Source organism: Diceros bicornis, unplaced genomic scaffold, assembly GCF_020826845.1.
Source record: "Diceros bicornis minor isolate mBicDic1 unplaced genomic scaffold, mDicBic1.mat.cur d_74_multi, whole genome shotgun sequence".
Lineage (NCBI taxonomy): Eukaryota > Metazoa > Chordata > Mammalia > Perissodactyla > Rhinocerotidae > Diceros > Diceros bicornis.
Genome location: NW_026690930.1, coordinates 2,001,461 through 2,073,549, shown reverse-complemented (window position 1 = coordinate 2,073,549; position 72,089 = coordinate 2,001,461). Strand labels below are relative to the sequence as shown.

The window sequence follows — 72,089 nt, the reverse complement described above, 5'->3', positions numbered from 1 at the left end:
GACATATCACTTATAAACATATATGCACCCAACATAGGAGCACCAATGTACATAAAGCAACTATTAACAAACCTAAAAGGAGACATCAACAACAACACAATAATAGTAGGGGATCTTAAGACCCCACTTACAGCAATGGATAGATCATCCAGACAAAAAGTCAATAAAGAAATAGTAGACTTAAATGACAAACTGGAGAGATGGACCTAGTAGACATATACAGAGCACTCCATCCAAAAACAGCTGACTACACATTCTTCTCAAGCGCACATGGAACATTCTCTAGGATAGACCATATGTTGGGAAACAAAGCAAGCCTCAATAAATTTAAGAAGATTGAAATCATAACAAGCATCTTTTCAGACCATAAGGCTATGAAACTGGAAATGAACCATAAAAAAAAAACTGGGACAGTGACAAAAATGTGGAGATTAAACAATATGCTACTGAACAACCAATGGATCATTGATGAAATTAAAGGAGAAATCAAAAACTATCTGGAAACAAATGAAAATGATAACATGCCATATCAAACCATATGGGATGCAGCAAAAGCGGTCCTGAGAGGGAAACTCATAGCGATACAAGCCCACCTGAACAAACAAGAAAAAGCCCAAATAGGCAACCTTAAATTACACCTAACAGAACTAGAAAAAGAAGAACAAACAAAGCCCAAAGCCAGCAGAAGGAGAGAAATAATAAAAATTAGAGCAGAAATGAATGAAATTGAGACCAAAAAAACAGTAGAAAGGATTAATGAAACAAAGAGTTGGTTCTTTGAGAAGATAAACAAAATCGACAAACCCTTAGCCAGGCTTACTAAGAAAAAAAGAGAAAAGGCTCAAGTAAATAAAATTAGAAATGAAAGAGGAGAAATTACAACGGATACCATGGAAATACAGAGGATTATAAGAGAATACTATGAGAAATTATATGCCAACAAATTGGACAATCTAGAAGAAATGGATAAATTCTTAGCCTTATACAACCTCCCAAAATTGAACCAAGAAGAAATGGAGAATCTGAATAGACCAATAACAAGTAAAGAGATTGAAATAGTAATCAAAAACCTCCCAAAAAATAAAAGTCCAGGACCAGATGGCTTCTCCAGTGAATTTTACCAAACATTCAAAGAAGATTTAATACCCATCCTTCTCAAACTATTCCAAAAAAAGAGGAAGATGGAACGCTTCCTAAATCATTCTACGAGGCCAACATCACCCTGATACCAAAACCAGACAAAGACAATACAAAGAAAGAAAACTACAGGCCAATATCGCTGATGAACATTGATGCAAAAATCCTCAACAAAATATTGGCAAACCGAATACAACAATACATTAAAAAGATCATACACCATGATCAAGTGGGATTTATACCAGGGACGCAGGGATGGTTCAACATCCGCAAATCAATCAACGTGATACATCACATCAACAAAAAAAAAATAAAAACCACATGATCATCTCAATAAACGCAGAGAAGGCATTTGACAAGATACAACATCCATTTATGATAAAAACTCTCAATAAAATGGGAATAGAAGGAAAGTACCTCAACATAATAAAGGCCATATATGACAAACCCACAGCCAACATCATACTCAACGGGGAAAGACTGAAAGCCTTCCCTCTGGGAACAGGAACGAGGCAGGGCTGCCCACTCTCACCACTCCTGTTCAACATAGTACTGGAGGTTTTGGCCAGAGCAATTAGGCAAGAAAAAGGAATAAAAGGAATCCAAATAGGCAACGAAGAAGTGAAACTCTCACTATTTGCAGATGACATGATTGTATATATAGAAAACCCTAAAGAATCTGTTGGAAAACTATTAGAAACAATCAACAACTACAGCAAAGTTGCAGGGTACAAAATCAATCTACAAAAATCAGTTGCATTTCTATATGCTAATAATGAACTAACAGAAAGAGAGCTCAAAAAGATAATACCATTTACAATTGCATCAAAAAGAATAAAATACCTAGGAATAAATCTTACCAAGGAGGTGAAGGACCTATACAATGAGAACTACAAGACATTATTGAAAGAAATCCATGATGACATAAAGAAATGGAAAGATATCCCATGCATGTGGATTGGAAGAATAAACATAGTTAAAATGTCTATATTACCTAAAGTAATCTACAGATTCAATGCAATCCCAATCAGAATCCCAATGACATTCTTCACAGAAATAGAAAAAAGAATACTAAAATTTATATGGGGCAACAAAAGACCCCGAATAGCTAAAGAAATCCTAAAGAAAAAGAACAAAGCAGGAGGCATCACAATCCCTGACTTCAAAACATACTACAAAGCAATAGTAATCAAAACAGCATGGTACTGGTACAAAAACAGACACACAGATCAATGGAACAGAATTGAAAGCCCAGAAATAAAACCACACGTATACGGACAGCTAATTTTCGACAAAGGTGCTAAGAACATGCAATGGAGAAAGGAAAGTCTCTTCAATAAATGGTGTTGGGAAAACTGGACAACCACATGCAAAAGAATGAAAGTGGACCACGTGCTATCGCCATTCACAAAAATTAACTCAAAATGGATCAAAGACCTGAAGATGAGACCTGAAACTATAAAACTCATAGAAGAAAATATAGGCAACACACTATTTGACATTGGTTTTAAAGGAATCTTTTCGGATGACATGCCTACCCAGACTAGGGAAACTAAAGAAAAAATAAACAAGTGGGACTTTATCAGATTAAAGAGCTTTTATAAGACAAATGAAACCAGAATCAAGATGAACAGACAACCAACCAGCTGGGAGAGAATATTTGCAAAACATACATCTGACAAGGGGTTGATCTCCATAATATATAAAGAACTCACACAATTGAACAACAAAAAAACAGACAACCCGATCAAAAAATGGGCAGAGGAAATGAACAGACACTTCTCCAAGGAAGATATACAGATGGCCAATAGGCACATGAAAAGATGCTCAACATCACTAATCATCAGGGAAATGCAAATCAAAACAACACTAAGATATCACCTCACGCCTGTTAGAATGGCTATAATCACCAAGACAAAAAACAACAAATGTTGGAGAGGATGTGGAGAAACAGGAACCCTCATACACAGCTGGTGGGAATGCAAATTGGTGCAGCCTCTTTGGAAAACGGTATGGAGATTCCTCAAAGAATTAAAAATAGAGATGCCCTATGATCCAGCCATCCCACTACTGGGAATCTATCCAACGCGTCTGAAATCAACAATCCAAAGAGGCTTATGCACCCCTATGTTCATTGCAGCATTATTCACCATAGCCAAGAAGTGGAAGCAACTTAAGTGTCCCTCGACTGACGATTGGATTAAGAAAATGTGGTATATATATACAATGGAATACTACTCAGCCATAAAAAAAGACAAAATAGTCCCATTTGCAACAACATGGATGGGCCTGCAGCATATTATGTTAAGCGAAATAAGCCAGAAAGAGAAAGACAAATACTGTATGATCTCACTCATATGTGGAATATAAACCAACACATGGACAGAGAAAACTGGACTGTGGTTACCAGGGGCAGTGGGGGTGGGAGGTGGGGGGTGGGGGGTGGGCACAAGGGGTGAAGGGAGTATGGTGATGGACAAACAAAAATGTACAACCCAAAATTTCACAATGTTAGAAAGAATTAAAACATCAATAAAATAAATAAATAAATAAATAAATAAAATTTCACCTTAGAAAAAAAAAAAAAAGGAATAATGTCTAAATTTTACCTTGCCAGGCATATTTCTTCCCATTTAAATCAATAGCAAAATCTTCAGGGTAGAAGTCAATTATGCTAGAATCTTGTATCAGGGAGAAAAGCAAAGATTCAAAACAAAAGTCACATATTTCTGTTACAAAGAATTTGATACAACTTTCATTCAAGTTATCAGGCCTGATAAGAAAATGAAGTTTCATTCCTTTTAAAAAATGTTATTAAGATATCAGGTCACTAATCCCGGGCCTAGTAAAAACAAAATTCACAATTTTATTTTAAAAGATGAAAATAAAAAGGCCTTATTATAAAAGAATTTTAGAACTGACGACTGTGGGCCCAAGACACTGAAGAGTTTATTAACTCTAATAATTCCTACTTCTCAGCTGGGTGTCACTCTTTCTAGCTAGGACACAAAACACACGCAGCGGTGACTGCAGGTAAACCAGCCTTCATGCTCTGGTACCCAGCACACATGGCTGGAACCAATAAAAATAATGACTCACAGGTATGCTGAGAACAAAATGACTGTTATAAGAATTTCTCCCAAACACATATCAATTTTATTTACTGGGTAGGGTACTGATGGCCAAGGAAAGCAGGAAAAAAAAAAGTAGTAAAAAATATACAGAAGAATCCAAATACTTTTACTTTGTTTCTGGACTTCACTATTGTAACTATAAGATGCAAAAGCAATTGTGACTAGTGCTAGCAAAATGTACGACAAAAATCCAGTTATCAACACACTCAAAAACTAAGACACTCACAGGATCACTCATGAGCTTCCGCCACGATGGAGGTAGGAAGTTACCACTTGCAGCTGGAAAAACTCCCATAAGTTGTTCCAGTGGTTTAAACTGCAAGAAAGAAAAAAATTTTAAGATAAGACACAATTTTTATCTAAGCCAAAATTCTACAAATGTTATGGCTCTAAATACTCAAGCTTACCGGTTTAGTACCCTTCTCAAAATCAGAAGGCATGTCTGCAATACCTTCAAAGTCTGAAGCAAATGGTGCATAATGAAATGGATAATACCACTTCCAGGAAGCACAGCCCTAAAATCAGTAAAAACAAACAAACAACAACAACAAAAACAAATCTATGTTAATGATGGACACGGTAAAGACAAAAAAATTAAACTATCAACCTATAATATTCTACTGACAAAACATATGACTTTTGGTATACATTCCATATATTAAGTTTTTTCCATGAGTCCTAAAAGATGTTGGGATTGAATCTAAACTTTTACTTCGTATCAACGGCTCCTTGATTTAAAAAATACTGCAAAGCATCTTTAATAATCAGTAGTTAATACCAAACTTTATATTAACAAACACAATTTGGTGAAGATTTTTATCCTTAAAATGTGTTTGGTGACATTTCTTTCCAACTCGAGAGCTGCTATCATCACATAAAATGAAGAACAACTGCAGCTGACACTCACTGAGTGTACAGGTGGGTAAGGGACATCACTAGAAGAGTGACTGAGAGTAAAAGAGCCCAAAGTTTCATTTTACAATTCCCTATTATATTTTCGTGTGACAACTTTCTCTTTACTTTAAAAATATTTAAGTAAACCAATCAAAAAGAAAAAACAGTAAGTTATACTCAAAGAAAAGAGAAGCCTTCCTGAAATGAGTTTTGACTCTGCGCCTAGTGAATTAAAATCCTGAGGGTCAGAGCCAGCCCAGTGGCACAGCAGTCAAGTTCACACGTTCCACTTCAGCGGCCCAGGGTTCGCCGGTTTGAATCCTGGGCTCGGACCTACTCATTGCTCATCAAGCCATGCTGAGGCGGTGTCCCACACAGAAGAACCAGAAGGATTTACAACTAGGATATACAACTAGGTACTGGGAGCTTTGGGGAGAAAAATGTTGAGGGTCGGAGTAAAACACGAAATGAGAATATTTTACAATTGACACTTAGTGTATTAAATTACTTTCTACTTTCCAACAAACTTCACCTATTCCCAAGTCACATCAAATTTGCTTCACTCCCCAAGCACGAAACCAGGTATTATCAGTGCTACAATCCCCTATATGTCCGCCTAATCTCTCACCAATCTGACATCTCATTTATCAAAAGCTTTAAGTCAGATACAGATTACTCCAATGAGAATGCACTTCATGTAACATCACTACACTATATGGAGGAAATGGGATCATTCAAATTCCTTTCAAATTCTTACCAGTTATTTTCCAGGCTTTTGTCCTTTGTTCAGTCATTTAGCGACTGTGTATTAGTTACTCTGTTATTTTTTATTCCAATTAAACAAAACAATAAACTTTAATAATTTTAAAGACCAAGTACTCTCAACCACAGTATTTAATGCTGAAATTCTTTAGCATAACAAAAATTAGCTTCGTTTATATATTAACACCTAAGGAGCTTCAAAGGCTTTACAAACAAATCTTATTTAAAGTAATGAATTTCCTTATAGGAAGCTTGAAAATATGAGTCTGGGTTCAATTTCAGACTATAGCTCAACAACACACACTATTATAGAAATAACTATTTTCTTAAAATGATTAACTAGAGATTTAGAGGAAAATATTCATTTTGTACCTGGTAATAATATCAAAGAACCCAGCAGAGCCCTTCAACATAAGACTGTACAACTTTAAGACGGAATTTGTCATCAGCTGCATCAACATCAAATTTGTTCTTGTAGTACCGCTGCTTCCAACCAGCTTCCCAAAGCCTAAAAATCAGGCAAAGCCAGTTCATGTTGAATTAATACACTTTCAGTAACTAGCCACCAATTTATCATCCAAATCCATTTATACTTAATATCCAGGTAAAATGTAAATGAGTTAAACAGTAATATTAACATAGCTTCATTTAATTATTTCTAAAAAGTCCACTTTCACAGGATTTATTATCAACTTAAAGATAGTTAAACGTTAAAAACTCAAACACTGATTCTAGAAAGATCATTACAAAACTACAGTAAAAAAAAAAGAGAATAATCATTTATTAAAGTAGATACACAACACTTGTTTGCTCAGATTTTCATACTGTTTTACATGTTTTTTTGATTGTAGAACAATTCTACAACTACGTTTTAAGAGGCAAATACTGACAATATTTTATACAGTTCAAGTTCCTCAGTTTGTTAAAGTATATCTAAATTACACAAAGAAAGTCAACTAAATTACTTTTTTAAAAAAGAATAATCTAGAAGCCAGGCAGAAATTATGTATATACCTACTCTCCCTATCCTTGGGCCTTCTCCCTCATTCAGCAAAGCGTTGTTGGCATAAGTGAAGGACACGGACACACACACACACACACGTTCTGGTAAAACTTAGAAGGAGGTCATCAATTCACTAAATTTTCATTAATCACTGAAAATACAATGTGAAAAACCACATTTTCACTCAAAGTATTTTTTATTTTTTTAAGTACTCATTTCTCAATCTCTGAAAGATTTAAAGATGCCAAAGAATACTAAAAAAAAATCAAGAACGATCAAGAACATCAGGATGATTCTCCATTAAGGGCTCTTTTCTACCATGTGCCAGATCTTACTAATTAATTGCAGTCATGTTTCAGAATATACCATATCAATTTTTTTAATTTACTTTTTTTTTTTGAGGACGATCAGCCCTGAGCTAACATCCAATGCCAATCCTCCCCCTTTCTGCTGTGGAAGATTGGCCCTAGGCTAACATCCATGCCCATCTTCCTTTACTTTATAGGGGATGCCGCCACAGCATGGGTTGACAAGCGGTTGAATCTGCGAACCCCAGGCCGCCGAAGCGGAGTGCATACACTTAACTGCTGTGCCACCGTGCCGGCCCCTACACCATACCAATTTTAACTTTGCCCCCATGCAAAAGATTTACAGAACATCAATTAGGAGAAATATCTTCTATCCATAATGTTGAATATCACTATTTTACAGAAACTATTAATGAAATAAATGCTAAGAACTCCAAGCATTTCTTGATAGAAGCAATTCTACTTTGATTATCTTCAGCACCAAAATTAAACAATAATGTACTAAAAAAATCAAGTTAACTATTAAGCTGATATTGATCATGATGGCTACATGGTAAAACAAAAAAATATACTCCAAGAGTTGCAGAAGCAGAGGATAAAAACTCAGATCAGGTAAATGCTCAATCACAAGTCACCACAGATCTCTGAATCTGACATCAAAAGATGTTGGGAAAATACAGAACCAGACATCACACTTCTGAAGTTTCTAATCATAAATACAAACACATCATCCACATCCTATAAAAGAAGCATGAGCTGTGAACCACTACTGTTTAACTTTGAAATAAATCATTTTGCAAAATTCTAAATGAGTTACAATTATTGAGGTTGTTGGCCCTTTGCACTTGAGCCCAGGGTTCAAATCCAGATTTAATCACACAAGAAGCTGTTAATCTTATTATATAATGATCTCAAACTTCTGTATAAATTAAAGACTCCAATTTTCAGACTATAAATTTTAAGTATATAGCTAATGGGAAACTTCTCTGTCATGAAATATAGTTGTGCATATGCAAGTTCGTGGTTTTTAAAAATACATTTATCTCTTAACAGAAAGCCTTTTGCATATTTCATTTTAAAGAAGAAACTTTTCAATTGAGATGATTAAAACAAACTATATCAAGTAACCAAATGTAACTGAACTTTCTGGGTTAAGCAGCTTGAAAATTTAATCTCATAACAGTAACATTCAGATCACATAGAGCTGAACACCTCATGTCTAGCCGATCTAGTGCCTCGTCTCAGAGGGAAAAGTGGCTTGGAGGACGAAAACCAGCATGCATACTAATCTAGATACTTAGGTTTAACAGCTATAGCTTACACATCTCACTGGAATTTACTGACTATCCTAACCCTCCACATTAATTACTGGTGGATAAAAAGATCACAGGCAAGCATCTGAAGGCACTGCTGCTCTAAGCTAAATAGCATTCATTAGACGGCATCTATTTCAGCAATTTGCTAACAAAGTGCTACCAAAAAATAGCTTCACCTGACGTTATCCTCTGGTTCAGGTTCACTGTCACTGTCTTCTGCTTTTCGCTTAATTCCTCCTATCGGAGACGGGCCATCAGAAGTGAAACTCGTATTAGGAGATACTGAAGGACTCTGTAGACAATTATGACATTACAGAGGAAGGATTTAATTATTCATTTCACGTAAGAAGTTACATCCAACTACTGTTACCACCATGCTTCACAGTAATACATTTTTTTTAAAGCTATTAAATAGATATGGTAAATATATTTAGAAAGTATAAAGACTGATCTTGGCCTACTCCACCTCTCCAAAAAAGAATAATATAGTACCAAGCCTCCTATGCTTAAACTCAAAAGAATTTGAACATTAGGGTAAAAACTGCTTCAGAAGAAATAAGAAAAACTTAATTTCATAGATTTTTTTTTTTTAATTATAGGACTTGAACATTGTTTTTCTTTGGTGGTTCCCTCGTGTTATGAATTTGTGATCACTTTCCACCAATTAACTAACAAAGCTGTAAGGGGAAAAATATATATATATGTATATAAATTAATACATAAAATACTCAATGCTGGTGAGAATAAAGTTAGATGTAAGTGGTTCAACCTAGTACAACCATTCTAGAAAGCAACAGTTTAATGAGACTCCGCCAGATATCTGTTAAACTATTTTATACATGTTGTTTTAAAATTCATTGTACAAATAAAATCTATTAGTCATCTTAGAAAAATGCAGCTTTTATTATTATTTCAAAGACTTGGATACCACTTTAAATTTACCATCATCTTCCCTTTGTACCTAACTCAATGAACATAGTAGCACCCTAAAGTATTTTAATATTTAACTAAAAAATTATGGGCAGCTTGGTGGCATAGTGGTTAAGTTCACACACTCCGCTTCAGCGGCCCGGGGTTCACAGGTTCAGATCCCGGGCGCACAGCTACACATCACTCAGCAAGTCATGCTGTGGTGGCATCCTACATACAAAATAGAGGAGGATGGGCATGGATGTTAGCTTAGGGCCAAACTTCCTCAGCAAAAAGACAAAGATTGACAACAGACGTTAGCTCAGAGCCAATCTTTCTCACACACACACACACACACACAAAAATTAAAATGTTCTGCAACTTTAATGTTAAATGACCAAAAACCTAAGTGGCAGAAAATGTTTTCATGGTAAAGTTTTTCTTCTGTTATTCGCAGTATATTATATATTTCAAGTAAATTATTTTTAAATCGAGAACTCAGGAGCCTATTTTAATGATACTGTAACTAAAACCTCAGCATGAAGGTAGTTCACACCAAAGGCCAAGAAAAGTTACAACAAAGCAAAACTATATTTCACATAGAGCTCACAACACTTTCCTTTAATAGATGTACAATATCAATTTTATTCATGATACTGTATGGCTAATACTATCAAAAAAAAGAAAGGAAAAGAAAAAGGAAAACAGGAGCCAGCCCTGTGGCCTAGTGGTTAAGTTTGGGGCCCTCTGCTTCAGCGGCCCGGGTTCAGTTCCCAGGCACAGACCTAAAACATTCGTTGGCAGCCACCTATATACAAAATAGAGGAAGACGGGCACAGATGTTAGCTTAGGGCAAATCTTCCTCAAGCAAAAAGAGGAAGATTGGCAACAGATGATAGCTTAGGGCCAATCTTCCTCACCAAAAAAAAACAAACAAACAAAAAAAAAACCACAAAGAATAAAAATAAATCCAGGAAGGCACAGTTGTACTTGGAAAATGAGATGGGTATTTTCAGTCAGACACATCTGAGTCTGAAATACCAAGTGCAACCTTTAACAGCTGTATGGCCTTGGGCAATTTATTTAACCTCTGTCAGCCTCAACTTCAAACAGGGATGATACTGTTCTATCTCTTTACAGGTTATAGCAAGGAGTAAATGAAACAATATCTGTAAACCATCAAAGCTGCCTGCCTGGCGCATGGCGGTTAACCATTCAGGAAGTCATCCCTATTAGTTTTTAAACAACACTAATCCATTTGGATTAAATTAGGAGAGTGATATTCCTGTCAATCATCTAAGTACAGAGAAGTTGTAAACAAAGCAATCTTTCCCAAATTCACAAACAAGATATAAATTATCTTTAGACAACAAAAATAATATACCTTCAAGGGAAGAAAAGAAGAAAAGAAGTTGTTTGCTCTTTAATGCTAAAGATCTGCTGCTCTTTTCTGCTCTATCTCTACTAACAAAAGTATTCAGAAATATTCTTTCCTAAACATACCAGAGTCATACCAATTCATTCAAATTTCTTTTTAAAAAGCTGTTTTTGCAATCAAAGTTTATTAAACTGAGAATGGTCACAAATATAATGAAACTACACTTCAGAATGCAAAATTTAAAAACATATTTATGAGGAAACAGAAGCTATCTAATAAAACACTAACCATGTTGACCATCAGTAGATACCAGTCAAGCACTGGAGCCCAGCACACCCAAACAGCTCAGAAAAAATAACACAGCAAAAATCCATAACTGTAAAGCCTTCCTTTAAATAAACTGGTCATTTGGCTTCATGATTTCCTTAAATTCAACACATTCTAGATGAAAACTCCTCTATGCAAAGATTCCAGTAGAAATAACTGTGTCAAGGAGAATTAAGACAGGATCAAATAAGCAACCTCATCACCAATCTCCCCATTCCTATTCCCATGGCAGACATTATTAATCAATATAGTCTAATCCTGTGGAGCCTGAATATTGGAATCTTTCTCAAAGCAATCATAGCTGGCAAAGTTTAAACCTACCTGCCTCCCTGAGATTAAGAAAAAAGCATTTTATCATCAACGTGGTCTTAGCAATACTAGTCACTCTCAGTTCATTCTGTGAGGACGGTAGTCACTATAATCTTAAATGATGGACATCAGCTTTTTCCATTCTACACAAGCATCTCACTGCAAAACCTTTCACTGACTCTCCATATCCCACTCTGTTAATGGTGTAAGGAATAAGACAAGAAAGGAAAAACAGAACAAAAACACAACAGAAACCCCAGCCGCTTCTCTCAGAAGATGCAAAATCTCTTTCCAAATTCCTAATCTAAGGTCCTAAAACTTCTAAGTGTGAATTTATGGGAATATAAATTCAACCAGTCTCATGATATGGCAAAAATTTCACATATAGGGTTGCCTTGTGATAAAGGATTTGAGCATCAATAGGATAACTATTAGAATAATGAAATTTAAATATCCCAACTTACGTAATACCCTTGGATATATCATAGCAAAAGTTTACATAGGATACTGTACCTTATATAACATCTTTCCTCCCTCTACAACACTCTTTCTCTCGTGCCTACTAGCCTGAAATAAGCAATAGCTTTGATTACCTTTTGTCTGTGTACATTAGTTCACGGTCTGTTCCCTTACCCCTGCTGCTGCCCTGCCGGGTGCTCTGAGCTCATGGTCTGCTGCCATTACAGGAAGCTACTGAACAGAGCACAGCCTTGCTGGCTGAGACGATTTGCTTCTGCAGTCTGGATTACAACGTTCAAATAAGGAGGAATACCATGAGGCAAATCCATTCAGTTCCTGAGTTTATAAATAGGGAGCAACCGAGCCAGCCCTGATGGCCTAGTGGTTAAAGGTCGGCGCGCTCAGGGCTGGCCCCGTGGCTTAGCGGTTAAGTGCGTGTGCTCCGCTACTAGCGGCCCGGGTTCGGATCCCAGGCGTGCACTGACGCACCGCTTGTCCGGCCGTGCTGAGGCCACGTCCCACATATAGCCACTAGAAGGATGTGCAACTATGACATACAACTATCTACCAGGGCTTTGGGGGAAAAAAAGAAGAGGAGGAGGATTGGCAATAGATGTTAGCTCAGAGCCGGTCTTCCTCAGCAAAAAGAGGAGGATTAGCACGGATGTTAGCTCAGGGCTGATCTCCCTCACAAAAAAGTTTGGCGCGCTCCACTTTGGCAGCCCAGGTGCGGTTCCTGGACGCAGAACCACACCACTTGTCTGACAGTAGCCATGCTGAGGTGGCGGCTCACATAGAACTAGAAGGACTTATAACAAGAATATACAACTACGTACTAGGGCTTTGAGGAGGGGGAAAAAAAGAGGAAGACTGGCAACAGATGTTAGCTCAGGGCAAATCTTTCCCAGCAACAAAAAAAGAGCTCTAAAAAAAATGTGGATAATGAGAGCTACCTTAAAATATGTATTCAGATATATTCCACGTCTGAGTTGGAGAGTGAGAGTTTAGGCAGTGAGGAGTACTTGTATTTGACAAACTGAGGAATACTATTCTGCAAAATGCCCATAACTGATCCCTGGGAGGAAAGGGGAAATACGGCAGCAAAACCACCCTCTTCTCTTGCTCTAGCTATGAGACATTTGGATGTCCTGTCATGCTTCTAGCACCATCACTACCCAGTACCTTTGGGGAAGCAGGAAGCACTGTGGCCCGACTGCATTAGAGAAACACTGCAGCCCCTTAGCTATCCACATTTACATGTATGTTCTTTTCTTTCACATCATTTAGATATTTTCATGTTAATAAGGATTTAACAGAGTTAAAAATATCTCAAGGCAAAAGAAATTGAGAAAAACTATAAAACAAAACAACTCCAGGCGAAGTGATAAAATTCACACACAACTGTAAGAGGCATCTGAAAGTCACCACTCTTCAATGCTACATAAAAATAAGTTACTTACAGAATTATTCTGCATCCTCATTTCATAGGCTGCTTGTCTCGGATTACTGGCTACTTGAGAACCTGGTGAATTTCTTGAACCCAAGGCATGAGGGGTTAATATTCCACCAGCAGTGAAAGCTGGTTGATCTAACATAAATGGAAATGAATGTAGAAATTAAAATTAAATCACAACACAGTTAGATGACAGGAAGAAATGAAGGCAATGGAAAAGAGTCCCTGCTGTAAGCTCTTTAAAGACGAAATGGATTTCCGTTAACATTACAGGGTTGTCTACAGTTTGATTTGATGGTAACTTACCCTGTAAACAATAGTCTGTAATATTTAATAACTCTGCTATAAAAGTACATATAATACACTTTTCTGATACATAGAAGCTATTCAAATCTCATTAGGTTATTCCCTTATGTTCACTTACAATTTCAAAACGCATTCAAGACACAATTTTAGGCAAATAAAGATAACTATTAAGGTAAAAAAATAAGCCAAGAGTTTGATTTATACTTAGGAAATACAACTTCTATTTATCCTTCACCTTGATGGAATTTAACTCTTTGTTTCCAATTAGTTAGAGCTATGATTATAGCTACAGTAGGTGACAGTCATGGCTGACTGATAAAAGATATTTTTTAAATAGACACTGACTGAAAGAAAATAATAATACATAAGGTAGACATCAAACATGCCCTTCCCTATCTAAGTGGTTTTGAACCCACCTGCAACAATAAATAACTCTACTTTTCTCCCTTATAGGTTCCTGAAATTGCTCGATTCTAATAAAACATAATAATAAAAGGTAGTCCCCAAACTCCATTTGTTTAAAATCCAGTAAGGAAGACAAGAAAAACAAAAACTTAAGAAGTTAAGTGACTATAAAGTGTTATGCAATTAACTAAGAAAACAAATATCACAAGCGAGAAGCACTAGAGTTAAAAGGAAGGACTGCTCAACCCGGATTACAAGCAGAAGCAATAGGGAGGCCTCGTGGAAAACGTAAGATGGGAGGGAGCCGTGAAGTCAGAAACCCATTGAGAGGGACCAAACAAAGGCAATGCTCGGAGTCAGGAGGGACTTGCTATATTTAGAAGACAACTGGGGAAAAGCAGGGTGAGAACTTGACCAGATCATAGTATGCTCTGCACGCCAGACTAAGATAGAACTGGATTCTGCGGGAACTAAGGAGTCACTGGTAATTTCTGAGCAGAGAAACAACAAAGTTTCCAGTGTTGTGTTCTAGGAAGAGTAACCTGACAAGGATATAGACAGAGTGTAGTAACTTTCAAGAAGATACAAAGAGCTAACTATTTTTATTACAAAAACAATACCCAATTACCGGAAAAAATTCAAATAGCTAAGTGCTACCCGGCCCCTCTGGCCCATCAAGTGTATCCCCTCAGACTCTAGAGCTTAGAAAGGACTTCTTTAAAACTGACACCAGCATTCTTTCTCCAGGTAAGAGGCAGCTGGGTAGACATTACGTCCCTAACAAACTACTGGATAAGGAATAAAAAGCTATCTTCCTCCCAAATTGTAAATGTATGTTATTGCCAATCTGATGAAATTAATTAAAACTCACCTTCATTCTCTTTCTCTTTTCTTTCTGTCGTCTTCTAAAACTGTCCTAAAAGTATAAAATCCACATATTCTGTCAAATAATTACACAAAAATGTAAGAGTTAAACATTACCAGGAATGATTTGGGAGACAAAGTTTTAAAGGAAGACCCCAGAAACGTAACTAATTAAACTAGGCAATGGACTATATGTTCAAAATGTTGCTTATCAGAACTTTAGATAGACAGAGATCATTCTAAATTGAGTTTAGATACAATTTAATTATGCTTCTTAATTTTTTTCAGATATTTTTTGATATCATTTCAGGAAAGAATGCAAGAGTCATAACAAAGACCCTCTGTTTTACCCTGGAGCAAGTAGCCCACCAATACGGAGAAAATACAAATAAGTAACTCCCCACTTACTTTGGGCCACTCAAAGGCCTCCTTTACCCCAGAAAGCATTCCTCCCACGCCCAAGTTTCTGTGAGCATCAAGGCACTGAAACGACAGCTACGGTGGCCAGGGCTGCTGCTGTGGACTGAAACAGGGGCCAGCAGGTCCTGTACTGACCGTCATTCTATCAGCAGCTGCACTTCCATCACTTCCAAGTCAGTACTGCCACCTGCAATATAACACCCTATTGAGATCTGAAATTTGTGCTTTGTGCCAGGAGAGGGGCTGAATGCTGGATACATGGTGGCTGACGACCTTAAAACCTCCTAAGAGAGCAACACCACCAATTTCTTTAATCAAGCTTTTGCCCCATCTTTAAACTTATCTAGGTCACCAATGACCCACAGACTGTGAGATCCATTACACAGTTTTCAGTCCGTATCTGACCGTGACTCTTCCTTCTTGATCCGTGCTCTTCACTTGGCTTCCAGGACACCACACTCACCCGGTTCTCCTCTTTCACTCTTGCTGAATGCCCTCACTCCTCAACTTCCCAACACCTTAATACTGGCGTTCCTCTTCACCCAGTACTTGGACCTCTCACTCTCATGGGAGTAATCATCCAGTCTCACGGCTTTAAACACCATCTACGTGCTGATGACTCCCCAGTCAGGACCTCTCCCCACTCAACATCTCCACTTGGGTGTACAAACTTCACATGCCCCAAATGGCATCCCCACCCCTAGCTTTGTGCCTCCCAGTCTTCTTTATCACAGTAGCTCAGACCATTTTTCAATTGCTCAGACAAAATGCTTTGGAGTCATTCTTAATAGCTTTCCTTCTCTCACCCCTAGCATTTAATTCACCAGCCAAATCCACTAGTTTTACCTTCAAAACATGTTCAGAATCCAATTACCTCTTATCAATCTCCACTGCCACCATGTTGGCTCCCTTGGATTATCGCAAAAGAGTCTAATTGGGCTCACTGTTTCTATCTTTGCCTCCATACAGTTAGTCTCAACAGGGCAGCTAGAGTGATCCTTTTATAATATGTGTCAGATCTTGTCACTTTTATACTCAAAACCCTCCACTGATGCAGAGTGAAAGCTCAAGTTCTTATAATGACCTATAGGGTCCTACCAGATCTGGCCCTCCACCATCTTTCTGACCTCCTCTCCTACCCCTACTACTTCCCCTTTGCTTCCTCTGTGCCTGCCACACTGGCTCCTTGCTGTTCCCTGAACATCCTGGGTAAGCTCCTGCCCTAGAGCCTTTGCACTGGCTATTCCTTCTGTCTGAAATGCTCTTCCTGCAAACACCTGCATGATTACTCCCTCATATCCTTCAAAGTCATCTGTCAGTGAGGCCTTCTCTAGTCATCTTTTCTAGAACTGCAATGCCCTCACGTCCACCTTCCCAGATATTTCCTCATCTGCTTTTTTCTTCACAGCACTTATCACTCTCTAACACATTACACACTTTACTTAGTTTTTGTGTTTATTGTCCATCTCTCACGGAAGAATATCAGCTCCGTGAGGTCAGGAATTTTTGTCTGCTTTTTTCTTTTGTTTTTTGTTGTATCAGTAACACTCAGAATACTATTTGGCACACGGTAAACACTTAATAAATATATGCTGAATAAATGAAGAAGATTTGCAAGACAAAAGGCAAACATCAAAGCTCATAACATAAAAAGCATCATATTTCTGACCTAACTGCTCAACTTTAATAATAAATATTGATGTATTCCTCTTTTACCATGTATTCTGCTGGTCAGTTAAATACCTATTTCTAAGGGTGGTAGTTACACATAAGCAAAATAGGTACACCTGGTGGGACTTTACTGATCTTTAATTTTTGTGTGCTGTGAACTTCTTTGGAAGTCTGTCAAAAGCCAGAGACACACTTCCTGGGAAAATACACATACCTAGATACTATTATATTGAATTTCTGAGGGTTCATAAATTTCACCGATGTCCAACTATGCTGACAAACATCATATGATGTCAGGGATACCAAAAACGATCCAAAGCTTTAAAATGCCCTCTCTGCCAGGCCAGCTGGAAACTTTAGTACTCAAATCTGAAGCACTCTGGTATCTATCAAATCCCATACATCCCACTCTAATGGCAAATATCACCAATACTTAATAGTACAGAGTAACCTAAAACCACATAAAAGGACTGTTCTAACGTGAGGCTTTTACACCAAGTACTACACCGTATGGGTAGTTTTTTCTTAAGCATAAATGGCAGCAGGTCAGGTGGAGCCACCATAATTGTTGAAGGCTTAGTTAAAAATGGCTGTCCTGATAGACATTTGATATCCTAGTCCTGATAGACATTTGATATCCTAGACAAAGTCAGTTATGCTATTTAAATTTTACATGTGAAAAATTCTTGCTATCACAGAACATTACCAAGTACCAAAGGCTTTAAAAAGAACACTTACAGTCTACTCACACTGTTATATAAAATGGTACCCAAGGTTCTAAAAAAGAGATCACTAGCTATAGCATACAAAGCTGAAGAAAATATAAAATCTTGTCAGATGCAATGACATGTTTTAATCTGTTAGGAGATAATGAAGCAATGTAGCAATATTATTATGTTGCTATTTGCTCAAAATAGCCATATGACTTTTTATAAAATCAGTTTCTAAAAGGATTTCCTTCACTCTCTTTCTAAAAAGCTACTATCTGCTCATTTTACCCACTGCTTGCCTCCCTTGCCACTCTTTCACAATCACCCTGCAACCTACTCTGCCTCCAGGCTACTGCCCCTCCACCCCACTAACTCTTCAGGACCTCTGAACCCCTGGCCATGGATTAGGGGCCTATCTCACTCTGACGCCTCCGGCAGCACCAGTGGCTTCTCATCTCTTCAGGGATTTCCTCCCACCTCTCTAGAACTGACTCCCCTTTCTCCTTAACATCTATGCTTCTTAAGGTTTCTGTTGGAGGCACTTGAACTCCATACAAAGCTCCAGGGATTTCAACTTCACACTCATGACGTGAAGTATTCTGCTAATGTTCTCAAATCTCCTTCCAAAAGACTTCTGCCCTGAGCTTTACACATATCCATCTAACTGCTTCACGGACTTTTCTCCTCTCAGGTGTCCTGTGACACCTCCAACTCTGTATCTCCAAAATGAACCTCAATTTCTACCTTGTCCTCACCCCAACCTGCTCTACCCCCACTGCTTGCTGTCTCATGAACGGCCCAACCACACTCCCAACTGTCCAAGCCAGACTGGACTTCTCACCTAAGCACTCACTCCATCATATGTCATCAATTTCCAAGTGCTTTATTATTTTATTTCTTTCTTTTATGTTTAATTGCTTACTCAGAGCTGCAACCCTCTGCCTAGACTGATGCTATCTAACCCAGAGGCCCCTACACTCCACTACCAGAGTACAGAGTTTCTAGGTCTTCACCTGACTTCCACAGCATCAACATTTCCTATAAAACATGGCATCCACTAGTTCATTCCCAGCATTCTCCCAGTCTTGGAACCCTCATTTCACATCCCGTTGATCAGACACGTGTTTGGATTTTTATCTTAATCAGGATTATGAAGAGAGAAAAAAACTACAGTGCAATTCACACAGCGTGCAATACACAGTTCCACACAGCAAGCATCACAGCCTTTATAAAATAATCAAAGCACTGGCCACTCATGATTACATTGGCGTTTGATACACTATAATAATATAACAATGCATTCAAAGAGGTTAAAAGTACAATCACAGGATCATCACAGCATATTAGAGACAGGAGCAATTTAGCTACTGCAATAGAAACACTTTACCTCATCATCCTTTCTCTTTTTAAAAATGCTATCCTCAACTTCACCAACTGCTAACATGATCATCTGTACTCTTTGCAGATTGACATAACCACTTTCTGTAAGGTAACCCTGTAAGTGATAAAATACATGTAAAATGATCTTCTTATAAAAGCAAATACTTCTGTTTTGAAATTATTCAAGAATGAACTCACCCCAGTTTTGTGAACCACATTTTTGTATATGTTAACCAAACGGTCAATTGCACCTTCCGTGCCACCAGGAAACAAACATTATGTATTAGGACCAGTACGCACTGTAAGCAAGAAGGCTACAACAGTAGTTTAAAAACCCACACAAACACACATACCGAATCTCTAACAATGGCAGGTGAGGAAGGAAGTCATTTCCCACAAAGAAGCACATGAAGACCCAGTCATCAGTGCTCCTCTCGACATCAAATGTGAGCGGTAGGCTGGCCATGGTGAGCTCTCTTTCCAAATACTACAACCAAAAAGGAATGCTGCCATTAAAGCTATGAAATGGCACTCTGCTTTAGAGGGCTGATTCCAATGATTATTGCTACATACCTCACGAAGAACATCAAGACGAAGGAAGATAAACTCTCCTTCTGCACAAGGAAGACTATCTGCAAGTTCATCATGCTGCAACAAAAGGACTAAAGATTAAACAAGTCTACTCTAAACCCTGTAATTTGTTTCCAGCCAAACGAACATTATAGCTTTTTTTAAAGCAAGATCCATTTTAATATTACAAGTACTAAATAAAAAAAGAACTCACCAAACCATTTTAAAAATAAAAATTACCCATAATCCCAATCATACCTAGACCAGGGATCGGCAAATGTTTTTTGCAAAGGGCCAGATAGTAAATATATATATTTTAGCCTGTGCGGGACACACAGGGTCTCAGTTGCATATTCTTTCATGTTTTATTTCATTTTTACAACCTTTTAAAAATATAAAAACCAGGGCCGGCCCCCTGCATAGTGCTTAAGTTTGGCATGCTCCGCTTTAGCGGCCAGGGTTCGCAGGTTCGGATCCTAGGCGTAGACCTACACCACTAGTCAGCCGTGCTGTGGCGGCAACCCACATATAACATAGAGGAAGACTGGCACAGATGTTAGTTCACGGCTAATCTTCCTTTAAAAGTAAAAAATAAAAAAAAAAGTAAAAACCATTCTTAGCTCACAGGCCAAATCTACAGGGCTGGAGTTTGCCAATCTCTGACGGATAGCCAACCAGTATTTTGATGTGTATGCCTCTAGACCCTTCTCTGTGAGCATACAGTATATTTCTTACCTGCTCTTTTCACTCACTATGTCTTTTAAAGAGGTACCATATTCTTAAAACAGATAGAAACCTCTTTAGAGACTGGATATAATCAAGTGAACCCAAAATATGCAGAAACTAGGAGTAACTTAAAAGTATCAATGAGTTTAAAGTATCAACAAGTTTAATATATTTGATTTGTAGTTCCTTTTAAGAATAACCATTTGAAACATTACTTGTACAAACAAATCATGTGCCATGGACATTATTACCTATGAGACTTAAGCCTCGTATACTTACAAGCTATGTTAGAAAAAGTGGAGAGTAGAAAGAATGAGCACATGCATGCTTTTGAATGTGTCTTTAAAGAGTTTTCAAAGACACATTTCTATGAGAGGGAACAGAGAAAGTAGGTAAAAAATCTAATCAAAAATAGTCTTCTCTTTATTTTAAAAATGAAGCAACCTGAATATATTTAATGCTGTTCAATTACACACTTAAAAATAGTTAAAATGGTATATTTTGTATTATATATTACAACATAAATGTTCCTTGAAAATATAATGCTAAGTGAAAGAAGCCAGCCAAAAAAAACCCTATACTATATGATTCTATTCATAGGAAAGTCAGAATAGGGAAATCTATACAGACAAAAAGTAGCTTAGTGGTTGCTTAGGGATGGGGTAAACAGGGTAGGGGATAAAGGGATGGTAGCTGAAGGGTTCAGGCTTCTTTTTGAGGTGATGAAAATATTCTAAAATTTACTGTGGTGATGGTTACACACATCTGCGAATATATTTAAAAAACCCACTGAATTATAAACTTTAAATGGGGGAATTGTATGGTATGGAATCACATCTCAATAAAGCTGCCTCAAAAATGTAGTAGCCCGCTCCAAAAAAAAACATCATAGTGAAGAAAGCAGAATGTAGGGTCAGGGAGCAACATCGCTTTTGTTCATTATTAATCCTTCCTGCCCTTAAAGCCATGCCTGCCTGTTTGCAAAAAAAAAAAAAAAAAAAAGGACTAAATGAAGTAGACGAGTGGAGTGACAGGAAAAAAGCAGGGTAGGAAACCTGGATTTCACCACATGAAAAGAGCACAATTCTACACTATGCAATGTCACCAAAAATTAGACATAAAAATATCCTCACTTATACCTGCACATACAAACTACTAAAAACTAATTTACCAAATAAATTTCTGAAACATCAAATGAGTCTGTGTTAAGGCATTGTTTGAAGAACTTAACTTGTATTAATTGATTTAACCCACACAACCACCCTAGGTGGTACATACATAGCTGATCTTCATTATTTACAAGTTTCATATTTGTGAATTCACCTACTCACTAAAATTTTTTTGGAATCCCAAATCAGTATTTGCAGCATTCTCATGGTCATTCGCAAACATGAGCAGAGCAGTGAAAAATTTCAGTCTATCAACACACACGTTCCAGTTGAGGTCAAACAAGGTGACACTCTGCCTTATTTCAGCTCTCATACAGAAATGACCAGAGGATAGAGATCGTAGGGAGCAGTGCGGTGTAATGCAAGAAGCTCCAGTTCTTTCGAGTTTAGGAGAGTTTAAGTCATTTTCCCAAGATCAGAAAGCTAACGAATGGAGGACTGTATGAGCCAAGGACACAAAGTGAAGAAATTGATGGTTGAATGACTTAATAGTTAAAAGGCTAAAAAAAGAGATAAAACGAGATCATAAAAAATACTTAAACCAAAAGAAGAAGAAATGGAGAAGGGAAAGAAAAAACAGATGAGACAGAAAACAAACAGTAAGATGACAGATTTAAATCTAACCATATCAATAATCACATTCAACGTAAATGTTCTAAATGCCCCAATTACAAGGCAGAGATTGTGAAAACAGTGTGGCAGTTCCTCAAAAAGGTAAACATGGAATTACCATATGATGTAGCAACTCCACTCATAGGTATATACCCAAAGAAATTAAAGCAGGAATCACTCACAGGTATACACCCAAAGCATTGATGTGGCATACAGATACTTGTCCACCAATGATCACAGCAGCATTATTCACAACAGTCAAAAGGTAAAAATAACCCGTGTCCAAACAAAATGTGATAAACACATACACATGGGATATTAGTCAACCTTAAAGAGGAATGAAACTCTGATATATGCTAAACATGGATGAAACTAGAAAACATGCTAAGTGAAATAAGCCAGACACAAAATGCCAAATACTATATCATTCCACTCATCTTAGGTACCTAGAATAGGCAAATTCATAAGACAGAAGGTAGGGGAGAAGGGAGAACGGGGAATTATTGTGTAATGGGTATAGAGCTTCTGTTTAGGATGATGAAAAAGTTACAGAAATGAAGAGTCACAATGGTTTCACAATATTGTAAATGTACTTAATGTCAATGAATTCTAAACCTTATAAAGGTTAAAATGGCAATTTTTATGTTGCGTATATTTTGCCACAATAAAAAAAAAGGGCAGAGATCATCAAACTATAAAAAAGCAAGACCCAAGTGTATGTTGTCTACAAAAACAAACACTTCAAATATAAAGACACAAACAGGCTAAAAGTAAAAGGATGGGAATAGACCATGCTAGCACTAGTCAAAAGATCTGGCTACATTAATATTGGACAAAGTAGACTGCAGAGCAAAGAATATTACCAGGGATAAAGAGGACCGCTTTATAACGATAAAGGAGTCCATTCATCAAGAAGACATAACAATCCTAAGCATTTATGTACCTAATAAAAGAGCTTCAAAATGCAAGGAGCAAAAAACAATGGAACTAAAAGAAGAAACAGACAAATCCAAAAAATTATAATGGGAGATTTCCACACCCCTACCAATAATTGACAGAACAAGGAGACAGAAAATCAGTAAATGTTGTTCAAGTCTTTCATATCCTATCAACAAACGTGATAACATTTATAGAACACTCCACCCAATAACAGCAGCACATAGATCCTTTTAAAGTCAAAATGAAACATTTACCAAGACCATACCCTGGGCCATACAACAAATCAGATAAGCTTTTAAAAGATTCAAATTATGCAAAGCATGTTCTCTGACAGGGGAACTAAATTAGAAATCAATAACAGAAAAAAAGTCTGGAAAATCCCCCAAATAATTGAAAATTAAATAATACTCTTCTAAATAAGCAATGGGCCAAAGAAGAAGTCAAAGAGGATATCAGGAAATATTTGTTACTGAATGAAAATGAAAACACAACATGTCATTATTTGTGGCATAGAGTTGAAACAGTATCTAGAAGGCTGTTTATGGCACTCAACACCTTTATTAGAGAAAATGCAATGTACCAAAGCAATGACCTAAGTTTCCACCTTAAGAAATAAGGACAAGAAACGCAAGCTAAACACAAAGTGAGCGTAAGAAACAAATAAGAGCAGAAGTTGATGAAAAAGAAAACAGAAAAACAACAGAGAAAAAAATCAATGAAACCAAAAGCTAGTTCTTTGAGATCAGTCTAGCCAGACTATTAATGGAACAAAAGAGAAAAGACAAAATTAGTATCAGAAATAAGAGAGGTGACATCACCACATTTGCTATCAATAGTAAAAGGATAATAAGGAATACTATGAACAACTTTTGTCAACACATTTTACTACTCAGATGAAATGGACAAAACCTGTGAAAGTTAAAAATTACAACAGCTCATTCCAAAAGAAACAGACAATCTGAATGGCTCTATATCTACTAAAGAAATTGAATTTGTAGACAAAAACCTTCCCCCAAAACTTCAGGCCCAGAAAGCTTCACTGGTGAATTCTACCAAATATTTAAGCAAGAAATAACACCAATTCTAGACACACCCTTCCAGAAAACTGGGGAGGGTATATACCACGCAGCTCAATCTGAGGCCAAGGTTACCCAAAAACTAAAACTAGACAAAGACATTTCAAGAACACTACAGACAAATATCCTTTTTGAACATAAATGTAAAAATGTAAATGAAGAAATCTTTAGCAAAATGAATCCAACAGTATATAAAAATAATATAGCATGACCAAGTGGGATTTACCCAAGGAATGCAAGGCGAGTTTAACATTTCAAAATCAATGTAATTCATCATATTAAAAAACTAAAAACAGAAACCATGGGATGAATTAAAACTATAAAACATCTCTAAGAAAACACAAGAGAGAATCTTATTGACCTTGGCTTTGGCAAAGATTGTTAAATACAATACAAAGAGCGGAAATATAAAAAAAAATATATAAAACAGACTTCATTAAAATTAAAAACTTCTGTTCTTTGCACTGGTAAGACGTAAAAAGGTAAGCCACAGAGTAGGAGAAAATACCTGCAAAAGATATATCAACACGTAAGAAACTCTACAATTCAATAAGACAAACAACCCAACTTAAAAATGAGCAAAAGATCTGAATAGACACCTTGCTCGAGAAGATATACAGCACGCAAATAAGCACCTGAAAAGATGGTCAACACCATCTGTCATCAGGCAAATGAAAATTAAAACGACAATGAGATAACACTAGACTAGAACAGCTAAAACTAAAAAAGACTAACCAGACTAAGTGCTGGAGAGGGAGTGGAGCAACTAGAACCTGCACACATGCTGGCGGCAATGTAAAATCGTACAACCACTTTGGAAAACAGCTTGGCAAGTTTTTAAATAATCACACACCTACCACACAATTCAACCATTTCACTCCTGAGTATTTTCTCTAAAGAAATGAAAGCACATGTCCACACAAAGACTTGTACACCAATGTTCACAGAAGTTTTTTTGTTTAATAGCCCAAAACTGGAAACAATCCAAATGTTCCTCCATCAGGTGAAGGAACAAACAAAATGTGATACACGCACAACACAGAATACTACTCAAAAATAACAAGAAATGAACTATTGATATATGGAAGAACATGGGTGAATTTCAAAATAATTATTCTGAATGAAAGTAACTGAGCCAGGTAAAACAAAGAGTACATATTATATAATTCCATGTACATAAAATTGTAGAAAATGAAAACTTATCTACAGAGTCAGAAATAAATCAGTGGTTGACTAACGACAGGCAGCACACAGTTGTAGGGAGGAATAACAAAGGGCCAGAAGGCATGTTTTAGAGGTGACGCTCATTATCTTGATTATGGTGATGATTTCATGGATGTACACATATCTCAAAATGTATTAAACTGTACACTTTAAATATGTGCAGTTTGTTGTAGGTCAATAATACCTCAATAAAGCTGCAAGAGGAGGAGGAGAGGGGGGAGAACAGAGAGACGAAAGAAAAAGAAATCACTCTAGGAGGACCAGGATCCAGAGTTCAGAGAGGGCAGTGTAAAAGGAGGTCAAGAAACAATCAAGGAGCATTCCTTAGAACTGAAGAACACAAGTTCTCAGCCTCAGAGTCAGCCAAGCACCGATCAAAATAAACTGAAATTTAAAAAAATTCTATAGCTAAGTACATAATCATGAACACTTAGACTACCAAGGATAAAGATCTTGAAAAAGTTCAGAAAAAAAAATAGATCAACTACAAAAGAACGAAAGCAGAACATAAAAATTAAGAGCATGGCCTTCCTGATTTTGACAATGGCTCTGCCATGTATTCAGCCAAGTCACCCTGAGTACATTACTTAACCCCACTGTGCTTCAGTTTTCTCATATGTAATAGTAATAATAGTAAGTAGTAGTAGTCATGTGGTTGTTATGAGAATTTAATAAATTAATCTATAAAGTGCCTAGAACAGTGCCTGGTATGTGTTAAATACTACATAAGTATCGGTTAAATAAATAAATCACATTAACATTCAACTTCTCATCAAAGGGCCGGCCCGGTGGTGCAACCAGTTAAGTGCTAGCACTCCGCTGCGGTGGCCCGGGGTTCGCCAGTTTGGACCCCGGGCGGGCACCGACGCACCACTTGGCAAGCCATGCTGTGGCAGCGTCCCATATAAAGTGGAGGAAGATGGGCACGCATGTTAGCCCAGGGCCAGTCTTCCTTAGCAAAAAGGGGAGGATTGGCAGATGTTAGCTCAGGGCCGGTCTTCCTCACAAAAAAAAAAAAAACTCATCAAAAATACTGGATGACGTAAGTCAAAAGAACAGCACTTTCAAAGATTTGAGGGAAACTAATTTGCAAGCTCAAACTTGATGCCTAGCTAATGACCACTCATGTGTACAAGGGTAGAACAGATTCAGAAAACTCACAGCCCGCACAGCATTTCTTAAGAATTCAATTGAGAATAAAAACCAAGGAAGGATTTAGGCCAAGAAAGATGATCAGAAAATAGTACCCTCAACTGAAGAAAGGAATTTTTAAAAATCTCAGGAAGCAGCTTTCCAGCAAGCCTTAAAGAACCAGGTGTGACAGCAACAGAAATAAAGACCTCAAGAAGGAGTCTCCAAGAAGAAAGAGGACTTGATAGAATACCTAATAAACAGCGAGTTTGGATGTGGAACCGTATAAAGAGGAAAAGAGAAACAGAACACCAAGAAAAAGACAAAAGTAGCACAAGAAAAGAAACAGTATCACAGCATAACTTGAATCTGGAAAGTGACAAGAATTTACAATACTATTTGATTTTTCAGCTTTTAAAACAATCCCATATATAGCCAAAGCCCTGACAATTTAATTTGGGATGCCAACAAGGCAAAAGGACAGCTGGCAAGCTTGGGGTGAAGAGTAAGAGCAGCAGAGGTAGAAAAGCTAATACCTAACCTTAGAAAGTGAGAAGTCAAGGGATACTTTAAATAGAAGACGTAATAAAAAAGACACATTACTCAAAGTTATAAAGCTTACCAAGAGAAGAAATAAAGACAGTGATTTACTATTAGGAATGGGGCAGGGGATGCCGCATGAGTGACGCAATCCTCTTCCATCATAGCTAGAATTCAATATGATAGATCCAAAACCAATAAATCAGGCATAATCATGATATCTAGAGACAGAACCAAAACAGTTAAAAATGGTTATCTCTACAGAGTAGAAATGGGATGAGATGGAAGTCAAGTTTGATGGAAGTTTTAAAAACAAAGGAAACCAGCATTCAGTTTAACACTTTCTCTTTGGGAAAAACACAAGGAATACTGAAACTGCCGTCAAAACAAGGCTTTCGGTTCCTCCTGGATAGGAGCTAAGTAAAAATCAAGATCTCACCAACCTCAGCAAAAGAATGCAGTTCACTGTGACTGACGGGCACTTCCTTCAGAAACGAAGGGGCGAGGGGCATGAAGCGCCGCTGAACCTTCCCAATCCAGAAATTCCAAGCACAAAATCGAACTCGGACGGGATCACGGGAACGATAAAGAGAAAACTCAATAATGGCCAGAAGTCGACATACACATTAACAAACAAACAACAAAGTATTTAAGTGCATCCAGGAACTCTGAAAATTTCAACAAGCCTTCTGTCCAGCAGTCGGGGCACCTAGAGAAGGGGGCACTTATGAGACTTCTATCTCGTCCTAGACGTTTCTCAGATGCTGCTTTCACCGTAGGATCTAAAACAGCAACAAAAGTCCTTTCACACCAGGAGAAAACCTTTCGAGCACGGGCAGTAAACAACAAAAAGCTCGCCGCGGGGGGTGACTTTACAAGGCTGTGAGAGGCTGGGCTCAACACGTGCGCCTCGCTCTCCAGCTAACTCAGCGGACCAGGCGTGCGCAGCCCAACACCTTCGAGCCTGTTCTGAAACCCGAAACGCGCTGTGCCGAGAGGAAACAGCCACGGGCGGGGCCTTCCGGGCCGGAAACAGCGGGCAGGGAGGAGCCGCCCTCCAGCGAGCACAGACCCCGCTCGGCCCTCGCCCCGCCGAGGCCGCTCTCCCAGGGCCCCGAAAACGAGTGTCGGCGACCAACCGCGTGTCGGGCCGCGGCCGCCCGCGGGGCCCACAGAGCAGCGCGGGCCCCGGCGCGGCACCCCGGGGACAGGCGGCGGGTCCCGAGGGCCGCGGCCGAGACGCGCTGGGGCTCCGGGCTTGCCGCCAGGCGCCTCCTCACCTTCTCTTCCACGCAGTCGACAATGATGGACGGGGACTTGCGGCTGAGCCAGCGAGAGAAAGCCGGGCCTCCCATAGCAGCGGCGCGGCCCCCGACGAACATAACCAGACAGACAGGCGGGAGCGGCAGCCGCGGCGCCGGGACTTCCTCCCACGTGCGCGCCGTCGACGGAAGTGATGTCACGGCGCCGCCGCCGCAGGGGAAGCCGGGAAGGAGGCTCCGGGCCGGGCTGGTTGTCGGATTCCGGGTTCTACGGCTGACCGGGTGGTGGGGGCTGCGGCTGGCCTCGCTTGCGGCGTTAGCTTTCAGTGGTGCCAGCCCTGAAGCCCGAGGTCGACCTCATGTGAGTCGCGGGGAATCCCGGGCTGCGCCGGCGTCTTGCTTCCCCAGCCCTCGGCTTCCACTGGGGCGGGATCCCCGTGCTCCACAGGCGCCCGGGGAGGTAGGTCTTCCTTGCCGGTTTGATCACCTCCTTTTTCTCACCCATCTCAATTCAGAGTAGAATCAAAGCATCTGAACACACTCATTATTTCTATGTCCTGGTTTCTCCCGGTTTTGTGCCACAGTACGTACTTGGACCATGAAAAGGAATATTTTTAGGTATTTTACACGAATGATGGCTGGTTTGGTTTGCGTAACTCCCTTTAGTTATAAAATGGGATCTAGCCAGCATTTAGCATCTAATTCAACTTTCCAGCTACATTTATGAGTATAAAATAATTGCTGATATCACTCTCCAGCATTTATTTGAGCGCTTACCACGTACTAAAGCTTTGGCTAAGGGATTATCTCATTTAATTGTCACGTGAACCTTCTGAGAGTGTTACATATTATCATCTTCATGTAACAGATGAGAAAGCCGAGCTGTAAAGGGGTTAAGTTACTTGCTTATTCATACTGCTGTGTTTCAGTCCAAGTAAAGATCATTTAATGCTCTGACCTTACACTAACAGGATGCTTTTATCCTTTATTTTCTGATGGCTTCAAATCCTTTTTTTAAGCATATACAAAGAGATCTGGAAGAAGAGAGATTTATGTCCATTTGTTCAAGCTTGGAAGTGTTTCTCCATGGAATCCCCTCTTGGCTTGACAAATCACGCTCAGTCTTCAAGGCTCACCTCAACAGGCCTTTATGAAAGTATTTCTCCGTGCTACCTGGTGTGCAAATATTTACTGCCCCTTCCTCTGTGGTCTGATGCCACTTTAAACTTCTTTAAACTGTTTAAACTGCTGGTGTGGAAATTAAGAGAAATGGTTAGCCCATGTTTTACTTAAGGACAGCCAGAACTATTCCGGAGTATTATGTCTATTGTGAAGTCCCTCACTTCTGGAAACAGGCCCTCCTCATCAAGTATTTGGTTCCCCTAGGAGGTGCTGTGTTCTTGTAAGACCACACACAAGGTAGGTGATTGAACAGCTGGGCACATTGGGCCATTGAGAGTCCTTGCCCAGCATTTTTGAACTGAGAACCATAGGAAGGCAAGGCAGTCCCTCCCAGATAGCTGAAAGCTGAAAGAGAATGGGACTTGCTGCCAGTCCGCAATGAGAGAAGCAGATTTAAGTCCCTGGTTCCAGTGGTTTTTGAGTACAGCTAAATCCCTCTTCCTGCAGTTTGGTTGGTAAACCTATTCTTTAATTCTATGAGCCAGTAAATTCTCCTTTTGTCCCACGCTAGTTTGGGACAAAACAATGGAGGCCAGAAGGCAGTGGGATAGCACATATAAAGTGCTGAAGGAAAAAACTGTTAACTAAGAATTCTATATTCAGGAAAGGTACTGTTCAAAAATGAAGAAAAAATAAAGACTTTGCCAGATAAACAAAAATTGAGAGAATTCATTGCTAGTAGACCTGATTTACAAGAAATACTAAAGAAAGTTCTTCAGGCTGAAAACAAGTGACCCCAGTAAAGGTAATTATACATATTTTTTATCCTTTCTATTCTTAACTGATTTAAAAACCAATTGTATAAAATAATATCACACAACGTATCACGGCTTCAAACGCACAATTTAATATAAGTGTAATATATTTCCTAGTAACAGCCCAAAAGGAGGTGGATGGAAGCAAAGTTGCAATGAGCTAAGGAAATGACTGCAGATGGTAAAATGATAATTATAACAAAGCAATGTAAAAAAAGGGAAAATGGGAATCAAGCTACATAGCAGTAAAGGTTCTACATATTACCGAAATTAAGCTAGTACAAATCTAAAGCTGATAAGACGTATATAGTAAACCCTAGAGCAATTACTTAAAAAAATTCAAAAAAAAAACCTAAAAAACAGATCACTAATGAAATTAAAATGCTACATTAGAAAATACATATAGAAAACAAAAACTAAAATGGCAGATGTAAATCCAACTCTATCAGTAACATTAAATGTGAATAGATTGAACAATCAAAAGGGAAAGATTGTTAGATTGGATTTAAAAAAAACACGATCCAACTATATGTTGTCTACAGGAGACACACGAGATTCACAGAGACAAAAACACTGAAAGTAAATGGATGGGGAAGAATATCATGCAAACAGCAACCACAAGAAAGCTGGAGTGGCTGCACTAACATCAGACAAAATAGACTTTAAAACAAGAATACTAGAGAGAGTGACATTTTATAATGATGAAATGGTCAATAGTTCAACACATAACAATTAAAAACATATATGCATCTATTAACGGAGCATTGAAATACATGAACCTTTTAATAGAAATGAAAACAGACAATTCAACAATAGTTGGAGACTTCAATACCCCACTTTCAATAATGTATAGAACAATTAGACAGAAGATCAACACGGAAATAGACGACTTGAACAACACTACAAACCGACCAGATCTAACAGACTTCTACAGAGCACTCCATCCAACAACAGAAGATACATTCTCAAGTACATAGGGAACATTCTCCAGAACAGATCAAATGTTGGGCTATAGAACAAACCCCAATAAATTTAAAAGCATAAAAATAATACAAAGTATGTTCTCCAACCATAATAAAATAAAATTAGAAATCAATAGTAGGAATAAATTTGGCAAATTCATAAATATGTGGGAATTAAACAACACATTCATGAATAACCAATGAGTCGAAGAAGAAATCTAAAGGGAAATCAGAAAACGCTGGTTCTTTGAAGAGATCAACACAATTGACAAACCTCTGTCCAGTCTGACCAAGAAAAAGAGAGAAGATTCAAATTACTTGAATCAAAAACAAAAGAGAGAAAACAACACTAAGATATCACCTCACGCCCGTTAGGATGGCTATAATCACCAAGCCAAAAAACAACAAACACTGGAGAGGATGTGGAGAAACAGGACCCCTCATACACAGCTGGTGGGAATGCCAACTGGTGCAGCCTCTATGGAAAACGGTATGGAGATTCCTCAAAGCATTAAAAATAGAGATGCCCTATGATCCAGCTATCCCACTACTGGGAATCTATCCAACGAACCTGAAATCAACAATCCCAACGGCCTTATGCACCCCTATGTTCATTGCAGCATTATTCACCATAGCCAAGAAGTGGAAGCAACCTAAGTGTCCCTCGACTGATGACTGGATCAAGAAAATGTGGTATATATATACAATGGAATACTACTCAGCCATAAAAAAAGACAAAATCGTCCCATTTGCAACAACATGGATGGGCCTGGAGGGTATTATGTTAAATGAAGTAAGCCAGAAAGAGAAAGACAAACACTGTATGATCTCACTCATATGTGGAATATAAACCAACACATGGACAGAGAAAACTGTATTGTGGTTACCAGGGGCAATGGGGGTGGGGGGTGGGCACAAAGGGTGAAGGGAGACATATATATGGTGATGGACAAACAAAAACGTACAACCCAAAATTTCACAATGCTAAAAACTATTAAAACATCAATAAAAAAAAAGACAAAACTGGAAGAAAAAAAAGAAAAAGAGAGGACAAGATTACCAACCTTACAGAAACAAAAAGGATTATAAACAAATACTATGAATAATAGTACACAAATTAGATAACTTAGATGAAATACACAAATTACTAGGAAAACACAAACTACAAAAATGACTCAAGATAATCTGAATAAACCTATAATAAGTGAAGAGATTGAATCAGTAATCCACAAACTATGCACAAAGAAAAGCCCAGGCCTAAATGGTTTCACCGCTGAAATCTACCAAACACTCAAGGAAGAATTAACACCAATTCTTCCAAAAAAAAAAAAAAAAAAAGAAGAGGAAGAAACACTTTCCAACACATTTTATGGGACTAATATTACCCCAATACCAAAATCAGACAAAGATGTCACAAGAAAGCAAAACCACAGGGGCCAGCCTGGTGGCGTAGAGATTAAGTTTGCACGCTCCACTGTGGCGGCCCAGGGTTCACAGGTTTGGATCCCGGGTATGGACTGATGTACCGCTTGTCAAGCCATGCTATGGTGGTGTCCCATATGAAAAAAAATAAATAGAGGAAGATGGGCACGGATGTTACCCCAGGGCCAATCTTCCTCCGCAAGGAGAGGAAGACTGGCAACGGATGTTAGCTCAGGGCTAATCTTCCTCACCAAAAAACAAAAAAAAGAAAGAAAACAAAACTACAGACTAATATCTCTTACGAACATGGATGTAAAAGTCCTCAACAAAATACTAGCAAACTGAATCTAGCAATATATAAAAAGAATTATACACCATGACCAAGTGGGATTTATCCTAGGGATGCAAAGTTGGTTTAACATCCAAAAATAATTAATGTAATACATCATACAAATAGAATGAAAAACAAAAAATCACAAGACCATCTCAGCAGATGTAGGAAAAAGCATTTGACAAAATCCAACACGCTTTCATGATTTAAAAAAAAACTCAATAATCTAGGAACAGAAGGGAAGTTCCTCAATATAAAGGGCACCTACAAAAAATCTCCAGTTAACATTATACTTAATGGTGACATACTGGATGGTTTCCCTTTAAGATTAGGAACAAGACAAAGATTTCCACTCTTGCCATTACTATTCTAAATTGTAGCAGAGGTTCTAACCAGGGCAATTAGGCAAGAAAAAGAAAGAAAAGGCATCTATATCGGAAAGGAGGAGGTAAAACTATCTCTATTTGCATGAAGTGATCCTGTATATAGAAAATCCTAAGGAGTCTACCAAAATCTATTAGAAGTAATAAATGAGTTCAGCAAGGTTGCAGGATACAAGATCAATATACAAAACCCAATTGAATTTCTATACATTTGCATTGAAAAACCCAAAAGTAAAATTAAGAAAACAATTCCATTCACAATAGTATCCAAAACCAGGAATAAATTAACCAAAGAAATCCAAAACTCATGCTCTGAAGTTGATTCTAAATTCATACGGAATTCTAAGGCAACAAGCTACAACTAACAAAACAATTCTGAAAAAGAAGAATAAATAGTGTAAGACTCATACTTCCCAATTGCAAAAGTTACTACAAAGCAACAGTTGTCAAGACAGTGTGGTACTGGTACAAGGACAAACATACAGATCAATGGAACAGAACTGAAAGACCAGAAATAAACCTATACACCTATGGTCAACTGATTTTTCACAAGGGTGCCAATGGTGCTGTGACAATTGAATAGCTATATGCAAAAGAATGAAGTTAGACCCTAACCTTATCCCGTAAGCAAAAGTTTACTCAAAATGGATCATACACTTCAATTTAAGAGTTAAAACTATAAAACACTTAGAAGAACACACAGGCATAAATCTTCATGACCTTGTATTTGGCAATGGACTCTTAGATCTGACACCAAAAGCAGAAGCAACTAAATAAATGAATAAATAAGTTAAACTTCATCATCAAAATTAAGAACTTTTATGCTTCAAAAGACACTATCAAGAAAGTGGAAAGACAATCTAGAATGGGAAAAAATATCTGCAAATCATATATCTAATAAGGACCTTGTATTCGGAACATATATTAAAAAGCTCTTGGGGCCAGCCTGGTGGTGTAGTGGCTAAGTTCGCGCGCTCCACTTTGGCGGCCCAGGGTTCATGGGTTCTGATCCCAGGCACAGACCAAAGTACCGCGTATCAAGTCATGCTGTGGCTGCGTCCATATAAAGTAGAGGAAGACGGGCACGGATGTTAGCCCAGGGCCAATCTTCCTCAGCAAGAAGAGAAGGATTGGCAACAGAAGTTAGCTCAGGGCTGATCTTCCCCACCTCCTCCCCCCAAAAAACTTCTTACAATTCAGTAATAAAAAGACAACCCAATTTAAAAATAGGCAAAGAATCTGAACAGATATTTCTCCAAAGAAGATATACAAATGGCCAATAAGCACATGAAAAGTTGCTCAGTATCATTAGTCATAAGGGAAACGCAAATCAAAACCACAATAAGATACCACTTCATACCCACTAGAATGGCTAAAATTAACAAGTTAGATAACAAGTGTTAGTGAGAATGTGGAGAAACTGGAACCCTCAAACACTGCTACAGGAATGTAAAATGTTGCAGCCACTTTGGAAAATAGTCTGGCAGTTTCTCAAATAATTAAACATAGAGCTACCATGTAACCCAGCAATTCTACTCCTAGGTATATATCCAACAAATGGAAACGTGTCCACACAGAAACTTGTACATGAATGTAACAGCATCACTCATAATAGTCAAAAGGTGGAAACAACCCAAATGTCCATTGACACACAAACAGATAAACAACATGTGGTATATCCACACAATGAAACATTATTTGGTCATAAAGAAGAATGAGATACTGACATATGCTACAACATAAATGTACCTTGAAAATATAATGCTAAGTGAAAGAAGCCAGCCAAAAAAAACCCATATACTATATGATTCTATTCATAGGAAAGTCAGAATAGGGAAATCTATAGAGACAAAAAAGTAGCTTAGTGGTTGCTTAGGGATGGGGTAAACAGGGTCAGGGGATAAAGGGATGGTAGCTGAAGGGTTCAGGCTTCTTTTTGAGGTGATGAAAATATTCTAAAATTTACTGTGGTGATGGTTACACACATCTGTGAATATATTAAAAAAAACCACTGAATTATAAACTTTAAATGGGTGAATTGTATGGTATGTGAATCATATCTCAATAAAGCTGCCTAAAAAATGTAGCAGCCAGCTCCAAAAAAAACCATCATAGTGAAGAAAGCAGAATGTAGGGTCAGGGAGCAACATCGCTTTTGTTCATCATTAATCCTTCCTGCCCTTAAAGCCATGCCTGCATGTTTGCAAAAAAAAAAAGGACTAAATGAAGTAGACGAGTGACAGGAAAAAAGCAGGGTAGGAAACCTGGATTTCACCACATGAAAAGAGCACAATTCTACACTACGCAATGTCACCAAAAATTAGACATAAAAATATCCTCACTTATACCTGGACATACAAACTACTAAAAACTAACTTACCAAATAAATTTCTGAAACATCAAATGAGTCTGTGTTAAGGCACTGTTTGAAGAACTTAACTTGTATTAATTGATTTAACCCACACAACCACCCTATGTGGTACATATATAGCTGATCTTCATTATTTACAAGTTCCATATTTGTGAATTCACCTACTCACTAAAATTTTTTTGGAATCCCAAATCAGTATTTGCAGCATTCTCATGGTCATTCGCAAACATGAGCAGAGCAGTGAAAAATTTCAGTCTATCAACACACACGTTCCAGTTGAGGTCAAACAAGGTGACACTCTGCCTTATTTCAGCTCTCATACAGAAATGACCAGAGGATAGAGATGGTAGGGAGCAGTGCGGTGTAATGCAAGAAGCTCCAGTTCTTTCGAGTTTAGGAGAGTTTAAGTCATTTTCCCAAGATCAGAAAGCTAACGAATGGAGGACTGTATGAGCCAAGGACACAAAGTGAAGAAATTGATGGTTGAATGAATTAATTGTTAAAGGGCTAAAAAAAGAGATAAAACGAGATCATAAAAAATACTTAAACCAAAAGAAGAAGAAATGGAGAACGGAAACAAAAAACAGATGAGACAGAAAACAAACAGTAAGATGACAGATTTAAATCTAACCATATCAATAATCACATTCAACGTAAATGTTCTAAATGCCCCAATTACAAGGCAGAGATTGTGAAAACAGTGTGGCAGTTCCTCAAAAAGGTAAACATGGAATTACCATATGAGGTAGCAATTCCACTCATAGGTATATACCCAAAGAAATGAAAGCAGGAATCACTCACAGGTATACACCCAAAGCATTGATGTGGCATACAGATACTTGTCCACCAATGATCACAGCAGCATTATTCACAATAGTCAAAAGGTAAAAATAACCCAAGTGTCCAAACAAAATGTGATAAACACATACACATGGGATATTAGTCAACCTTAAAGATGAATGAAACTCTGACATATGCTAAACATGGATGAAACTAGAAAACATGCTAAGTGAAATAAGCCAGACACAAAATGCCAAATACTATATGATTCCACTCATCTTAGGTACCTAGAATAGGCAAATTCATAAGACAGAAGGTAGGGGAGAAGGGAGAACGGGGAATTATTGTGTAATGGGTATAGAGTTTCTGTTTAGGATGATGAAAAAGTTACAGAAATGAAGAGTCACAATGGTTTCACAATATTGTAAATGTACTTAATGTCACTGAATTCTAAACCTTATAATGGTTAAAATGGCAATTTTTATGTTGCGTATATTTTGCCACAATAAAAAAAAAAGGGCAGAGATCATCAAACTATAAAAAAGCAAGACCCAAGTGTATGTTGCCTACGAAAACAAACACTTTAAATATAAAGACACAAACAGGCTAAAAGTAAAAGGATGGAAATAGACCATGCTAGCACTAGTCAAAAGATCTGGCTACATTAATATGGGACAAAGTAGACTTCAGAGCAAAGAATATTACCAGGGATAAAGAGGACCACTTTATAATGATAAAGGAGTACATTCATCAAGAAGACGTAACAATCCTAAGCATTTATGTACCTAATAAAAGAGCTTCAAAATGCAAGGAGCAAAAAACAATGGAACTAAAAGAAGAAACAGACAAATCCAAAAAATTATAACAGGAGATTTCCACACCCCTACCAATAATTGACAGAACAAGGAGACAGAAAATCAGTAAATATTGTTCAAGTCTTTCATATCCTATCAACAAACGTGATAACATTTATAGAACACTCCACCCAATACCAGCAGCACATATATCTTTTTAAAGTCAAAATGAAACATTTACCAAGACCATATCCTGGGACATACAACAAATCAGATAAGCTTTTAAAAGATTCAAATTATGCAAAGCATGTTCTCTGACAGGGGAACTAAATTAGAAATCAATAACAGAAAAAAAGTCTGGAAAATCCCCCAAATATTTGAAAATTAAATAATACTCTTCTAATAACACGTCATAAAATTTTTCTTGTTTGATTAGAAATTTGTCAACTATCCTTTTTTTCTATAACTGTTCAGCGTAAGGAGCCAGCACAGTTTACTTAAATCATCCCTCATTTATGGACATTTAAGTTATTTCTGACTTGTTTTTGTTTTTGCTATTATAAACAGTATTGTCTTGAACATCCTTGTAGGTAAATTTTCTTCCACATCTGTGGTTATTTAATCATAACACTAGGCATGAAATTGCCTGACTCAAAGGGTAGGTTGGATTGTAACACTTTTAGTGTATATTGCAAATCGTTTTCCAGAAAAGTTATTTCCATTCACAAGAGTGCTTGTTTACCTCCAGCCTTGCCAGCATTGGGGTTTATCATTTTTGTTGTTTTGCTGATTTAATAGATGAAATACACTATCTCGTTATTTTACCTTCAAATATATTATTCTATCATACAGAGGTGGGACTTTTTCGTATTCTTATAGAGCATCTGTGTTTCTTAATTTCACCATTCAACTAATGTTCATTTTAAGAACCCACCCAAACCAGACATTGTCTAGGTTTTATTGTCGGTAACCTAATGATGGTCCCTTGTTTGTTTTCCCGTCAGAGTCCAATCCTTCATCCATCTTAAATATTTTTTTCTAAAAATTACTTTTTAAAAATTAGTGCAAAAAGTTAGAATAAAGTTAATGTATGCCATGGCAAGAATAATTAAGCATTAAAAAAGGAAACACCTGAAAACTAATTCCTTCTCTCTTCCCTGACTCCTCAGGTCCCCAGATCTCTCCCACCTCAAGCAACCATTATCACCTGAATTGAGCTTCCTTCCAGAATATTCTATACTTACACATCCATCTTCTATTACATAAATGACAGGATACTGTACATATCATTCTGCGCTTGGTTTTTTTCCACATAATAGGTAGCTTATTTCATATCAGTACTTAAGGTTAAAAACAACTAACAAAAATGTTTATTTTGTGCCAGACATTGTTCTAAGCACCTTTAGGTCTAATGCTATCTCATTAATTGGTAGAACAAGCTTATAGGGTAGGCATTGTGTTGTCATCCTTATCTCAAAGTGAGGAAACTGAGGCACAGTGATGTTAAGTAACCTACTAAGGCCGCAAAGTTAGTGAATGGATCAGAATTTAAACACAGGCAGTCTGACCCAGAGCCTTACCCACTATAGTATATTGTCACTCTCATCTCATTTTAAAAAACAGTTGTATAATCTGATTTCTGTCTCTATGGATTTGCTCATTCTGGACATTTCATATAAATGGAATCATATGCCATGTGGACTTTTGTGACTGGCTTCTCTCATTGAGCATCATGTTTTCAAGGTTCATCCATGTTGTAGCGTGTGTCAGTGCTTCACTCCTTTTCATGGCTGAGTAATATTCTGCTATATGGATGGACCACGTTTTGTTTATCCAGTCATCTGTTGATGGACATTTGAGTTGTTTCTAATTGGGGGAGAAGGAAATGGGGGATGACTGCTTAATAGGTACGGGGTTTCTTTTTGGGGTGATAAATGTGTCTGGGAACTGGATAGTGGTGATGTTTGTACAACACTGTGAATGTGCTAAATACCACCGAATCGTACTTTAAATGGTTAAAATGGTGAACTTTATGTTATGTGAGTTTTACCTCAGTAAAAAAAAGAAGGCTTCATGGTATTTCATTGTATGGCTTCATTGTTCATTTAACGTGTTCTAAAATCTTGGACACATGGGTCCTTCTCGCCTTTCATTACTAATGAAAATATTGCATTAAATACATGTGTTCACACATCTTTGTGCCGATGTGTATCTGTAGGCCAATAGCCTTTTAAATGCCTATAGGATTCGATTTCCCTACACCTAGGCTTGGAGGCTCCACCCCACGTTTATTTCCATCTAGGTGGTGGGTCACATGGTGGCAGCCTCAGACCATTCCTGGGAGTGTGTCCCATGAGGACAACAGCCACCTCCCAGAACCTTATCCTCTGCAAACCTTCTCCTCCAGGTTATTGACATTCAAGGCATTTGCCCAGCTCTTCATCTTGGGGAGCTCCCGGGTGTTGGGCATTTTCCAGATTGGACCCTTGGCTGGTATCATGGCCTACCTGTTCACCATCATCAACAGCCTGCAGGGGGCCTTCATCTTCCTCATTCACTGTCTGCTCAACCACCGGGTATGTAGCTGCTGCCCTCGCTGTCCCTGATGCCCCTCCTTCCAGGGGACATGCCTGTGCCAGCATACTTCCCTGCATCTGGGAGTGATTCATCTCCCCGTGATGTGTCTCCATCTCCAGGTACGGGAAGATTACAGAAGATGGATTACCAGGAAGACCACACCCGGATCCCAGTCCCAGACATCAGGGGTCATACTGACATCCTTTGCCTTCACTTCCAAAACGGTGAGAGACTGTGTGTTTTATGAAGGTTCTGGTCAAACAGAATACTTGCTTCTTAGCAATCCCAACACCACCATGTGTTGAGTGTCTACTGTGAGTTAAGTGCGTCCATGTACATTAGCTCATTTGATGGAGGGTGGGGTTTAAGAGTGGAGGTTCAGGAGCCAGGCTGCCTAGGTTTAAATCCCAGCTCTGCCTCTTAGGAGCTGTGTGATCTAAAAAAGATAAACTCATGGGGGCTGGCCCCATGGCCTAGTGGTTAAGTTTGGTGTGCTCCGCTTTGGTGGCCCAGGGTCGGCTCCCAGGTGCAGACCCACACCACTCGTCAGGGACCATGCTGCTGCAGTGCCCCACATACAAAATAGAGGAAGACTGGCAACAGATGTTAGCTCAGGGTGAATTTTCCTCAAGCAAGAAAAAAAGATAAAATCGTGACTCATACAGATATAAAATGAGCATACATTAAGGATTTTATTCCACTCATCAATCAGTGAAAGAACCAGGCAGATGTTATAACTGGCTCAAAAGAGAACACAAAGAACAGACATATATGTATATAATATATAATATATACAATGTATACAACGTATACATAATACATCATACACATAATGTATACATAATACATAAAACACATATAATGTATACAACGTATACATAATACATAATATACATATAATATGCATAGTGTATACATGATATATATTATATATTGCATAATATATATGCAATTTATCCAATGTATATCATGTATACATAATACATAATACACATATAATATATACAATGTATACATAATACATAATATATATTACATAATACATGTATATGTCTGTTCTTTGCTGTTCTCTTTTGACCCAGTTATAACATCTGCCTGGCTCCCTCATTGATAATTATATATACATAATATATATAATATAATGTTTAATTATATATTATATAATTATACGTATAATTATTAATATTATAAAATACATATAAAATTTCATATACCTATATGTTATATATGTATTACATATATATGCATTATAATACCTATGAATTATAATACATATATATAATTTCAGGAATATTGAAATGAATGTGCAAATGGACGCAAAACTGTTTTTTCCATGGAATTATTTTGCATCTCTGTCAGTTATTTAAAATTTACAGAATTGTAAAATATCTCCCACATAGATCAGAATTGGACAACCTGGAGATGTGTGCTCTGACAATACATCATTTTCCATGGAAGTACTCATTTTTCTCTACACCATAGATCTCATCCAGTCTCACAGCCATAAACAACATTAGCAATGACCCCAAAATATTAAACAATGTGCAGTCCAGCTCCTTCTCCTGAATTCTACACTCATATAACCAACCACCTACCAAGTGCCCCCACTGAGATGTCTAACAGATGTCACAAATGTAACCTGTTCCAATCTGAGCTTCTGATCCCCCACCTCTCATATCCATGGAGGGTTCCCTATCCTTCTATTGCTCAGCACAAGGCCATGGAGTTATCCTTGACTCTGCCTTTCTTCTTACCCTCCATCTCTGATCCATCAGCAAATCCTGTTGACCCCTCCTCAGAATGTATCCAGAATCTGATCGCCTGTCTGTTCCTTTGTTGCTTCTATTCTGTTCCAAGTCCTATTGTCTGTAGCCAGGATTATGGAAATAGCCTCATAAAGGGTCTTTCTGCTTCCCCTCTTGCCTTTTCCCTGCCCCACCTTTGGTCTATTCTCCTTGCAGCAGCCAGAGGGCACCTGTGAACTCCTGAGTCAGGTCACATCCCTTCTCTGCCTACAACCCTCTATGGCTCCCACCTTACTCAGTAAAAGCCAAAGTCCTCCTGATGGCCCACAAGGCCCTGTACGATCTGACCCTCTTTTCCTCCTTGACCTCATCTTCTGTTAATCTCACTTCCCTCTGCTCCACCCATGCTGGCCTGCTCAGGATTCTTCAGACACGCCAAGCTCACTTCCTCTTTAGGAAGCTTGACCTGGATGCTCACTCTGCCTTGAATGTTCTTGTCCTGATACCCACATGGCCAACTCCCTCACCTCCTTCAAATCTTTGTTCCAATCATTTGTTATCAATAGTATTTCCTCTGGCAACTCGATTTCGTACTGCCTCCTTTTCTCCTACCCTGACATTCATGCTTCTCCTGCCCCTAATCCTGATTTTCTTTTCATAGCGCTTGCCACTTCCTAACATGCTATAACTTCCTTATTTATTTATGGTCTTCCATCTCACACTAGACTGTCTTATTTTTTCACTGACATATTCCAAACTCAATTAACTAAGATCCAGTGGCTTAATTAAATAGGGAATTATTTTTTTTGCAAGAATAGAAGCCCAGAGTTAGGTGTTGCTGGTATTGGTACTATTGCTCAGTGGTATTGTAAAGGATTTAGGCTCTTCCCGGTTTTCCAATCCACTAGCAGCATGTTGGCTTTTCATCAAAATGTTTTTTATGGTTGCAAGGTGGGTGCCATAGCTCCAGACATCACGACCATGTTCAAGGCAGAAAGAAGAGGGATGGGGCAGAAACAGCAGCCTCTCCTTTTATGCCTCTCCCTTTAACAGGAAACAGAAGCTTTTCCCAGAAACCCCTCAGCAGATTTCCCTTTCACCTATTTGGTCAGAACTGTGTCACATGACCACTCCTAGTTACAAAAGAATTTGACAAAACAAGTATTTGGCTTTCTAGCTTCTAGAGCGAGAGCTATCAGTGGTGAAGAGGTTAAGAATGGCTTTTGAGTTTGCCTGCAGTGCCTGCCATGCTAGAGATAATCACTGTTAACATTTTAAGGTTTATCCTTCTAGTCTGTGTTGCTATATTTCTCTCTCTCTGTATTTATAAGACCCATGCCCCTATAGATATGACCCCTGGGATCATGTTTGTACTAATCTTGGTACTGATTCCAGTTCTGATTTCTCTCTCACAGGGTTAAAGCTCTTTCTTGCTTTCAAATACGCTATGAAGCAACATTTGAGGACAGCAGGTGCCGGCAGGAGCTGACGCTGAAATCTTCTCTTCATGGCTTAATGTGGAATTGCAGATCTCACCAGCCCCAGGACTCTCTGGGTGATTCAGAGCACTGATGGGTGGGGCGTTCTTCCCACGTTCCATGCGCTGGTGAGAAACAAGACTTTCTGTTCCAGATTACCATTTTACCTTCTATGTTCTGCAACCCTTTGAATTTCCAGAGTTTTGAGGAAATAACAGATCCTAGTGCAATGGCATGACCAAGAACATCTGCCTACCGTTTTGTTTTCTCCTAAGTTCTTTGGCGTGTGGCTGCAAGCCTGCCTCTCCAGCACCTGTCACAGAGTATGGAAACGGCTTCAGGAAATGGCTTGTCTTCTGACCGACTGGCTTACCCTTTAACAAAGACTCCTCCTGCCTTTAAAGAAATGGCCAGTAAAACTGTAACGAGAGCCCCAGGGGATAAACAAAGCTCACTGACATGTACGCTACTTTGGCACAAACACTTAAAAGAGTTATGTTGGTAAGCAGGAGTGTCAATGGAGCAGAATTCCAGCGTTTCACAGAGAGTTGAAGGACTTGATGACAAAGCCTTGGGAAATATTTTGGTTTCCTGGAAACTTTCGGGGAACCAACGTCTCCTTTCCTTCCAGGAACTGTTTTGTGACTTGGCTAGGATTCGCACTGCTCGCAAAGTTATCATCATCCTGCCTTGCTCTTCGTCCCCCATAAAGTGTTGAGTGCCAAGGAGAGAAGAAGGAAAATTTAAAATGTACATGTCCTCCCTTCCATGGCCACTCTCCAGCCTGCCTCCTCAAAGTGTGGTCCGTGGACCAGAAGCATCAGCATCCCTTTGTTAGAAAAACAGGATCTCAGGCCCCACTCCAGTTCTGCTGAACCAGAACCTGTGGTTTAATGAGATCCCCGGGGGATTTGTGTTGTGCGTGAGTGAATGCTCTAGAATATTCTTCTGTTTTCCATGCTTATACTAGAGCTTGTTTTTAAAACTAGAAAGGAAAACATATTCTTGGCTTTAGGACTTTGCATCTGCCATTCTCTCTTCCTAGGACACCTTTCCTCAAAATTGGGCTAATTTTTGCCCTCTCTTTGAGTCTCAGCTTAGTCATCACTTCCACCAGGAAGCACTCTTTAGATCTCTTCAAGTAGGATTAGATGTCACCTCTGCGTGTCCTCTGAGGCTTCATGCTTTCTAGCTCTGTATTATAATTTCTTTTCTTCTTGAGTGTCTCCAATTAGATTCTGAGCTCCCTAAGTGCAGGGAAGTATAGTCAGTGGATTCTTCATAAATATTTTGAATGAAAGCGTGAATGAATGGTTACTCTCCATTTTGAAGATGAGCAAACTGAGGCTCAGAGAGGTTAAGTAACTTTCCCATCATTACACAGCTGTAGCGGGCTGAGCTGGGCTTTGAACTCTTGACCAGAGAGCTCCTCTTCCAGGCCGCTAGTCCTTCTCCTTCTCTTTCTTTGACCCTAGGAATTCTTAGTTTGGGGATACAGAGAAAAGACTATTTACTTTGAGTCAACTTATCATTTAGGATTCAGTTTGCTCGGTAATGATCTTGTGTTGAACAATTTGATCACAACATTAAACTTGATTGATGGAGGCTCAGTCTTTGTTATTTGTGGCAGCCACAATTTGGGAGAGGGGCTGACATCTGTTTACAAACAAGAGTTCATTTATGATAGGTTGGTCTTCAATGTTTGGCTTGTCCAGAGGGTTCAATATAGAGGTGACAATTCTAAGGGATATTGAAGGCATGATTTTTACCCATTGCCAATTGTGGTAGGTTAATTGCATCAATGCCTTCAAGAATGGTTTCCATGCCTCCACATCCCTTCCCTGTAACTTTGTAACCCTTCCTTCTCTGACTCTGGCTTGGCCTTGAAAGTTTATTTGGCCAACGGAATGTTAGCAAGCATGACTCAGAGGTTTCAAAATTGGGTGTGCATCCCTTCTTGCCCTTTGCATGATTTTTCTTGCTCGCTCTTGCACCCCTGCCTCCGCCATAAGAACGTGCCCAGTCTAACCTGCTGGAGCAATGTGAGAAACATATGCAGGAGAGTTAAGTCATCCCTTTACACCAGCTGAGGCTGTCCTTAATCAGCCACCTAACCAACTTGTAGCTGACTGCAGTCACATCAGTGAGCCAAGTCAAGATCAGCAGACCTGCCCACCCAACCCATCAACTCAGGAGCAACAATCAGGTATCATTATTTTAGGGCACTGAGTTTCAGGAGTGGTTTGTTATGAAGTGTTACTTGTGGCAATTGCTAACTGATACAGCAGCCAATGGATTGTCAACATTTTGCATTTGATTGCAACAATTTGGAATATACAAAGAGGAGGATTTGCATCTATATTTCCTCTTAGCTATCAAGGTCTATAAATCTATAATGCTTGAATAAAGTTCTTTCTGACAGAAGACTTGCACAAGGCATTGTCTATCTCTATTACAGTGTTACATGTTGGTTTAAAATACAATCGTGTTAAGGAACTCTATGTTTCTAAGGTAAGTGAAAGCTGTAACCTCCAAAATAAGGATCTTTCTTAATATAAACATCAAGCTATGCTTGGTACGCTCCTTTACCCCCATGGCCTCATATGCCTCCCCTAGAGACAGAAAAGACACTTAGAATAAAAACTGCATGGTTCTCAAATCCCATAAATATAAAGTGAAATAACTCTGTCCTCTTATAATCCAAATAATTTATGGTGTCCAAAAAAAGACAGATCCATTCATTCAAGAACTATTTATTGACCACCTAAAATGTACTTTTCCTTACTAAACCATTAAAGATCATTGAAAAAAAATTAAAAAATTGAAAAGCAAGGATATTAGAACATAAAATATTATTTTAAATTTAAATATTTTATTTTTCCCCAAACCAGAATTTATTAAAATTTGACTTTCTTGATTTTAATGGAAGAAAACTCATCAATAATTTTTCAAAATCAATTTCTAGAAAAAAATTAACCATTAAAAGTACATTGAAAAAGTATATGTAGGGGCTCACATTTTTCCTTTTGTATCAGGTTCCATTATGACCCCAGCATAGCACTGTCAGATCTTGGATTTGGATATTTTGCTTATCATGGATTTTTCTTGCATTGATTCTGATATTTTTAAAAATTGCATTTACATGGTATTTATCTTGATTTTTTTTGATGCACACTTAAATTTTGTGCCTGAGACGAGTGCTTCCCTCCCCTCCCCCCAGTGCTGGCCCTGATCGTGATCTTTTGCTTTACTGAGGAAGATTCTCCGAGCTAGCAACTGCTGCCAATCTTCCTTGTTTTGTATGTGAGCTGCCACCACAGCATGACCACTGACAGACGAGTGGTGTAGGTCTGCACCTGGGAACCAAACCAAGGCCACCGAAACAGAGCACGCCAAACTTAACCACTAGGCCACTGGGGCGGGCCCTGGTCATGATTTTTGGGGGGCAGATTCATACTGGTTTTTCAGGAAGTGGGACAACATCCTTGGCACCCCTTGCTTAAAAACACTTGAGTATTAATAATGCTGTATTAGTCACACCCGTCTACATGGAAAGAGAAAACCATAACATAGTGCCAGATATCTCATGGCTACACAGAAAGTTATCCTCAGGGTGACACAGAACAAGTATGCCCATGTTATTTTAAAACCTTTATTTTTCCCACTTGTCATATTGTGAACATCTTTTCAACTCATCGAACCTCTTAGAACTTCAGTTTTTTCTCGAGAGCTGCACGGTATACATGTGTCATAATGTATTTAGCCTGTTTTTGCATCATTTTCAACTTTTTAGTACTATAAACTATACCGTAATGAACATCTTTGAGCTAAATTTTAAGCACTCTTCTAGTTAAATGCTTTTAAAATTAGTGGTAGGTTATCAATGAGAGGAAGCTTATATGTCTTCCTTAATGTCTGGTTGAAGAAAAACATTAGTAACTGCACAAATCTATCAAACTTTCACAAACTGTCCAAAAGTAAATCATTAGAAATATAGTAATTTGAAGTTTACTTAAGCTCTACTCATAGAAAATCTTTCCATCCTCAGTTCTAAGTCATCTGGTTGCCTCCCTGCCTTAACATTTCTGTTCTGTTGTGCCTAAAGTTATCAATCTTTTATTTGTGATACTCAGCATGTTGGATTATAATCAGATGCTCATGTGTTTTTGTGCCCCGCTATCCTATGAGTTCCTTGTCATTTATCTCTACACGCTTATGACCCAACAGAAGATTAGGTTCACGGATCAATAATGTTTACTTAATGAATGCATCAAGGAAAGAGTGTGTCAATCTACCACACAGCAACAGGACACTGTTCTCTATTCTGCCCCCTGAAGGACACCCCTTGATTTTACAGATAATGTCATGCTCTTGCAGAGTCACCCAAAGACCCTTTTTTCTTAATATACCTTAATTTTATCTATTTATTTATTTTTCCCCCACAGCACCAATAGATAGTTGTATGTCATAGCTGCACATCCTTCTAGTTGCTGTATGTGGGGCGTGGCCTCAGTATGGCTGGAGAAAGTGGTGCGCGCCTGGGATCCGAACCCTGGCCGCCAGCAGCGGAGCACGAGCACTTAACCACTAAGCCACAGGGCCGGCCCAAGACCATTTTGTTTAAGTTTCCAATAACAATAAGTCTGTGCTAATTCCATTATGAACACTGCTATTTCTAAAACGACAATAACCAACTTAGGTCAGCTTCCCTAAAAGCAGAGCCTGAGACAGGGATTTTGGTGCCCATGATTTATTGAGGGAGTGCTCTGAGAAGAGAGAAAGTACGGGAAGAAGAAGGAGCGGAGCAAGGCTGTGGTCTCAGCTGGAACCTACTTGCAGCCTGACCTCACTGTGAGCTCTGGAGCATGAATTGTACCTCAGCGTTGGTCCCATTTTGAGGCACAGGGACCAGCCTGTTTTGTCCCTGTGTCAGTTAATTATTGGCTGCGTGCTGCCCCCATGGTGGTGGGAAGATGTATAACAACTCCCCTTTGGCTGAGGCCAATTTTCTGGAGAAGGGGACAGCTGGCCCAAAAAGGGGACTAGGGAGAGCCACCAACAATATTGACTATTTCGCCCCATCCTTGTGACCACCAAATATGAAAAAGTCAGTTGTATCAATAATTCAGATACTTGCTTGAAGCTCATTGTAACGAGATTTCGAACTGCATTAAAACAACTTGTTTCAAGTGATGCTGCAAACATCTTAGGCCTTCCAGTAAAACCTTCCTCTTACTAAAGATCTTAAAGATTATTTACTGTTACTATTTGGCTTTATTGAGTCTAGAATGCAATGGTTTTTATATTTCCAAATATACCTCTAATAAAGTACTTCCATCTTTAAAAAATATGAAAAGTGTCAGAAAGTGACATTTCTAATTCTTATCTTGGGAGGGGGCATACCTTCTATTTGAAATCCTATAATGTACAACACCCAATAGTACTTGCCATTACTCCCTGAACATTACATCGCTTTATTATCGATATTTAATCTTTGTTACGTCCCACTTCTGTGACCCTACTTCATGGGTAATTCCCAGCTTTAATAAAAGTATCCACTTTATGTGCATTTTGAAACTCTCAAGCTGCGTCTGCCAGTGCTACAGATATGGGCTGGCTCAATTTGCCTGGCTAGCTTTTGACCATGGGATCTCAGACTGTCTTCCTTCCTCTTCCCTATTTCTCATAAAAATCCCTCTTTGGGAGTTTGTGGGTTTTGCTGAAGTAGCATCTGGTCTCTGCTCCCCATCTTCCTCTTCTCTGACATCCTTGTCAAAGTCCCTCATATGCCTTCCCCAAGTTTCTGCCCAGCTCAGCACAGCGATATTTGCTTGTGGCCAGGTCAAGCCCACAGAGTGCCGAAAGTCATCCTGACCTGTGCCAGAAGAAGCAGGTTCTCTCCCCAGCTTGGGGCTGCCATTGTCTCCCGAGCTTGAAAGCAGCTGCCCTTGGGCATGGAATCACTTCTGACTCATAAACACCATGGCACCATCTCTCATTCTATCCCTTCACTTAAGGGGCCACCAAATAGCCACTTAGGTCTGCTGGACACATGGACATTCTCCACCCTTCTGTCTTCTCTCTCTTTTCCTTCCAGTGGAATCTTCTCAAAAAATCCATGCATATCGACTCATGCAGGTAGGTGTTTTGGAGGCGTTATAAGGGTGTATCTCAATCGTTTGCCAGAAGCATCTAAATTCTACCTCTTGTCCAGCCCAAACACCCTGTGACAAACAGAGGAGAAACCCAGGAGGCTTGGAGATGTTAAGGAATCGTCCCGATGTCATTTATTCATCCTGTGAATATTTATGAAGTATCTATTGTCTAGAAACTGCGGCTGTGATACTAAACAAGACATACATCGTCTTTCCTTTCATGGAACTTACATTCTAATGGTGGGGGGAGACCCAATAAACAAGTAAATAGATATTAAAGTGAGCTGGATGTCTTCCACTGACCCCTTCAAATCCATCCAGTTGGATGCTGGAATGCTGACACCTTTGGAGTATGACAATGGACTTTCTTGACCTCTGCCTTTCAGTTGGTTTTGGCCAGTGGGAAACACCAACAGGATATCAGAAAAATGGAGGAGAGAGAGGTCAGAGTATTTATTCTCTTAGCTCCTTCCCTGTGAGTCACCATGAGCTGTCTGTCCCTTGAATGAAGACCACAGCTCCAAGATGTGGTTCACCAAATCTTATCAATTACAATTTCTTACCCTTGTCCATTCTGATATTTTCTCAATAGCATTACATGCAGTTCCTAAACATCTTCAGCCTATGCTGTGATTTTATTTCCACATAGAATAAAAAGAAAATTTAGAAAGCTTCAGTTAGGACATTTGCACAATTAACATCCATACTTTTTGTATGAATTACATCATGTCGTGCTCTCCCCACCAGCATTTTGCATGATCACCACAGAGATAAAAAAAAAAAAAAGCCAATGTTGTCTGGATTTTATGAAAAATAATGTTCATCAAAATCCCTGGGTAACGGATATGATTTTGCCAAAACCCAAACTGATTAACTAGGTTCCCTGTTTAAACCCGTATGGGACCAGTAATTTATTTATTTTTTAATAAAAGTCACATAACATAAAATTCACCATTTTAGCCATTTTAAATTAATATCCAGTGGCTTTTAGAACACACAAAATGTTGTGCAACCATCACCCTGTGGGGCCATGTTTTAAGGCATCTCAGGTACCAAGCACACTTGGCATGAGAGGTTTGTTTGAAACAAAAGTGACAGTATATTCTAAGGGCAAGATTCAGTTGATTTCCAGCGAGCCGGGTGAGAAAGAACGTTTGTATGAGCAACTAACCAGGACCACTTTGGCATCAAGTCTAGGCTGCCGTTCTGATGGGGCAGAAATACTGGGCTCTACTTGATACTTGTGTCCTGTTCTTTGCAGGGCAGAACACCTTCACCTTATTTCCAGCCAATCCTCCTAACCAAATATCACTGCTTCAAGGCGTGGGAAGTTTGCTGAGAAATAATTGTGTTCAAACGATAGGCAAAGGAGGAAGTGGCTTTTGTGTTTTGTGCTTCAAGCTCCTATATTGGCAAAGGGTGACGTTTCCTTCTTTTCTTGAGATGTGGCTTCCTCTTCTGTGACAGTGAATAAGAAAGATTTGGCTTCTGGTTAGAATGTGTAGAGCCCATATAGTGCCAGGGTGTATGTTAGTTGGCAACTTGTCGAGAAGCGGCTGCCCAGTCAAACGGATTAAACGAAGAGGGTTTAATGAAGATACTATTTATATAAGTGTGAGCAGGTAGAACAAGTTCTGAATCCAATGCCACAGCATGAGGTGGGGGGGTTTCCCCACACATTCAAGCAATTCTCTGACACCATCTGTGTGTTCTACAATGCATCTCAATTGTGACACTATCTACCCAGAGACAGCGTCAGATCCCATAGGTTAATGGCTCAGTCCCACAAGACTGCCTCCCTTCCTACTTCAGAAACCAGTCGAAAGCCTAGATTGTCACTTGTGCTTCTGACTGACCGGCTATAGATTGAAGGTTCCCATGACCCCCTCCTCAAGTCCCATTGATTTGCTAGGGTGGCTCATGGAACTCAGAGAAACATTTTACTTACTAGATTACTGGTTTATTATGAAAGGATGTAACTCAGGAATAGCCAGATGGAAGAGATGCATAGGGCAAGGTATGGAGACGGGGCTTGGAGCTTCCATGCCCTCTCCAGGTGTGCCACTTCCCAAATTTCCAGGTCTTCACCAACCTGGAAGCTCTCCGAACCCACCTTTTTGTATTTTTCTAGAGGCTTCCTTGCATAAGCATTGATTGATTGGATTGATTAAATTATTTGCCATTGGTGATTGAACTCAATCTCCATCCCCTCTCCCCTCCCTGGATATCAGGGGGTGGGACTGAAAATTCCAAATCTCTAATCTCTTGGCTGGCTCCACTGGCAACCAGCCCCCTTAGGTGCTCTCCAAAAGTCACCTCATTAGCATAAACCCACTTATGCTGGAATGGGGCTTGTTATGAATAGCAGGTCACCCATTTCACCTTTATGGCTCAGGAACTGAGGAGGAGAGACCAAATACAACAAAAGATGCTCCCATGGCTCCTATTGCTCAGGAAATTCCAAGGGTCTTAGGATCTTTGTGCCAGAAACAGGATGAAGACCAAATATATATTTTTTATTATAAATCACAACATCACAGCAGGGCTAAGAGAAACCAACAGAGGATGGTGGGACACCCTGGGAGTAGCAATATGAGGGATCGCTTATCATTCCTTGGATTAAAGGAGATACCCTTTGATCCAAGGGGATGGAGCAGTTACAGGAACCTGGAAAGGGGCTTAGCCTGTGACAGAAGAATTGAACCACTGCCCAAATGTGCAGTCTCTGCAGGGAAGGGGGAGTTTCTTCATCTCTCTCTTCTCTAGCCCTCTTCTCTCCTTCCACAGCTACCATTTTCAAACTCATTTGGAAGAAAGAGCACAAGAGTGGGCTGATAATACAATCCATACAGGACAACCTACCAGTGCACAGAGCAGGGTAGAGAGGGATGGAGAGCAGATTCTTTCCCAGTTACCCAAAGTGAATTGTTATAAACTTGTTAAAATTTGAGAGGCAGCCACACCCCATTGAATTTTTTTCCTCCTCCTTCCTCCCATTGAGATAAAATGAGTGCATGAGGAAGGGCTGTCTGCTCTGGCTGAAGCAGAGGCAACTCCTTCTGTTTATACCAGGAACACGACTGTCTCTTCCAGGCCGAATTTTTCCCACCACGAGTCCATTGTTTAAGGAAACCAACATTCCCTCTCTTTCATGGGTCTGGTTTCCCCAAGAACACAGTGAACCATCCCCTCTCCCTGTGCTGCATCACCATAAACCCACAGCCAGAACATAAGCACCAGGTTAAAATACCACCAGATCCTGAATTCAGTCACTGCTGAGACCCTCCCATCAATGTTGTCATTCAATGGTGATTCCTGAGGACACCTTTCCACTGAGACCCACTCCCAGCCTGTCCTCAGCTTCTTACAGTAACACTAAGATTTCCTCAGAGTCCTCCCAACTTGGGCAAGAAACATTCTGAAATGTTCTCTGTATTAATTTTCAGGGACTGGGGACATTGGTAGATGTAATTTGAGTGTGTATGTGCAGTAGTTTCTACGCAGGTATTCTATTTTTTAGACACAGATAAAATAGTGTGGCTACTCAATACACCAAGAAAATGGATAACTGATCAAATTTTTTCATGATGTGAAGTCTTTAGAGAGTAAATGTCATGGTTAAGAGCACAGACTATGGAGCTAACTCCTCACATCCAAATTCCAGCTCAATCCCTTCCTAGATATTTGTATTGACCGAGTTATTTACCTGATTGGTCCCTCAGTTTCTTCATCACTCAGTTGGCAATAATGATCAGCATACCTACTTTGTAGGTTTATGGAGAGTATTAAAGGAGTTCATGTTTGAAAAATGCTTGGAACACCTAGTGTATTGCCAGTGCTGTACCTATATATTAGAAATAAAATTTAGAAATTCTTCTGACACTGCCTGTGAGCCCCAGAGGGTGAGACTGTTGCCTGGATGCATGTAGAAAGCACTCCATGACATACGATGAATAAATGAGTGAACAACATTGGCGAATGCATTACCAATGTCACCTATGTCACCCTACAGGCATTCCCCAGCCGAACCACCCACAGACCTTCCTGCTCTGTCCTGCATCACATTCCCTGGAGGAATCACTGGGGCTTCTTGGACCCTGGTAACCATGCCCACTAAAGGTTCTTTTCTGTCAGCAACCCCAGTCTTTGTCGAAGTGCTTCAGCTCACAGGGTCTGCGCTCTGATCCTTGTCTTCACTCGAGGGAGAAGTGCCATCCCCAGAGCTGGGCACACGCAGAGCCTGAGGCTTGGAGAAAATGATTCCCTGGCCCTGAGGCAGGTAGAAGAGCACAGGGACATAGTGGGATTCGGGGAAAAACCTCCAGGTGTTGTCAGAAGGGATGGAGGCAGGGGATGTGTCAGCAAGGACTGGTCAGGGTGGTGGGCCTTGGTGGTTAAATAGTAGGGGGGCTGGGAAGTTTCATAGGTTCTAGCATAATACAATCAATATGACGGTCATGAAATCAGAATCAGCCTAATTTAGGCCAAATTAACCCAATGTCAGCTGTTCCCTGTCTCTCTAATCCAGTAGTGACTTATAATAAGGGTATTCGTGTTCTATCATCTCCTTTTCATTGATTGGCTAGAGTAATTATTCTTCACATAGCCTGTCTATTTTTACATAGTAAAGAAAAAGTGAGTTTTAAAACAACCCTCCTTGGAAAAGTCTCCCTAACATATTGGATTAATAACAGAAGCCACGACAGGAAATTCACCACATATCTTGAGCTTTAATCTCTGGTTTTAGATCTTCCTAACTGGTAAATTACTTTGACTTTTGCCTTCTTTCTTGAGATTAGTCCACTTAGGACTAAGTAGGAGTGCAACCTCATGCCATGTGAGAAGTGGTGGAACGCTAGGAAGAGGTTTGTTTCATTCTGTCAGTGTGTGTGTGTGTGTGTGTGTGTGTGTGTGTGTGTGTGTGTATGACAGTTTTTATTGCATCTTGCAGTGTGGGCCAGTGTAGACTCCTTTTCTAGGGAAAAAATTTCCCTAACCACTTTCTCTGGACTTTATTTTCACTGATGGCTTCCTCAGCACTGTCCAATAGTAACATTAAGCATTCTATATTATAGAATTTAATTTTTTTCTAGTAGCCACATTTTAAAAAATGAAAGCAAACAGGTGAAACTAATTTTAATAGTATATTTAACCCAGTATAACCAAGAGATCATCAATGTGGGTGCAGTCTATACAAAACTTAATAATGAGAAAGTTTACATTTTTTTCCTGTGTTTCATAAATCCAGTGTGTATTTCCCACTTACAGTACAATCTCCATTTATAAGTTGAGTTTTTTTAGACCTACATTCTCTGTACTGAGATTTAATGTTCACAGTTGTGAAATAAGAGTCACTAGGAGTGGGGTGGATGATAATTTCACTACTGATTTAAGCTCTAATGGAGCTACGAACACCAACTGGTCAATGGGTTAATCAAATGAATAATCATATAGTACAGAAGAATGGTACGATTTGGGATTTAGAAAAAGACTGGGGACCGTGTGTCCTGACAGGGAGCACCAGGGATTTTGTTGTTGAGAGTGACAAGGACAAAAAGAGAATAAAGTCATACTCATAAGTGTCTAAGAACACGGGGGAGAAGAAATGACCTGCCGTAGTCCTGAGTTTTGACCTCGAGCTCTCTGTTCTTGACCCAAATCTCTTTGATGATGTCACAGGACACAGGTCAGATTAATCCCCACAGGGAGGGTGGGAGGGTAGAAGCACAAGGCATCTGACATAATTGTCCTGGGAAGGCAGGCTTCATTTTATCACTCTGATTCACATTCACAATTTATTTTTATAGGGTAAGAGGAAAAGAAGTATGATGGTCAAATCATCACAGAGGAAGCAACATGATTGTGGAAACCAATCCAACCCAAAGCCTGGTTTGAGCATCTCCATCCCTTTGAGGACGTCCAGTTACATATTCAAGAGGCCAGTTACTAGAATCACATCCTATCCTGGCAATGACATCAGATGCCATCAATGGGAGGAAACCTTGGAGCAGCCCCAACAACTCTGCTGGCAGAAGAGACTGCAAGGTCTCCAGGCCAGCAGAGTAAAGGAAACCTGTTAAGCCCTTTGGACCTTGCCAAAGCCCTGCTGAATCTTGCACCTAGTTGCACAGGTGCATCCCTGCCAGGTGTGCTCGCAGGTGGTCTGAACTCCAGTCCCATGCCCATCCCTGCCTTGTCTTCAGATTCAGCAGAGACGATCCCAGGAGCTGGTCTGTACATCCCACAGCTCCTTTGCAAACAACTTCTGGTGACTGAGGAGGATATCAGGAAACAGGAAGGGAAAGTGAAGACGGCAAGAGAGAGACTGGCGGTAGCACTGATGCAGACAGACTCGCTAGCGAGGCAGGGAGAGTGAGGGGCCAAGAAGGACGTCCCGACAAACACGATGAAGAAAAGACAAGACGGGGCAGATGACATGGAGCTCACACTACATTAATGCCTCTGCAGGGGTCCTGATGTCTTCTTCCTTTGAGCTCTTGAAACTTTAATATATACCAATAGTTTTCTTTTCTTTGATTCCTTTGCATGACAGAGAAGATACAGACAGTGATCTTTCTGAGGTGAGAGATTGGGTTTCAGGTGAGGAGAGAAAGGAGATCTTTCCTTCTCATTTTGTTCTCTCATTTTCCTTTCCTGAGTGTTATGCATTTGTATTTTAAGATCAACAGAGCGGTATCACAGTCAGGGGATTCTTTAGAGTTCTGCCCTCACAGTCACAGAGAAAACCTACCTAGTCCAAATGGATTGTCCTTTTTGTGTAATATTCCAATAGATTCCAACATAATATTTCACTAAAGAGTTGTTATATCTGTCTTCTCAAAAAAGACACCTACTTCTGGGTCTCTATTTTTCTGGTATTTGTTGCATGTTGAATCACAGTTGCATATAATGAAATACTGGATTTTCCCTTCTTTTAGATTTGTATGCGTTGGAAATTTGATTCATGAAAATTGATGTCTCATTGCCGTATCATGCTGTCAGGAGAATGACCGTTTTCAGCATCACAAGTCTCAAAATCAGCCAGTGTGTTGGGATTTGTCTATTTGCCTGGTTGAGTATGTTGCACTCTTCAAATCCTCTTTATCATTACTTACTTTTGTCCCACAGATTTATCAGTTTCTGAGAGCAATGTGTTAAACAATAATAGAGTATCTAAGTATTTATATCTTCCCTAAAAAATGAGTTATTTTTTAGCTAAATCTTCTCTCCTCTATTCTTCCATGTGGTAATCATCTGGAATTTTGGTTCGAATGTGTTTTTAATGTCTTGTTTTAAAACTAATACTAAATTAGACAGATTGTTTTTTCCTTTCCTCGTGACTCCTGTTTTGTTTTCCTGGGTTCACATTTCTTCTTCCTGATGCACATTCTTTACTGGTTCTTTCACTGCAGGCCTGTGGGAGGTCAACTTTGAGTCTGTTTGTAGGTCTGATAACGTCTTTCTTTCTTTGACACATAGTTTGAATAGGTGTTTAATTTAGCTTTGGAGTAATTTTTTTCCTTCTTTGTCAAGTTACTTAATATTTCTGAGCCTCCATATCTTTAGCTTAAAATGGGAATAAAACCCTAAAAATGGTGACTGTAACTGAGATAATACACGCAGAGCTTGCCAGTCATGTTGCTTAGCAGAAATTAAAGTCAATAATGATAACTATTATTAATCATTATCATATTATTATAATAATGTAATATATCATAATATATTAATGTATAATAATTATACATTAATTTATCATTATAATGTACAGTGTATAATGTATGATGTATGCAATGTATAATAATAATATATTAATATTATTAATCATTAGCATCTTCAGAGTGTGCATTCTCAGAGAATCACAGCTTAAGATTGAGAATGTGAAGCTCACACACAAGAAGTCTGAGAGAGTGTCATGACTGTGACTTTAATTCTCAGCCCTTGGGTGTCTTCAGCTGTGGTCGTCTGCACAGTGTGTACAGATAATGTAATCTGTTCCCACAGACCCACTGCAGAACAGCACAGCCTGCCTCATGCCTGGGATGCTCTGGGCTGCTTGTTGGGGAGCCTCTGCTGTGAGGCTAGTTGGACTCTGTACAGAGAAAGATGAAAAAAGACTCTTTCTTTTCCCTCAGATTCCCCCCGCCCCGAGTTTTATTCACTTTTACATCCAGAGCAGATACTCTATTCCCAGAGCCTTGGTGTTACTCTGGGATTCAGGGTCTCCAGACACCTAGTCATCTCAGCTCCCAAGGCCCAAGGTGACTGCAGAGTCATGTCTCACCCACTCCTCTCATCTTGGCCTGTTTCCCGTCATGGAGGACCCATGAATGGGGAGAGGAGACATCGAGGGAGATTGATCTGGAAGTCCTGGTGAATCTGAGCTTCAGAGAATGAAGCAGAAAAGGGGAACGTGAGACTGCCAGTGCTTCAGTGGGGGAGGAATATGGAGGAACCGAGAGGGGTGTGATGGCTGCACAGAGTCAAGGGGAGGGATGTTCCAAAGTTTCCTAAGAAGGAAAACCTTGCAATGAAGTGGGGATTCGATTTTACATGATGGCAATGTCTGTGCTGGTTTCACCAATTCTGGTGTCCCTGAGGGATGAACTGGTGTGACACCACAGGACAGAAGTTACAGTCACTTTCAGGACTTAAGGAAGTTGAAACCTTTCAGCTTAGTCCCCTGTGAGCCAGTCAGGGCCCAAGTCTAGAAAGGCTTGGAGCCTGTGTCTGTCCAATGTGGTTTCGTTCTGTTCCAGCCAAGCTTCTCTGGACCCCAGCTATGAAAAAGGGACCTCAGATCTAGTCAGATCTAGTCATCGCAGCTTCCGTAGGTCGCCAGGAGGCAGGTAATAGCCCAGGCATTGACACTGCACCTCATAGTTGCCCTCCTTCTTCCGCCGGCAGACAAGTGACTTGTGAGGTGAGGAGAGTGCATCAGAATGGTCCAGTCAGCTGCCCAGTATGGGAGACTCCAGGGGAAGAAGATGCCAAAGCCACAGAGACCCGATGCCTCCTGTGTCTCCCTCTTCCTTTTGTCCACTTAATTTTCACCCTCAGTCCTTCTTTTCCTTCCCTTTTCCCTCTTTCGGCTCTCTCTCCCTCTCTTTCCCCTACATGTTCTAGCTTAATTGAGGCATTAACGACATACAGTAAACTACATACATTTAAAGTGAACAATTTGATATATTTTGATTATAACTTATTGAACCATCACCACAATCAAGAAAAGAAATGCCCATCCTCCCCAAATTTCCTCATGCTCATTTTAATTCCTCCTTCCCTGCCGTTTGCAAACACATTCTGATTCCCAGGCAACCAGTGTTCTGGTATATGTCCCTATAGATTTTCCTGTATTTTCCATGAATTTTTATAAATGGGATCATATACTACTCATTTTTTACTGTCTTCTTTCACTCAGCATTATTATTTTGAGATTTATGCTTGTCATTGCACGTACTATGAATTCATTCCTATCCCCAACCCTTCCCTGGCAGCACTGTGCACACGCCCAAGCACTTCCCAGGTTGGCGTGAGAGCCAATAGTACTGCTGCATCCCCAAAAGTGGGAATGCGCCTTGGTGCAACTCTGGGAGGGGTTGGCGGCAGCCCTGGACCCGCACATGAATGCTTTCCTGGATGGTTGGAAAGCCCACCGTGCCACGGCAGTCCCAATGATCGGCCAATGCTCAGACCCGTGAAGAAGCCCCACCCACCAAGCACAGAGGCTGCCATGAGCATGAGAAAAGGCAGCAGCAGATACACGCGCACATGCAAATGCTCTCCCAGATGCACACACACCCATAGTAGTGCTGCGGTCTCACAACTGGGTACTTGCCTCCATGTGGCGGGAGCTCTGAGCCCAGTGTAAATGATTTCTCAGCGGGTGAGAACACCCACTGTACCAACACAAATTCCAGCATATGGGGGGGATCAGAAAGACAGCTCATGCTTCCCCCACAGTGGTAGCAGGTGGAATCTGCGACCTGGTACTACCACAAATACGCAGGCAAACAATTAGTTCATCAAACACCATAAGAAACTACAGTAACAATTCAGAGCAGAAGGAAATGACAAATCTCCAGAAACCAACCTTGATCACAGAAATTTACAATCTAAATGACAGAGAATTCAAAAAACTGTCATAAAGAAACTCACAAAGTTACAAGGATGTTCAGACAGTTCGATGAACTCAGGAATAAAATTAATGAGGAAAAGGAATACTTCATCAAAGAGACTGAAACTATTAAAAAAAAAGGCAGAAATTCTGAATATGAAGAACATAATTAATGAGATAAAAAAGAATCTAGAATCCTTAAAAAATAGAGCTGATATTATGACTGAAAGAATTCGTGATTTAGAAGATAGAAATATAGAAATGCTTCAGGTGGACGAGGAGAGAGAATTCAGATTTTTAAAAAATGAAGGAATTCTTGGAGAAATATGTGACTCAATTATAAAAGCAATAAAAGAATTATACATATTCCAGAGGGAGAAAGGAGCAGAGAGCTTGTTCAAAGAAATAACAGCTGAGAACCTCCCAAACCTGGGGAACAACCGGACTTACAAATACATGAAGCCAACAGAACGCCTAATTACATCAATGCTAAAAGACCTTCTCCAAAGCATATAACATTAAAATTGGCAAAAGCCAATGACAAAGAAAAAATATCAAGGGAAGCAAGACAGAAGAAAATAACCTAGAAAGGAACCCCTATCAGGCTTTCAGCATATTTCTTGGCAGAAACTTTACAGACAAGGAATGAATGGAATGATATATTAAAAATACTGAAAGACAGAAACTTTCAGCCAAGAATACTCTATCCAGTAAAACGATCCTTATGATACAATGGAGAAATAAAAGTTTTCCCAGATAAACAAAGGCTGAGGGAGTTCATCGCCACTAGATCTCCAATACAAGCAATGATCAAGAACACCCTCATACCTGAAACAAAAAGAAGGCAAATGTCTACAAAGCTTTGAGCAAAGAGATAAATAGACAGACAAAATCAGAAAGCTACAGCTCTGTTTCACAACAGGGTAGCAAATACTTAATTATAACTTCAAAGAAGAAGGGAAGGAAAGCATCAAAAGTAACTATAAACACTTGACCTTAGTCACAAACGCACAACACAAAAATGAATAACTTGTGACAACAATAACTCAGAAGGAAAGGGGAAAGGGATGGAACCTGCTTAGGCTAATGGAGATAAGAGGCTATCAGAAGATGGACTATATCATCTATGAGATCTTCATACAAACCTCACAGTAACCAGCAAACAAAAAATCAGAGCAGAGCCATAGATCACAAAAAAAGAGAAACCACCTTCAGCATCATGGCAGAGTGAGCTTTCCCGTGAACTCTTCCCCGACAAGATACAACAAAAGGAACAGTCACAGACCAACAACGGAATCCCAGACAGTGAAAAGCTAGAGCAGAAAGATCCACACTACTGCACATCTGAGAGCGGAACGTGCTGGGCCCCCGGAGGAAGTGGGGAGAGGTAAGGAGAACTCCTCTCCCTCCCCATCAGATCAGCGATCCCGGTCTGCGCGGCTCCCAGAGAGGGGGGAGGGGCGGCCCTCGGCGGGGAAACCGTAGCTCTTCGGACTCTCTCAGCCAGTGGGAAACTCCCGCACAGAGGACTCAGAAGAGCCACAGGGCTACCATCAACATCTGAGCACCCCAGAGAGCGGATAAAGAGGGGCAAACGAGAAGCCTCCCACGTCAGGGACCCAGAGGGCAAAAGAGAGAGCCCCCCCTCCCCACAAACCAGACCCTGCAGCTCAACCGACCAGACCAGACCTAGTGATACGCGGCAGACCGGACCAAGAGATCTGCGACAGACCAGACCAAGCAACCCGCAGCAGACCTGATCAAATGACCGGACTCGTGGATCGCTTCGGGAAAAAAAAAAAAAAACAAAAAACAAAACTGCGGATCGCAGCAGAAAAACTGGGGCAGAGCGCAGGGGGCTTAGACTACACAGCCCTTTACCACCAGACAGTGGCGGCAGGTGGAAATTGCAACCAGAGAATTCCAGGATGAGGAAAAACAAAACCAACACAGGAACCACAATGCAAAAATATATGAAATCACCAGACCAGAAACAAAATGACAAGCACCCAGAAATCAACCCCGAAGACACAGAAATCCATAATCTAAATGACAGAGATTTCAAAATAGCTATCATAAAAACACTCAAGGAAATACGAGACAACACAGATAAACAATTCAATGAGATTAGGAGTTTCTTCACAAAAGAGATTGAAATCATAAAGAAAAACCAATCAGTGCTGATGGAGATGAAGAACACAATGGAGGAGATAAAGGAGAATCTGGAATCTTTAAAGAACAGAGCTGACAATATGGAGGAAAGAATTAGCACTTTAGAGGCTAGGAATACAGATATACTCCAGATGGAAGAGGAGAGAGAACTAAGACTAAAAAGAAATGAAGAAAGACTCCGAGAAATATCTGACTCTATTAGAAAATGTAACATAAGAATTATAGGTATTCCTGAAGGAGAAGAGAGGGAAAGAGGAACAGAGAGCCTATTCAAGGAAATAATAGCTGAGAATTTCCCAAATCTGGGGAAGGAGCAGGAAATACCAGTAAGCGAAGCCAACAGGACACCTATATATATTAACAGACAAAGGCCTTCACCACGACACCTAGTGGTAAGGCTAGGCAGGGTCAATGACAAAGAAACAATATTAAGGGCAGCTAGACAAAAACAAAAAATAACGTACAAAGGAACTCCCATCAGGCTCTCAGCGGATTTCTCAACAGAAACTTTACAGGCTAGAAGAGACTTGAATGATATATTCAAAATACTGAAAGACAAAAACTTTCAGCCAAGAATACTCTATCCAGCAAATATATCCTTCAAATATGATGGAGAAATAGTAACACTCCCAGACAAACAAAAGCTAAAGGAGTTCATGGCCACGAGACCCCCACTACAAGAAATACTCAAGAAGGCCCTCAGGCCTGAAAAAAAGAAGAGAAAGGGAACACAATGATTGGAGCAAGGAGAAAAGTAGGTAGACAAACTCAGAAATTAGTAGATCTTTACCGGAATAGGTTAGCAACCACTTAAATACTAAATTCAAAGAGCAAAAGAAGAAACTCACCAAAAATAAATTTAACCTCATCACTGTAAACACACAGCCACAACACAAGATAGAATAAGGTATAACAAGAACAACTTAGAAGGGGAAGAGGAAAGTGATTGATTTGACTTAGTATAAGGAAATAGGAGGCCATCAGATAATGGACTATATCGTATGCAAGATTTTTTGCCCAAACCTCAAGGTAACCACTAAACAAATAATCATAACAAAACCACATATGATAAACAAAGAGAAAACTAGAAGAGTCATAAGACAACAACCAAACTGAATTGGCAGTCCGAAACAAATGGGACAAGGAACAAAGGAAATGCTAAAGAACCAGAAAATAAGTGACAAAACAGCAACATTAAGCCCTCATATATCAATAATTACCCTAAATGTCAATGGATTGAACTCTCCAATCAAAAGATACAGAGTAGCAGGATGGATTAAAAAGCAAGACCCATCAATATGCTGCCTTCAGGAAACACATCTTAGCACTAAAGACAAGCAGAGGCTCAGAGTGAAAGGATGGAAGACAATACTCCAAGCTAATGGCAAACAAAAGAAAGCAGGTGTTGCCATACTCATATCAGACAAAGTAGACTTCAAGATAAAACAGGTTAAGAAAGACAAGGGAAATATATAATGATAAAAGGGACACTCCATCAAGAAGACATATCACTTATAAATATATATGCACCCAACATAGGAGCACCAATGTACATAAAGCAACTATTAACAAACCTAAAAGGAGACATCAACAACAACACAATAATAGTAGGGGATCTTAACACCCCACTTACAACAATGGATAGATCATCCAGACAAAAAGTCAATAAAGAAATAGTAGACTTAAATGAAAAACTAGACGAGATGGACCTAGTAGACATATACAGAGCACTCCATCCAAAAACAGCTGACTACACATTCTTCTCAAGCGTGCACGGAACACTCTCTAGGATAGACCTAGAGAGTGTCTCTAGGTTGGATATGTTGGGAAACAAAGCAAGCCTCAACAAATTTAAGAAGATTGAAATCATAACAAGCATCTTTTCAGACCATAAGGCTATGAAACTGGAAATGAACCATGAAAAAAAAACTGGGAAAGTGACAAAAATGTGGAGATTAAACAACATGCTACTGAACAACCAATGGATCATTGATGAAATTAAAGGAGAAATCAAAAACTATTTGGAAACAAACGAAAATGATAATATGCCATATCAAACTATATGGGAATCAGCAAAAGCGGTCCTGAGAGGGAAACTCATAGCGATACAAGCCCACCTTAACAAACAAGAAAAAGCCCAAATAGGCAACCTTAAATTACACCTAACAGAACTAGAAAAAGAAGAACAAACAAAGCCCAAAGCCAGCAGAAGGAGAGAAATAATAAAAATCAGAGCAGAAATAAATGATATTGAGGCCAAAAAAACAGTAGAAAGGATTAATGAAACAAAGAGTTGGTTCTTCAAGAAGATAAACAAAATCCACAAACCCTTAGCCAGGCTTACTAAGAAAAAAAGAGAAAAGGCTCAAGTAAATAAAATTAAAAATGAAAGAGGAGAAATTACAACAGATACCACAGAAATACAGAGGATTATAAGAGAATACTATGAGAAATTATATGCCAACAAATTGGACAATCTAGAAGAAATGGATAAATTCTGAGACTTATACAACCTCCCAAAATTGAACCAAGAAGAAATGGAGAATCTGAATAGACCAATAACAAGTAAAGAGATTGAAATAGTAATCAAAAACCTCCCAAAAAATAAAAGTCCAGGACCAGATGGCTCCGGTGAAGTTTACCAAACATTCAAAGAAGATTTAATACCCATCCTTCTCAAACTATTCCAAAAAGTAGAGGAAGATGGAACACTTCCTAAATCATTCTACGAGGCCAACATCACCCTGATACCAAAACCAGACAAAGACAATACAAAGAAAGAAAATTACAGGCCAATATCGCTGATGAACATTGATGCAAAAATCCTCAACAAAATATTGGCAAACTGAATACAACAATACATTAAAAAGATCATACACCATGATCAAGTGGGATTTATACCAGTGACGCAGGGATGGTTCAACATCTGCAAATCAATCAATGTGATACATCACAGCAACAAAACAAAGAATAAAAACCACATGATCATCACAATAGACGCAGAGAAGGCATTTGACAAGATACAACATCCATTTATCATAAAAACTCTCAATAAAATGGGAATAGAAGGAAAATACCTCAACATAATAAAGGCCATATATGACAAACCCACAGCCAACATCATACTCAACGGGGAAAGACTGAAAGCCATTTCTCTGAGAACAAGAACGAGGCAGAGCTGCCCACTCTCACCACTCCTGTTCAACATACTACTGGAGGTTTTGGCCAGAGCAATTAGGCAAGAAAAAGGAATAAAAGGAAATCAAATGGGTAACAAAGAAGTGAAACTCTCACTATTTGCAGATGACATGATTGTATATATAGAAAACCCTAAAGAATCTGTTGGAAAACTATTAGAAACAATCAACAACTACAGCAAAGTTGCAGGGTACAAAATCAATCTACAAAAATCAGTTGCATTTCTGTATGCTAATAATGAACTAACAGAAAGAGTGCTCAAAAAGACAATACCACTTACAATTGCATCAAAAAGAATAAAATACCTAGGAATAAATCTTACCAAGGAGGTAAAGGACCTATACAATGAGAACTACAAGACATTATTGAAAGAAATCCATGATGACATAAAGAAATGGAAAGATATCCCATGCACGTGGATTGGAAGAATAAACATAGTTAAAATGTCTATATTACCTAAAGCAATCTACAGATTCAATGCAATCCCAATCAGAATCCCAATGACATTCTTCACAGAAATAGAAAAAAGAATACTAAAATTTATATGGGGTAACAAAAGACCCCGAATAGCTAAAGAAATCCTAAGAAAAAAGAACAAAGCAGGAGGCATCACAATCCCTGACTTCAAAACATACTACAAAGCAATAGTAATCAAAACAGCACGGTACTGGTACAAAAACAGACACACAGATCAATGGAACAGAATTGAAAGCCCAGAAATAAAACCACACATATACGGACAGCTAATTTTCCACAAAGGTGCTAAGAACATGCAATGGAGAAAGGAAAGTCTCTTCAATAAATGGTGTTGGGAAAACTGGACAGCCACATGCAAAAGAATGAAAGTGGACCATGTGCTATCGCCATTCACAAAAATTAACTCAAAATGGATCAAAGACCTGAAGGTGAGACCTGAAACTATAAAACTCATAGAAGAAAATATAGGCAACACCCTATTTGACATTGGTTTTAAAGGAATCTTTTCGGATCACATGCCTACCCAGACTAGGGAAACTAAAGAAAAAATAAACAAGTGGGACTTTATCAGATTAAAGAGCTTTTATAAGATAAATGAAACCAGAATCAACATGAACAGACAACCAAGCAGCTGGGAGAGAATATTTGCAAAACATACATCTGACAAGGGGTTGATCTCCACAATATATAAAGAAGTCACACAACTGAACAACAAAAAAACAAACAACCCGATCAAAAAATGGGCAGAGGAAATGAAGAGACACTTCTCCAAGGAAGATATACAGATGGCCAATAGGCACATGAAAAGATGCTCAACATCACTAATCATCAGGGAAATGCAAATCAAAACAACACTAAGATACCACCTCACGCCTGTTAGAATGGCTATAATCACCAAGACAAAAAACAACAAATGTTGGAGAGGATGTGGAGCAACAGGAACCCTCATACACAGCTGGTGGGAATACAAATTGGTGCAGCCTCTATGGAAAACGGTATGGAGATTCCTCAAAGAATTAAAAATAGAGATGCCCTATGATCCAGCCATCCCACTACTGGGAATCTATCCAACGAACCTGAAATCAACAATCCAAAGAGGCTTATGCACCCCTATGTTCACTGCAGCATTATTCACCATAGCCAAGAAGTGGAAGGAACCTAAGTGTCCCTCGACTGACGACTGGATTAAGAAAATGTGGTATATATATACAATGGAATACTACTCAGCCACAAAAAAAGACAAAATCGTCCCATTTGCAACAACATGGATGGGCCTGGAGCGTAATATGTTAAGTGAAATAAGCCAGAAAGAGAAAGACAAACACTGTATGATCTCACTCATATGTGGAATATAAACCAACACATGGACAGAGAAAACTGGACTGTGGTTACCAGGGGCAGTGGGGGTGGGGGGTGGGCACAAGGGGTGAAGGGAGTCATATATATGGTGATGGACAAACAAAAATGTACAACCCAATATTTCACAATGTTAGAAACCATTAAAACATCAATTAAAAAAAAAGAGAGAGAAACCTCCACAGAAAACCCCCAAAATGAAATGGTAGTCAGAAACACAAAGGAAGAGAAACAATGGAAATATAGATTAGGTGGGATTAAGCCCTCATGTATCAATAATCACTCTAAATGTAAATTGATTGCATTCTCCAATCAACAGACACAGAGTGCTGGGGTGGATTAGAAAACAAGACCCAACAATATGCTGCCTCCAGGAAACACATCTCAGCTCTAAAAACAAACAGGCTCAGAGTGAAGGGATGGGAGACAATACTCCAAGCAAATGGCAAATAAAAGAAACTAGGTGTTGCCATACTTATACCAGACAAAGAAGACTTCAAGATAAAAAAGACTATGAGAGACAAAGAGGGGCAGTATACAATGATAAAGGGGACTTTCCACCCAGAGGACATAACACTTATAAAGATATATGCACCTAACACAGCAGCACAAAAGAATATAAAGCAACTATTAATAGACCTAAAGGGAGAAATTAACAGCAACACAATAATAAAAGGGGACCTGAACAACCCACTTACATCCATGGATAGATCATGCAGAGAAAGACAACAAGTAAATAGTGGAATTAAATGAAACATATGATTAGATGAACTTAATTGATATATATAGGGCATACCCTCCCAAAACAGCAGAATACACGTTCTTCTTAAGTGCACATGGAACATTCTCAAAGATAGACCATATGTTGTGAAACAAGGCAAGCCTGAATAAATTTAAGATTGAAATCATATCAAGCTTCTTTTCTGACCACAATGCTGTGACACTAGAAATCAACTACAAGAAAAAAGATGGGGAAGTCACAAATATGTGGAGACTAAAGAACACGTGACTGAAGAACCATTGGATCAATGAACAAATCAAAGGAGAAATCAAAAATACCTGAAGACAAATGAAAATCAAAAGACAACAAAACAACTCTTACAGGATGCAGCAAAAGCAGTTCTAAGAAGGAAATTCATAGCAATACAAGCACACCTCAACAAACAAGAAAAATACCAAATAAGTAACCTTAAACTACACCTAATAGAACCAGAAAATGAAGAACAAATGAAGCCCAAAGTCAGCAGAATGAGGGAAATAATAAAAATTAGAGCAGAAATAAATGAAATAAAGACTAAAAAAACAGTAGAAAGGATCAATGAAACAAAGAGCTGGTTCTTTGAGAAGATTGAAACAAAATTGACAGACCCTTAGCCAGACTCACTAAGAAAAAAAGAGAGAAGGCTCAAAGACATAAAATTAGAAATGAAAGAGGAGAAATTACAACAGATACCACAGAAATCCAAAGGACAGTAAGAGAATACACTGAACAACTTACACGCCACCAAATAGGATAACCTAAAAGAAATAGATAAATTCTTAGATTCCTACAACCTCCCAAAACTGAATCAAGAAGAAATAGAGTAAATGAACAGACCAATCACAAGTAAAGAGATCAAAATGCTCATCAAAAACCTCCCAAAAAACAAAAGTCGAGGACCAGATGGCTTCTCTGGAGAATTCTACCAAATATTCAAACAAGATTTAATACCCCTGCTTCTCAAACTATTCCAAACAGTTGAAGAAGATGGAACACTTCCTAATTCATTCTATGAGGCCAACATCACCCTGACAGCAAAAGCAGATAAGGATAGCACAAAGAAGGAATATTACAGGCCAATATCACTGATGAACACAGATGCAAAAATCCTCAACTAAATATCAGCAAATCGAACACAGCAATATATTGAAAGGATCATATACCACGATCAAGTGGAAATTATACCAAGGATGCAGGGATGGTTCAACATCTGCAAATCAATCAATGTGATACACCACATTAACAAAATGAGGAATAAAAGTCACATGATCCTCTCCACAGATGCAGAGAAAGGATTTGACAAGATCCAACATACATTTATGATAATAACTCTCAATAAAATGGGTATAGAAGGAAAGTACCTCAACACAATAAAGGCCATATATCACAAACCCACAGCCAACATCATACTTAATGGTGAAAAACTTAAAGCCATTCCTCTGAGAACAGGAAGAAGACAAAGGTGCCCATTATCGCCACTCCCATTCAACATAGTACTGGAGGTTTTGGCCAGAGCAATTAGGCCGGAAAAAGAAATAAAAGGAATCTAAATTGGAAAGGAAGAAATGAAACTCTTGCTGTTTGCAGATGACATGATTGTAATTACAGAAAACCCTAAAGAATCCATCAGAAAACTATGAGAAATAATCAACAACTACAGCAAAGTTGCAGCATACAAAATCAACTTACCAAATCAGTTGCAATTCTATACTCTAATAATGAACTAACAGAAAGAGAACTCAAGAATACAATCCCATTTACAATTGCAACAAAAAGAAAAAAGTGTCTAGGGATAAATTTAACCAAAGAGGTTAAAGACCTATACAATGAAAACTAGAAGACATTATTGAAAGAAATCAATGATGACCTGAAGTAATGGGAAGATATTCCATGCACATGGATTGGAAGAATAAACACAGTTAAAATGTCCATATTACCTAAAGTAATCTACAGATTCAATGCAATCCCAATCAGAATCCCAAGGACCTTCTTCATAGGAATAGAACACAGAATCCTAAAATATACATGGAATAACAAAAGACCTCGAACAGCCAAAGCAATCCTGAGAAGAAAGAACAAAGCTGGAGGCATCACAATCCTAACTTGAAAATATATTACATAGCTATAGTAATCAAAATGGCATAGTACTGGCACAAAAGCAGACTCATAGATCAATGGAGCAGAACTGAAAGCCCAGAAAGAAAACCACACATCTGTGGTCAGTTAATCTCTGACAAAGGAGCCAAGATCATACAATGGAGAAAGGAAAGTCTCTTCAATAAATGCTGTTGGGAAAACTGGACAGCCACATGCAAAAGAATGAAAGTAGATCATGATCTTCCACCATACACAAAAATTAACTCGAAATGGATAAAAGACTTGAATCTAACACTTGAAACCATAAAACTCCTAGAAGAAAATATACGCAGTACAGTCTTTGACATCGGTCTTAGCAGCACCCTTCCCAATACCATGTCTACTCAGGCAAGGGCAAGAAAAGAAAAAATATACAAATGGGACTACATGAGACTAAAAGGCTTCTGCAAGGCAAAGGAAACGATGAACAAAACGAAAAGACAGGGCCAGCCCTATGGCTTAGTGGTTAATTGCGTGCGCTCCGCTACTGGCGGCCCAGGTTCGGATCCTGGACGCGCATAGATGCACCCCTTGTCCGGCCATGCTGAGGCTGCGTCCCACATACAGCAACTAGAAGGATCTGCAATTATGACATACAACCATCAACTAGGACTTTGGGGGAAAAAAAAGGAGGAGGATTGGCAATAGATGTTAGCTCAGAGCCGATCTTCCTCAGAAAAAAAGAGGAGGATTAGCACGGATGTTAGCACAGGGCTGATCTTCCTCACAAAAAAAAAAATGAAAAGAAAACCCACCAACTGGGAGAAAATATTTGCAAATCACATATCTGACAAGGGATTGATTTCCAAAATATATAAACAACTCATACAACCCAACAACAAACAAATAGACAATCCAATCTAAAAATGGGCAGAGGATATGAACAGACATTTTTCCAAAGAAGATATAGATAAGGCCAACAGACACATGAAAAGATGTATAACATCACTAATTATTAGGGATATTCAAATCAAAACTACAATGAGAGATCACCTTACACCTATCAGAATGGCTGTAATTCCCAAGACAAAAAATAACAAATGTTGGAGAGGATAAGGAGAAAAGGGCACACTCACACACTGCTGGTGGGAATGCAAACTGGTGCAGCCACCAGGGAAAACAGTATGGGAGATTTCTCAAAAAATTAAAAATAGAAATACCATACTTTTGAGCTATCCCACTACTGGGTATTCATCGAAAGAAATTGAAATCAACAATTCAAAGAGATTTATGCACCCCTGTGTTCACTGAGGCATTATTCACAATAGCCAAGACATGGAAGCAACCCAAGTGCCCTGCTACAGATGAATGGATAAAGAAGATGTGGTATGTATTATATACAATGGAATACAACTCAGCCAGAAACAAAAGACAAGATCGTCCTGTTTGCAACAACCTGGATGGACCTGGAGGGTAAGATGTTAAATGAAATAAGCCAGACAAAGACAAATATGCATTATTTCACTCATATGTAGAAGATAAACATACACAGGGATAAAGAGAACAGATTAGTGGTTACCAGAGGGGATGGTGGCTGGGGGTTGACACAGGGATAAAGAGAACAGATTAGTGGTTACCAGAGGGGATGGTGGCTGGGGGTTGAGTGAGTAAAGGGGCACATATGCATGGTGATGGATAAAAGTTAGACTACTGTTAGTGAGCACGATGCAGTCTATACAGAAATTCACAAATAATAATGAACACCCGAAATTACACAATGTTAAAACCCTTTATAATTTCAATAAAATAATTAAAAAAGAAAAAAATAATAATTCATCCTTTTTTATGGTTATATAGTATTCCACTGTGGGGAAATACCACACTTTGTGTATCCGTTCACCAGTAGATGGACATTTGGGTTGTTTTCTGTTTTTGTATACTATAAATAGGTTGGTATCAACATGTGTGTACAAGTCTGTGTATAGACCTACGGGTTTATTTCCCTTGGATGGATTCCTAGGGCAGGAATGGCTGGGTAGACTTATGTAATTATTAAAGACGCATCCAAGCTATTTTTCACCAGCACTCGATGAGAGTTTCAGTGACTTGACATCTTCAACACTTGCTATAGTCAGTCTTTTTACTTTTAGCCATCCTCAAGTGTGGTGGAATCTCATGATGACTGTCACTTTCATTTACCCAATGACTCATGTTGTGAAGGAGAAAGCGAGCCACACACAGACTGGGAGAAAACATCTGCAATACATATCCCTAGAAAAGGACGTGTATTTATAATATATAAAGAGCTCTTATAACCCAATAGTAAGAAGACAAGCAATACATCATGGCTTACCAGGAGACAGCAGATCAGGCCTGTGATGAGCACCAGGATTCCCGGCAAGCAGATGAGGATGAGGGCCCAGAAGGGGAGGTCTGGGGAGACAAATGGTGGGGTGAGCCACCTCCTGTCATCGCCCCAGGGCTCCTGCTGACCCCACTGTGCCTCAACTGTCCTTGACAAGGGTTGGCCAACTTTCCTCATCATCCAAGACCCTGTGCGCATGGTTCTCTTCAATGAGGCACAGCATCAAGATACTCGCCCCCTAC

At 39.2% G+C, this 72,089-nt stretch overlaps 2 long non-coding RNA genes across 3 annotated transcripts; one reads left to right on the top strand and one right to left on the bottom strand.

Moving 5' to 3' along the window:
- Nucleotides 1–14,624: 14,624 nt before the first annotated feature.
- Nucleotides 14,625–19,401, bottom strand: LOC131402376 (uncharacterized). The gene is made up of 3 exons (XR_009218605.1): nt 19,344–19,401; nt 19,153–19,260; nt 14,625–15,016 (listed from the first exon to the last, which is right to left on the bottom strand). It is a non-coding gene; the product is annotated as an uncharacterized LOC131402376 (long non-coding RNA).
- A 9,291-nt stretch (nt 19,402–28,692) lies between these two features.
- Nucleotides 28,693–43,315, top strand: LOC131402377 (uncharacterized). 2 transcript variants are annotated; one of them, XR_009218606.1, is made up of 3 exons: nt 28,693–28,854; nt 40,071–40,175; nt 43,112–43,315. It is a non-coding gene; the product is annotated as an uncharacterized LOC131402377 (long non-coding RNA). The 2 variants fall into 2 exon arrangements; XR_009218607.1 differs by lacking the exon at nt 28,693–28,854 and adding an exon at nt 30,141–30,321.
- Nucleotides 43,316–72,089: the final 28,774 nt, after the last annotated feature.